General features: G+C 42.2%; 2 protein-coding genes across 8 annotated transcripts in view; both read left to right on the top strand.

The window, feature by feature from the left end:
* Positions 1-34,764, top strand: part of LOC115153282 (ankyrin-3) — a 149,812-nt gene extending 115,048 nt beyond the window's left edge. The window contains exons 36-51 of one of the 7 annotated variants that reach the window (XM_029698565.1): positions 3,725-3,953; positions 4,080-4,205; positions 4,432-4,554; positions 5,082-5,111; positions 6,095-6,176; positions 7,853-13,711; positions 15,891-15,965; positions 25,123-25,254; positions 25,832-25,912; positions 29,097-29,187; positions 29,472-29,658; positions 29,976-30,053; positions 30,531-30,614; positions 30,800-30,916; positions 31,803-31,888; positions 32,717-34,764. In XM_029698565.1, coding sequence (XP_029554425.1) covers positions 3,725-3,953; positions 4,080-4,205; positions 4,432-4,554; positions 5,082-5,111; positions 6,095-6,176; positions 7,853-13,711; positions 15,891-15,965; positions 25,123-25,254; positions 25,832-25,912; positions 29,097-29,187; positions 29,472-29,658; positions 29,976-30,053; positions 30,531-30,614; positions 30,800-30,916; positions 31,803-31,868 — 7,360 coding nt within the window. In that variant the 3' untranslated portion in view covers positions 31,869-31,888; positions 32,717-34,764. Of the gene's footprint in view, positions 1-3,724; positions 3,954-4,079; positions 4,206-4,431; positions 4,555-5,081; positions 5,112-6,094; positions 6,177-7,852; positions 13,712-15,890; positions 15,966-25,122; positions 25,255-25,831; positions 25,976-28,223; positions 29,188-29,471; positions 29,659-29,975; positions 30,054-30,530; positions 30,615-30,799; positions 30,917-31,802; positions 31,889-32,716 lie in introns of all 7 variants that reach the window. The other 6 variants (XM_029698562.1, XM_029698564.1, XM_029698559.1 and 3 more) reach the window with 6 other exon arrangements.
* Positions 34,765-42,563: 7,799 nt separating this feature from the next.
* LOC115153281 (coiled-coil domain-containing protein 6) lies at positions 42,564-65,153 on the top strand. Its single transcript, XM_029698557.1, has 9 exons — positions 42,564-43,017; positions 44,104-44,253; positions 48,537-48,665; positions 49,075-49,178; positions 49,404-49,564; positions 53,110-53,266; positions 53,510-53,610; positions 60,557-60,678; positions 63,816-65,153. The coding sequence occupies exons 1-9, from the start codon at positions 42,763-42,765 to the stop codon at positions 64,002-64,004; spliced, it is 1,368 nt and encodes a 455-aa protein (XP_029554417.1). The 5' UTR covers positions 42,564-42,762; the 3' UTR covers positions 64,005-65,153.
* Positions 65,154-72,089: the final 6,936 nt, after the last annotated feature.

Raw genomic sequence — 72,089 nt, 5'->3', positions numbered from 1 at the left:
ATTGTTAACAAGTTAGAAATGATTTAAACACACTTTCCTGTAGGCTACTATTTACTAGTTTAACAAAAATTACCAGAAAGTGTGTAGTCCTTGGGTCAGACAGTGTAGTAGTGTGGGCTCAATAGCATCTCATTAGTGTGCAAGTTCTTGAGAATCAGCTGTACATGTGATGGACGAGTGCACTGCACATGTAATGGGAGAATGCACTGTGCATGCAGAGGGTTGGAATTCCATTGAATTGGGGATAGTTTAACCAAAATATGCCACAATACCTAGAATTGCCTTATGTGTATCCCACAATAAAGGTTCACTGTTATAAGCTAACTGTTTTGATGAATTTAAGCAAAATTACCAAAATTACCAGGCTTAACTTCCCATAGAAAATTTCCGGAACAATTACGGAGATTTCCCGGAAAGTTTCCAAGCCTTTGCAACCCTACTTCTAGATATAGTCTGAAACCAGCCTCTCTAATTGTACCCAGTTACAATCTGATCACTCATGACCAGAAGATTGACTAATAGAGTTCACCTTTTCCCCATAACATGTTACAGCTGATATAGCACTTGTCATAGGCTACTTAGTATAAGAGATAACTATTTAAATCAACTGATTATCTACAAACACAAATAATAGAATAAAAAAAACTAAGCTTAGCTAGTTAGCTGGCTAGCTAAATAAAGATATTTGGAAAAGTGGTGTTAATTCGCAGTAGTGTTTGCATCCATCGTTTGCAGCATCCATGCTTGCTTGCAGCATGCTCATGTTAGCTAAATCAAGGTTTTCAAGCAAGTAAACATCATGTTTTGTACTTTATCCACTAATAATCGGTGAGATTTAAAGATAAAACAACTCGTAAATAACATGTAACTTCAATCACATTTTCCCCTGTCTTTTGACTGCATGCGCCTCTCTCTCCGCGCCCTCAGAACATAGCAACCAGCATAGCAATGAAGGCTATAGATGTTTTTCTTTCATTACGTTACCTGGGCAGAATTTGACAAGTTCTAGCAACTACCCAGTAACGGACGCTAACAGCTAATCGAATTCCATTATGATGCAGGGGTGGACACTATTTGGCATGACATGCCCCCCAACAAATGTCACTTAGGGCCCAGAAAAGGCTAGGTTCTGACTGCATGTATGGGTATGGATGTGGGTACAGTATTCACACACTTGACTTTTTCCACATTTTGTTGGCTAACTCAGTTGCCAGAGAGGAAAGAAACCGCTCAGGGATTTCACCATGAGGCCAATAGTGACTTTAAAACAGTTTAATTGCTGTGATTGGAGAAAACTGAGGATGGATCAAACATTATAGTTACTCCACAATACTAACACAAATGACAGTGTGAAAAGAAGGGAGCCTGTACATAATAAAAATATTCCAAAATAAGCATCCTGTTTGCAATAAGGCACTAAGGTAAAACTGAAAAAAATGTGGCAAAGAAATACATTTTATGCCCTGATTACAAAGCGTTATGTTTGGGACAAATCCAACACAGCACATCACTGAGTACCACTCTTCATATTTTTGAGCACGGTAGTGGCTCCATCATGTTATGAGTATGCTATTGGCAAGGACTAGGGAGTTTTTTAGGATAAAAAGAAACAGAATAGAACTAAGCACAGGCAAAATCTTAGCGGAAACCCTGGTTCAGTCTGCTTTCCAACAGACACTGGGAGACAAATTCACCTTTCAGCAGGACAATAACCTAAAACACAAGGCCAATTATACACTGGATTTGCTTACCAAGACGACATTGAATGTTCCTGATTGGCCTAGTTACAGTTTTGACTTAAATCGTCTGGAAAATCTATGGCAAGACTTGAAAATGGCTGTCTAGCATGATCAACAGCCAACTTGACAGAGCTTGAATAATGTTTTGAAGAATAATTTGCTAATATAGTACAATCCAGGTGTGCAAAGCACTTAGAGACTTACCCAGAAAGACTCATAGCTATAATCACTAACAAAGGTGATTTTAACATGTATTGACTCAGGGGTGTGATTACTTATTTAAATGAGATACACTATCTATCTATATATATATATATATATATATATATATATATATATATACAAAAGAATGTGGACACCCCTTCAAATGAGTGGATTTGGCTATTTCAGCCACAACTGTTGCTGACAGGTGTATAAAATCGAGCACACAGCCATGCAATCTCCATAGCTAAACATTGACAGTAGAGTGGCCTTACAGAAGAGCTCAGTGACTTTCAACGTGGCACCGTCTTAGGATGCCAACTTCCCAACAAGTCAGTTCATCAAATTTCTTCCCTGCTAGAGCTACCATGGTCAACAGTAAGTGCTGTTATTGTGGAGTGGAAACGTCTAGGAGCAACAACGGCTCAGCCGTGAAGTGGTAGGCTGAGTGCTGAAGTGCTTAGCACGTAAAAACCGTCTGTCCTCGGTTGCAACACTCACTACCGAGTTCCAAACTGCCTCTGAAAGCAATGTCAGCTGGAGTGATGTAAAACTCGCCGCCATTGGACTCTGGAGCAGTGGAAATGCGTTCTGGCAGTCCAACGAACAAATCAGGGTTTGGCGGATGCCAGGAGAATGCTACCTGCCCGATTGCGTAGTGCCAACTGTAAAGTTAGGTGGAGGAGGAATAATGGTCTGGGGCTGTTTTTCATGTTTCGGGCTAGGCCCCTTGGTTCCAGTGAAGGGAAATCTTAACGCTACAGCATACAGTGACATTCTAGAATATTCTATGCTTCCAACTTTGTGGCAACAGTTTCAGCATGACAATGCCCCTGTGCACAAAGCGAGGTCCATACAGAAATGGTTTGTCGAGATCGTTGTGGAAGAACTTGCACCTGCAAGTTCTGCACAGAGCCCTGACCTCAACCCCATCGAACACCTTTGGGATGAATTGGAACACTGACTGCGAGCCAGGCCTAATCGCCCAACTTCAGTGCCCGATCTCACTAATGCTTTTGTTTCTGAATGGAAGCAAGTCCCCGCAGCAATGTTCCAACATCTAGTGGAAAGTCTTCCCAGAGGAGTGGAGGCTGTTAATAAAAGCAGCAAACGGGGGACCAACTCCGTATTAATGCCCATGATTTTGGAATGGGATATTCGACGAGCAGGTGTCCACATTCTTTTGGTCATGTAGTGTATTTCTTTATTTCATTTTCAATAGATTTGCAAAAATCTCTTAAAACATGTTTTCATTGTCATTATAGGGTAGTGTGTGTAGATGGTTGAATTTTTTAAAATATTTAATCCATTTTGAATTCAGGCTGTAACAAAATGTGGAATAAGTCAAGAATTTCTTTTTTAATGCTAATTCGTTTTCCGCAACGGCTCTAGGGGGTTGTAAGCTACAATGCGGCCTTTGTATGGAAACTAGCCACCCGCTCATTGGTAAGTCCAACCCTAATCCTGGAGAGCTACCCTCCTGTAGATTTTCGCTCCAACCCCAGTTGTTACTAACCTGGTTCAGCTTATCAACCAGCTAATTATTAGAATCAGGTGCGCTAGATTAGGGTTGGAGCAAAAACCTACAGGACAGTAGTTCTCCAGGAACAGGGTTGGATAGCCCTGATTTAGATCAATTGTTATCAAAAAAGCTTTATCAAGTTTTTGTATGCATTATAATGTTCATGGCCCCCTCAACCAAGCTCTTGCCAAAAAGACTCTGTGGTTGGCTTCAACATACGTATTAAGCTTTACTCATCATCTCTGTTTTTCCTTACCTCCAGGTTCTGGCTTACAGACTGTCACCAGACTCCTGAGACGGTCAGTCTGGCCTCTCAGCTATACCGGGAGCTGATCTGTGTGCCATACCTGGCCAAGTTTGTGGTGTTTGCCAAGATGAACGATCCTGTGGAGTCACGCCTCCGCTGCTTCTGCATGACGGACGACAAAGTGGACAAGACTCTGGAACAACAGGAGAACTTTGAAGAGGTGGCCAGGAGCAAGGACATTGAGGTGGGTCTTATTTGCACCCACACACTCATGCGCACACACACACAAAATATGCTGACACAGGTAGACACAAGCACAGATACATGGTTTATATGAATTTACATGCTATTGTTGATAATGATTTTACAGGTCTTGGAGGGCAAGCCTATCCATGTGGATTGCTATGGCAACTTATCTCCTCTTACCAAGAGTGGGCAGCAGCTGATCTTTAACTTTTTCTCATTCAAAGAGAACCGGCTTCCTTTCAATGTGAAGGTAGTGTCACGTTTTCATCCTCCTCTTATATGTAATAAGGTCACACTTTTCTATTATAGTGGTATGCGAGAGGATGATCGTCCTTCAAACTTGCTGACATGTTGTGAGCTTTAATTCTCATTTCCTTTTTTGGCACGTATGCCTTTTTTGAGCACCAAGAAAAGAATGTCATTATAGTCTTATTTTATATATTTTTTTAATGTACATGCTTTTTTTGCTCCTTTAGGTCAGAGACATGGGCCAAGAACCATGCGGTCGACTCTCATTCTTGAAAGAGCCAAAAACCACTAAAGGTCTTCCACAGACTGCTATATGTAATTTGAATATCACACTGCCAACTCATAAGAAGGTAGGCTGGATATGTGAATGCTGTTTCCTCTGGGCCATATCATGTCATCCTCATGTAAATGAATTGAAAGACAAAGTACAGTAACAGCAGCAATTCCAGAGTGGAGAGGTTGTCCTCCATTTGGTTAGAATGCCTGCTGTTTGTGTCTTTTATCTGTATTTCTGCCAATGCCAATTATATGCCCCCACAAAACACACATTGTCATACACATTATATTACTAATTTACCTCGCTCAAAGTGTGGAAGAGTAATAGGGCTACGTTATGGTGGCATTTCTCTTTTTGTTTCTCTATGCAGTGTTCAAAAACTCTGAATTACGTTGCTGTTCTTTTTGCTGCTTTTCTGGGTCTTTGGTGGCCTGTGGACTAGTTAATTCCATGGCCTTTTCCATGCCAATATGGTTTGCTGCCCTCAGCTGCTTCATTCTCATTTCCTGATGTTTATTTCCACCCACACCTATTATAAACCACCCGCTGTCCATTGTGTCATCTTTCCCCTTGTCTGCAATGCATCTTGGGAACAACCAGGACATGATGGAGTCTGATCCTGATGATGAGGTAAATACATGATTGCTTTGTTGTTTTTTCGTTGCTTTATTATTGTGAACGCTAGCATCGATAATGTATATAAATGTGTGGTGATTATCGTTATTTGATTAATGATGTATACGAGGCTTTTGCAGCAGATAGTAGTCTTTGTCATTGGTGAGAAGTCAAGTGACTTTGTGTAATGCATGAATGACAGTTCAATTCAACTGGTTTTATTATTATTGTCCTCGTCCCAAGCAAAGAGGAGCAATTTGTGTACCACACCCTGGATTATTTTCCATATCGTTCTTTCCATATGTGTTCAGTAGGCTAGTAGAAAACACTATCCCGCTACACTATTTTAAGATATTGAATGATATAGATGTGCATTTGGGTGGCAGATAGAAGTGGATAAACTGCTCCATGGTGCATAGTACTCCAGCTTAGTTGTGGTTTCAGCCATCTTCTGTGCATGCTTTGGAAACATCTACAAGACCAATGAGTTATTTGTTGCATGAGGAAAACTCAATATAACCTAGTCAGCAGAAGATGACAAGAATGTTGAATGGTTTATAGCTACATCTCAGTGTTTTCCTTCATTTACATTAAGTCTCATGATCTCAAAAGAACATTCATCCTCCTCTTTAGATGATTTATTTTAAAGATCAGCTGCATTGTTAGTGTCAGCTTCTTGACATCTCAATGGACTCCTCCAAATCTTAGAATCACATATTGCATGTGTTTCTTCAAAATGAAATCGCGCTACCAAGGTCACACTCAATCTGTGTCCAATCGGAGGAAAGCATGGATCTCTTAGTCAATCACTTGCAGTGCCTACTACCTCAACAACATGGACTCCCACACTGCAAAATGCAACATTTTGATTTGATTTCAAAATCACAAAATGGGAGAAATTCTGGCCGTAATGTCAAAAAAGGGAATATACCCTTTTGGCTTTTAAATCCAATCTTTATTTTATGTTAAAAGATATTTTGTTGTTTTTGTTGTTGCAGACTGAAAAACCAGACCGACGTCATACCTTTGCCTCCTTAGCTTTGCGTAAGCGCTACAGCTATCTGACCGACCCTACAGCGAGTGAGTTTAACATCTTTACTTTCATAAATCCTCAGTTCATACAAAATATCAATAACGTTATACAACTTCATATGCAGTGTACGATATTACCTTTATGATATATTCATATATCAATAGTGTAGAATTATGAGCACTTTCCATACTGTCATCATACACGTCATGATTCATATCCATCCCGGACAACACTTGCTTGGTGTCTTATACACTGAACAAAAATATAAACGCAACATGTAAAGTGTTGGTCCCATGTTTCATGAGCTGAAATTTAAAAAAATCCCAGAAATGTTCCATACGCACAAAAGCTTATTTCTCTCAAATGTTGTGCACAAGTTTGTTTACATCCCTGTTAGTGAGCATTTCTCCTTTGCCAAGATAATCCATCCACCTGACAGGAGTGGCATATCAAGAAGCTGATTAAACGGCATGATCATTACACAGGTGCACCTTGTGCTGGGGGCAATAAAAGGCCACTTTAAAATGTGCAGTTTTGTCACACAACACAATGCTACAGATGTCTCAAGTTTTGAGGGAGCGTGTAATTGGCATGCTGACTGCAGGAACATCCACCAGAGCTGTTGCCAGAGAATTTAATGTTAATTTCTTTACCATAAGCTGCCTCCAACGTCGTTTTAGAGAATTTGGCAGTGCGTCCATCCGGCCTCACAACTGCAGACCACGTGTAACCACGCCAATACAGGACCGCCATGACTGGCTTCTCAATTAGTGTATTTTTGTATTTTTGTCTGTAATAAAGCCCTTTTGTGGTGAAAAATGAATTCTGATTGGCTGGGCCTGGCTCCCCAGTGGGTGGGCCTGGCTGCCAAGTATGTGGGCCTATGCCCTCCAAGGCCCACCCATGAATGAAACCCTGCCCGGTCATGTAAAATCCATAGATTAGGGCCTAATTAATTTATTTCAATTGACTGATTTTCTTATATAAACTGTAACTCAGTAAAATCTTTGAAATTGTTTCATGTTGCGTTTATATTTTTGTTCAGTATACTTTGCAGACCCTTTCCATTTTGTGAACTATATTTTCCTTGTTTTTGTCTCATCACATTTGTGTGAAAACTACTGGCATTGCAACATCCAAATGTCAAGTACAATTATTATCTTGTATCTTTTTCATTCTTTTGAAGAACACCTCGCTTTTATTGGCTTAGTGATTGTTCAGGGCATTCATTTCTTGTGAACCAATCAATAAGTGAACCCTTGAGACAATTATTGCACTAATAATATACTAAAAGGATTGTGGGGTCATTTTTGGCATTGAAAACATATGATCATGGTGTGCACCAAACATATAAAAGGCACTGCAGCAAAACGGCAAACAGACAAAGCACATCAATGGTCAATAGAATGGTTGTGTTGTTGTCTTGGTATGTTTCAAATTGTTTCTTCTTCACTGTTATGTCAAGCATTTTGTTGCCACGTATGCTTTATCATGTGTTATCTTGTATCTGTTCTATTTTATGACAGATCATTGACCTTAAACAATCACTTTTCATTAAATCTTTGTTTAGAAAGTAATTGACGTTTCATAAATGATATTATTCTTACTGCTTTGATTAATATTGGCCTTACTGACTCCAACTTTCTCTCTCTGGTTTCTCTGTTTTATTATTTCAATTATTTTCCGTTGAATTTATGTTAAATCTTTGGTTTGGTTATTCAAGAAACAACTGATCGGAGCTCGCCGAGAACACAGCCTACTGGCTACACTCACAAACCTGTCTTTTCAACGAGATCTTATCAGGCGTGGTCGGCTGTTCCTGTCTCCGTCCCTGGCCAAGCCAAGTCTGGATTCGGTTCCCACTCCAGTTCATCGTCCAACACGCCCACTGCCTCTCCACTGAAGTCCGTGTGGTCCATCACCTCAGCGTCCCCCATCAAGTCCAACATAGGCGGCTCACCGGCCCATTCCATCAAGTCAGTCAGCGACGTAGCTTCCCCCATCAGGTCGTACAGGACCATTTCATCCCCAATAAAGACTGTAGTTCAGCAGGCCCAGTACCCAGTTCAGGTTACCCCCAGTCTCCAGTCATCGCCAGTCAGAAGCGTTCCAGACCATGTTTCCATCAAGGGACTGGCAGCATTGTCTACTAGAACCTCTCCTATCACCACTGGTGGAGGGTGTCTGCTAGAAAGGTCATCAATCGCCATGACGCCACCTGCTTCCCCTAAATCCTCACTGAACATGTACAGTTCAACTCTTCCATTCAAGGGTGTCATTGTGGGCACTGGCACCACAACATCGTCCTCTCCTATAAAAACTGTTCCTGGCCTCTCTGTCCGGTCCAGTGCAGACCCCTCAAGCCCCTCAAGGAGTCTCTTTTCCTCCCTCTCATCACCAATTAAATCCAACACTCCTCCTAGTGCTGCAGCTCTGATCAATGGAACAGTATCCCCTACAAAGTACCGCTCCTCCTCCCCCACGTCCCTACTCTCCAGCAGCTTACAGGGGAGGATACAGGCAACCACCAATGCAGCAACAACAAGCGTAAATGCAGCCTTTGACGAGGTTGAAAAAACGTTCAATTCCTGCTCTGCCTCTGGATATGGCACTCTCAAGTCCATGTCCTCCTCAGCGTCATCCTCTTACCAGTCCATAAGATCCTCAGCCTCTAGTTCCCTATATGCCTCTTTAAGGTCCCCACTTAACCCACCAAACACAATGACTGTCCCAGTGTATTCAATTATAAATGTTTTGCCAGAACCCCAATTTAAAAAGCTCCCTGAGGTGTCAAAGTCAGCTGCTGCCCTCTTGTCCCCTCGAAAAACTATGCCTGCTGAGACAAACTCTCAAGCCCAGTCTTCCTTTGCCAGAACTCTGTCACCTGTCAAATCCCCCTTATTCATGTCCCCGGCTGCCCTAAAATCCACCACCTCATCCCCGCTGTCCTCCAGCCAAGAGATACTGAAGGACGTGGCAGAAATGAAAGAGGACTTGATACGGATGTCTAACATCTTGCAAACAGAACCAAGTTCAGCCTCCAAAGGTTTCCAGTCTGACTTCCCCAAAGAGGCTAGAATGGAGGACGAGGAGCCTTACAGAATTGTAGAGAAAGTGAAACAGGACCTGGTCAAAGTTAGTGAGATACTAACCAAGGATACGGTCAAGGATAACAAGACAGCTTTTAAAACAAATACAACAAATGAGGCACAGTTCTCTAAACAAGTGCCAGTGGATCCTCAGCAAAGCAACTGGAGTTATCCACCAAGATATGAGACAGTGGTCCCTCAAATCAAAACTAAGACTATACCAGACAGAGATTTCAATCTATCGAAGGTAGTAGACTACTTGACAAATGACATTGGCAGTAGCTCTATCTCAAAAATTGCAGATGTAAAGCATAGATCTGATGAGGTTAGAAGAGAAGGAGAGGAGAAACAGAAACGTATGCTTAAACCTGAGCACAAGCTGAAAATGCCACCTGCAAACATGCGGTCCTCTGCCTCAGAAAAGGAGCTCTGTAAACTAGCAGATGTGCTATTTGGGCCTGACGCCATGTTAGAATCTCCAGATGACATCTCACATGACCAGGACAAGAGTCCCCTCTCAGACAGTGGCTTTGAGACAAGGAGTGAAAGGACGCCATCTGCCCCACCGAGTGCAGAAGGCATGGGACCAAAGACGCTTTTCCAGGATATTCCACCAGTAATCACGGAGACAAGGACTGAGGTTGTTCATGTTATTAGGAGCTATGAGTCTCCTGAAGATAACAAGCAACCAATGATTGAGGATACAAGGGCTGTTAGATACATTGATGCTGAACCCAAAGGGCTGAATGCATCCAATATGGACCAAACTAAATCATTTCAGATGAAAATCAGCCCGGACGATGACTCAATGGGCAAGGGCATGCGAGTTAAGGAAGAGACCCACATCACGACTACCACCCGAATGGTGTACCACAAACCCCAGAGTAAAGAGAATACATCAGAGAGGATTGAAGAATCAATGTCTGTGCATGATATCATGAAAGCTTTCCAGTCCGGCAGGGATCCCTCCAGAGAACTTGCTGGACTGTTTGAGCACAAGGCCGGCAATGATGACACATCACAGAGAGTTCTTGAAGATATCAGCTCAAAGCCCAAAGTTGAAAGAATAATTGAGGTTCACATTGAAAAGGGCAACAAAACTGAACCAACTGAGGTCATCATCCGGGAGACAAAAAATCGCCCAGAGAAGGAGATGTACTTCTACCAAGGGAACAGTGGAATGTCACGACAGGGAGAGGAGGAGCCTGAAGAATCGCTCCCCTGTTACCTAGAGTCTTCCAGAGTAAACACGCCCATGACACAGGAAGATGACAGTCGTCTAAGCTCTGAACAGCTCATGGCAGACGACTCGTACAAAACCCTGAAGCTACTCAGCCAGCACTCTGTGGAATATAATGATGATGAATCATCAGAACTCAGAGGAGAGTCTTACAACTTTGCAGACAAAATGCTTCTCTCTGAGAAACCAGACTCGTCTCACTCAGACACTGAGGAGTATTTAAGGGACAGGTCTCGTTTTCAATCCCCAGATAGGAGTCGTTATAGTCAGGGAAGGTCTAGTGGATCAAGGCAAGAATATATTTTGAAGTCATCAAACACAGACCAATCAGGTCAAATTGCCAATGTAGACGATAACTTTGACAAACTAACACTGTTGCAGTATTCCTCAGAACCTGGTAGCCCAAAGCACTCTGTTTGGATGCGTGTCACTGATGACAGACAGAGCAAGAATAGAGAAAAGCTGATATATGAAGACAGAGTAGACAGAACTGTTAAGGAAGCAGAGGAAAAGCTTAGCGAAGTCTCTCAGTTTTTTCGTGATAAGACAGAGAAACTGAACGATGAGCTTTCTTCCCCTGAGAAGAAGTCCCGTAGGTCCGACTTTAGGGAAACACGATCAGGGCCTAGCTCTACGCACAGCAGTCCTGAAAGATCAGCATACAGGAATGGGGGCAGTGGTGAAGAATGTAGAGACCGTTTCAAAGACAGGTTTGGCTCCAATGATAGAAAATGTGCTAGTTTACCAAGCAGCCCAGAGAGGAGAGTGCTGCTACAATATAAGGATGACAATAGAAAACCAGGGGATGGCATCTCACAGGGCAATGTGGGTGATGCCTCTAAACCTTTTCAAATGTCATCCTCCAAAGTCAGCGCTGTTAGGCTACATTTTGAACAAGAGGCTCAAAAGCAAGATACGGGTCCACAATGGGGACACACGTCAAATCCCCCAGTAAGAAAACTCCTGGAAAGTAAGCTGCCTGTGTATCAGGTTTTTGCAGGCTCAAATATCCCCAAATCACCAGACAGTCCAGGATGTACAAGGAAGGTTCTAGAAAGTGAGGTAAGAGGATCTGGTGGACCAAGCCCCAGTGCTAATAGGTATATTTACTCATCTCCTAAACACGGCACAAACGGAAATGAACAGGAAGAAAAAAAGTCCTTCAAAACTTGGGAATGTCATGGAAATGGAAACTATCAACCCCAAGTGTCAAAACTAGCCCACACTTTAGTTCACGATGCGCATGGCAATGACCACAATTCACAAAGAGAACAGCAGGGTTTTAGAGATGGAATAGCCAGAAAAGAAGAGACAACCAAGAAAATAATTTACACAGAGCTTGTGGTCCGAGAAAACCCAAATAGTAGTGATATACGTCCCGGTAGTCTAAAAAAAAACTCGGAATCGCTAATTCCTGTTAGAATGCCATCTAGTTTCTCAGAAAATCATCAATCCACTTCATTAAAATTTGATACCTCTGTTAAACTGTGTGAAAGGCCAGGGTTACAAATACCTACTTTAGCTAGAAATAGGTTACACAGCGGCTCTGAATCCAGCAAATCTACAAAAGGCTCATCAGTAGAAAAATCATCTGATTCTTTTGATAGTAGTCAGTCAACTGTAGTGTGTAATGGTATAGATAGCGATCAAGTAGAGTACTTGGAAAACATAACCCCTGTAGTTGTTACTGAGAGTTTCAAAGACATCAAACCTTTGCCAGTTTATGTTGGCATCCAAGTGGGCAAGAAATACGAAAAAGAAACAGCTGAGCAGCTGGGAACATACAAAAAGATAGTGAGTCACGAGAGCCGAACAGTGCATGAGACACGGGGAGCGCTTTACACCATTAAACAAAAACAGCCCCCATCTCCTCAAGGCAGCCCAGAGGATGACACTCTTGAGCAAGTTACTTTCATGGACAGCTCTGGCAAAAGTCCTGTTACTCCTGAGACACCAAGTTCTGAGGAGATGAGCCTTGCCTCCAGAACGCCAGATTCCGTGATTGGATACATGCCCGGCATGCCCATTCCAATAGCAGAGGAGTCTGAGGAAGACGAAGGAAAGACCTTCATCTACAAGGAGTCTCTGCCAAAGAAAACCAAGCCTGCCTCAGAACCCTCCAACCGAAATCAGGAAACACTGAAACGACCGAAAGAGAAAAGAGTCGCTTACATTGAGTTTCCCCCACCTCCGCCTTTAGAGGCAGAGCATTCTGACCCTGATAAGAGGGGGTCTTGTGCCTCCTCAGAGGCTGAGACAGAGATGATGGAGGTGAACCTCCAAGAGGAGCATGATCGGCACCTCCTTGCAGAACCCATCATCAGGGTTCAACCTCCTTCTCCAGTTCCACCTGGAGCAGACGACAGCGACTCTAGCGATGATGAGTCTGTCTTCCATCCCATTCCCAACAAAAAGTACACCTTCAAGATGAAAGAGAAGGAGGAAGGAGAGAAGCGTCTAAAACCCCAAAAGCCTGAGAGGAACGGAAACAACAAGGAGTCAGGCACTAATGGCGTTGAAAAAGAAGAGGATGTAGACTTAGAGAAAAATGGCAACGACCAGTCAATCACAGACTGCTCCATAGCCACAACTGCTGAGTTCTCTCATGACACAGATGCCACTGAAATAGACTCTCTCGATGGCTATGACCTTCAGGATGAGGATGATGGATTGAGTGAACAGGATCCTAAAACATCAAGCCTGTCCAATGACGGCAAGACATGTGATCGTTCCTTTAGTCAATCAAAGCTTGAAGTCATAGAGGAGGAGAAAACACCAAGTGAGGATGGAGGGGATAATGGGAACGCAAACTCAGACCAAAACACCGGAGATGAAAAAGACTACACTCTTGAGGGAAGACATCCAGATAGACAGGGCGATAGACAAGACTTTGCAGATAACTATTTTCGCTGTCAACTCGAAGAGGAGTTAAACTCTACCTTCAAAACAGTCGCCACGAAAGGCTTAGACTTTGACCCTTGGTCAAGCAAAGGGGGAGAAGGAGAAGGAATTTTTGATGCCAAAGCGAGAGAAGAAGATCCCAAGCCTTTCGGTTTGTCTGTGGAGGACAAATCACAAGCCACCACTCCAGACACTACCCCTGCTAGAACCCCGACTGACGAAAGCACACCGACTAGCGAGCCTAACCCTTTCCCCTTCCATGAGGGGAAGATGTTTGAGATGACGCGCAGTGGTGCAATTGACATGAGCAAGCGGGACTTTGTTGAAGAGAGGCTTCAATTTTTCCAGATTGGTGAGCATTCCTCTGATGGGAAATCAGGGGACAAGGGGAGAGGGGGCAAGAGTCCGGGGGTAGTTACCTCTCAGTCAAAAACAGGGGAGATGGGTGAAGGGGTGAAGTTAGAGACTACCACAGACAGCAGCACATCAGCAAAGTGCAGCCCTGCACAGACTGGCACTGACACTGGCTGTACCGATGCGCCTTCTGGTGACACAGTAGCCGAGACCACATCCTCATTCACGATTACGGCCTCTAAAGTTGACCCCAAATTACGCACTCCCATTAAGATGGGAATAGCCATTACAGTGAAAAAAGACTTGGGGGATCACACAGATTATAAGGTAGAGATGTCAGAAAGTCAGCTGTCAGAGTACATTAGCTTGGAAAACCAGTCAGTGGAGAGTCAGTTTAGCAGATACAGAGACCCAAAGCTGTCAGAAAGAAGAGATTACCCTGCAGAGAACTGCAATAACAACAATAACCTTGAGTCCTCAAGCGTGCAGGCTAACTATATACAGTGTGGCAGTGTGGTGTTTAATTTGCAGTCGTCTTCTGAACCCACCCTTCAGAAAGCCAGTAGGATTGAAGCTTTGTTCTGTAGAGACTCTCTAGAGAGAGTAGAAGAAAACAGTGTTCAGGCTGAACAAAGACAAAGTGAAGCCATCAAGGAAGCTGAGGCGAAGCAGCAAAAGTCTAGGCTGCCTGTCAAAGCGCCAGGATGGTCTTTTCATACACAAGGCACAGCAATAGGGAAGCAAAAACCCAAACAGGTTGTCAAGGCTGAGGTGAGGAGAAGAGCAGAGCCTGTCATTGCCAAAGTAGAGCCCAGGTCTAGAATCCCAATCAAAGATATTAAAAAGAGCAGCACACCCAGCTCCCCAATATCAGTGCAGGTAACAACTCAGTCTAGCAGGGAAAGAGTAGCTATACAGTTTCCCTCCAGGTTGCCCATCAAAGACAGGTCTCAGGTTAGCTCGTCAGGTGAGACGAGTAGGGAGAACGCCAGCGAGATTTGTAAACGCACCATCGAGTACTTTAAGGGCATTAGCGGGGAGACGCTAAAGCTGGCCAACCGCCTATCAGACGAAGAGAAAAAGACACAGGGAGAACAGTCCGAGGAAGACAGCACCTCCAGGAGCACCTCTCTGTCGGACCCCTCTCAGCCTTCCCGCTCGTCGAGGTCTGGTAGAGGCTCGAGAGCTGAGGCCGGGGCCTTGTCCGTAAGGGCAAAGGTCGACAGGGCCTCCGGCAGTGAGAGGAGCAGGAGGAGTAGGCGGACTGGTGGGAAGGAGGGCAGTCAGGTTGCGGGGCCTCGGGCGCCCCCCGTCGCGGAGATCAAGCCTAGTTTGTAAAACTTTCACACTTGTTAAAACCTTAGTTGCATGAAGTCGTTGTGATTGATTGCCTGTGGCGTGTTTATTCTCTTCAAACAGTAGCTGTCATTCTGTCATCGTCATCTATGTACTGTGTACTGTACTTGTCCTTGTCAGACTCTCCTCCTCCCCTCAACCCCTTAGTTGTCAGATACCTCAGCATGCCAGAGTAGTGACTGGTGCACTGGCACAGCCAGTCTCCTGTTGACAGCTACTGAGTCTGTCTATCTGTCTGTCTGTGCAGGGTGGCTACTGAAAACAGCAGTTCTAGTTTATTCTATTTCATGGTCAAGTTGTGTCTCTGAGCTAATTAGCCTTAGCAAAAACATAAAGGTTGTCCGCATGTGTACTGTGTAGTCCCATTTAAGAACTATGAATCCACCCTAGAGTTCCTACGAGTACATGACTCTTTTGACCCATTTTTACTTTATTTTGTTTGTATGGTTCTTATGATAGTTACTGCCTGCTTAGAGGATACATATTCACAAACATTCACAGAGCACCTGTGTCCAAATAACACACTGTAGTTTGTCATATAGTGTCTATTCTGCCTTTTCTTGCCATTCAGGAAACTAAATCTGAAGTGCTGTCAGCCTAAACAAGCCATTGAATAATAAAATGCACATTTACAGTAAACCTGTTGATTCAATATGTATATATCATACACAGAGGAGAGGCTGCAAAACACAGTCTGTTTTTATATCATTTGGAAAATACCACACTTGGCCAGAAAAGGAAAGAGTCCTCTGTACTCCTATTTCAGTTAATAGAAAACGTACTGAACAGTGTTGATTATTTAGATTATCTCTGCCCTTTAGGTCCTCAGAGTCCCTGTGAGCGAACAGACCTGCGGATGGCCATTGTGGCCGACCACCTGGGACTTAGCTGGACTGGTAAGGAAATAGTGCTCCCTGGTCTCAGTACCATCTGTCTTCATGGCTCTCTATTCTTCTGCTTTCCCCTCTCAAGAAAACAACATAGATATTATTGTGAGGAAACAGTGCCCTCTACAGAGTGATGCTCTTCTTACACTGCAGCTCTACATACTCATGCATGTACAGAAATGGATGCCTTGAACTGATGCAGTGTTAATTTTGTCAACAAAAATAGTGACCTAAAATATTTGTAAAACACATTTTTCTGTGGTATTTGATGAGACTATAATAGACTAAATAGACCCACAAAAAACTATAACTAAATGAAAATGATTTTTTTTATTTCAGTTGACTAAAACGAGACGAGACAAAATTATCTCTGTGACTAAAATCTGACTTCTAAGTGGACTGGACAAGAGTTTTTGGAGCGATTGAGAGCTTATCAGTAATAAGCACAATTAATATTAACAGCACAGATATGCAGCGCAAGTTCTGTTCAGCAGTGGGAAGGATGAGCCGCACCCGGTACATTCAGCCTACATCATCTGCTGAGCTGAGGGGTAGCAAGCGATGAGTGTGGGTAGACAGACAGGCTTTGCCCCGGCTGTTCCGCCTCCAATTATTCACATCACGCAGGAGACTCTTGCTTCCCTGTAGCTAACCAGTCACCACCAGCCTTCTCAGCCTGGTCTCAGACTAAACGTAACATAGTAAATGTCAATCCGGGACACTCAAATTAGTATGATATGTTACGTTTGGTCAGGGTTGGGAAGTAAGAGGTTACATGTAATCCATTACATGTAAGTGATTACAGAAAACCGTTAACTGTAATCCGTTATGTTACCAGCAAAAATATTGTAGTCAGATTACAGATACTTTTGCCAAACTAGATGATTATTTTGAAGATTACTTTTAAATTCAGAAAGGATGTTTGCAAAAGAAAAACTTTGGCACTTCTCTGTTATTTCAATGACATTCAAATCAACATTGAAAAAGGTGCAAGTTTAAGTTTGTTCCATCTGAGCGAGTCTGACAACAATACAGAGACCACTATGATGACACACCAAATAGGTTTGATGGATCGCGGGAAAATAACAAGAATAGGCTTTTGTAGGCTACAGTCCAAGCTATGTCTTCCAATGGTGCGACTTCTGTCGGCATCCAAAGATTATCCAACTTGAATAAAGGCTTGGAGGTAAAGATGACAGCAGTGGTGTAGTCTACGGCGATACGGATATAACTTATTATTGATATCTACATAGCACATTGATGTGAATCGCACTGCTGCTCTCTCATTTAGCTATTTGTGGTTGTTGTGGATGGCTGTTCACAAATCTAAATGTGTATTTTAACCCAATAATGGTTGAATTCAAGAAGTTTAAGCTGCCTACTGTATCAACCATTGTTTTTTAAACCAGTGGACAGCCAGTGAAAAATGTGCTCTTGCAAAGCTGCATAGTGCAGATCCCAGCCTATGGAATAGAAGTGGGTATTTTATTGCTCAATCTAATTCATACTGATAAAAATGTATAAATCCATAGGCCTAATGGACACATGCTCAAACTCGTACACTTTTGAAAGACTTAAGGGGGAAATCTGTAGTTGCTACATCCATTATTGGACATACAAATGATATATACAGTACCAGTCAAAAGTTTGGACACACCTACTCATTCAAGGGTTTTTCTTTATTTTACTATTTTCTACATTGTAGAATAATAGTGAAGACATCAAAACTATGAAATAAAACAAATGGAATCATGTAGTAACCAAAAAAGTGTTAAACAAATTAAAATATATATTTTATATTTGAGATTCTTCAAAATAGCCACCCTTTGCCTTGATGACAGCTTTGCACACTCTTGGCATCTCAACCTCCTTCACTCTGCCGTCCAACTCATCCCAAACCATCTCAATTGTGTTGAGGTCGGGTGATTGTGGAGGCCAGGTCATCTGATGCAACACTCCATCACTCTCCTCCATCACTCTCCTCCTTGGTCAGTGATTTATTTAGAATTCAAGGCACACTTAACCAACATGGCTACCACAGCATTCTGCAGCGATACGCCATCCCATCTGGTTTGCGCTTATTGGGACTATCATTTGTTTTACAACAGGACAATGACCCAAAACACACCTCCAGGCTGTGTAAGGGCTATTTGGCCAAGGAGAGTTATGGAGTGCTGCATCAGATGACCTGGCCTCCACAATCACCCGACCTCAACCCAATTGAGATGGTTTGGGATGAGTTGGACTGCAGAGTGAAGGAAAAGCAGCCAACAAGTGCTCAGCATATGTGGGAAAAGCATTCCTCATGAAAATGGTTGAGAGAATGCTTAGAGTTAAGTGTTACGTGTTTGTTTTGTCTTCGTCCCCGTACCTTTACACAGCACGCCGTAATCTGGGATTAATTTTTAAAAACTATTACGCATTCCTGCGTCTGTCTCCCGATGCTTCATACCAACGTGACAGAATAATCGACCATTAAGGGAGATAGCGGGAATGGCCCGTCCGATGACGCTGCGACTGGTCCGTCCGGCGCCACCGCAACTTCGGCAGCTACAGCTGGCCCATCCGACGCCGCCACAACCGGTCCGTCCGACCGACGCCACTGGTCCATCCGACTCCGCCGCAACTTTGACAGCGGCAACGGGCCCGTCCAACGACGATGCAACTTCGGCAGCTGCATCGGGTCCTGAACGACCTGCGCTGCATTCCTGTGATCGTCCTCGAAGCCGGTGCTGTCACGGAACTCTCCGGAACTTTCATTACACACACCTGTCCCCTATTCCCACTGATTAGTACTTGTATAAGTGTGCCCTTTGATTTCCATTGGGCTGTCGATTATTGTTACTATGTCCGTTGGTGTGAGTGAGTACCTGTGCTGTGTGTTTTGGGCTTTCATGCCCTTGTGGTTTGCGCAGATGATTATGGGTTTGTTTGGTCTTCGTCCCCGTGCCTTTACACGGCACGCCGTAATTTGGGTACAATAAAAAACCCTATTACGCATTCCTGTGTCTGTCTCCCAATCCTTCATGCCAACGTGACAGACCCCTTGACTTTTTCCACATTTTGGAGTTAAGTGTCTGAATACTTATTTAATTCTGATATTTCATTTTTTCATTTTGAATAAATTAGCAAAACTGTGTAAACTTTTATACATTTCTTGCTAATTAATAAAAAAATAAAACAGAAATATTACGTTTACACAAGTATTCAGACCATTTACTCAGTACTTTGTTGAAGCACCTTTGGCAACGATTACAGCCTTGATGCATCTTGGGTATGATGCTACAAGCTTGGCACGCCTGTATTTGCTGAGTTTCTCCCATTCTTCTCTGCAGATCATCTCAAGCTCTGTCAGGTTGGATGGGGAGCGTTGCTGCACAGAGTTGTTCAATCAGGTTTGAGTCCGGGCTCTGGCTGGGCCACTCAAGGGCATTCAGAGACTTGTCCCGGGTCGTTGTCCTGTTGGAACGTGAACCTTCGCCCCCAGTCTGAGGTCCTGAGCACTCTCTCTCTGTACTTTGCTCCGTTTGTCTTTGCCTCCATCCTGACTAGTCTCCCAGTCCCTGCCGCTGAAAAACATCCCCACAGAATGATTCTGCCACCACCATGCTTAACCGTAGGGACGGTGCCAGGTTTCCTTCAGACGTGACGCTTGGCATTCAGGCCAAAAAGTTCAATATTGGTTTCATCAGACCAGAGAATCTTGTTTCTGATGGTCTGAGAGTCTTTAGGTGCCTTTTGGCAAATTCCAAGCTGACTGTCATGTGCCTTTTACTGAGGAGTGGCTTCCATCTGGCCACTTTACCATAAAGGCCTGATTGGTGGAGTGCTGCAGAGATGGTTTTCCTTCTGGAAGATTCTTCCATCTTCACAGAGGAACTTTAAAGCTCTGTCAGAGTGACCATCGGTTTCTTGGTCACCTCCCTGACCAAGGCCTTTCTCCCCCGATTGCTCAGTTTGGCCGGGTAGTCAGCTCTAGGACGAGTCTTGGTGTTTCCAAACTTCTTCCATTTAACGATGATGGTGGCCACTGTGTTCTTGGGGACTTTCAATGCTGCAGAAATGTTACCCTTCCCCAGATCTGTGCCTTGACACAATCCTGTCTCAGAGCTCCACGGACAATTCCTTCGACTTCATGGCTTGGTTTTTGCTCTGACATGCACTGTCAACTGTGGGACCTTATATAGACAGGTGTGTACCTTTCCAAATCATGTCCAATCAATTGAATTTACCACATGTGGACTCCAATCAAGTTGTAGATACATCTCTAGGATGATCAATGGAAACAGGATGCACCTGTGCTCAATTTTGAGTCTCATTTTGAGTCTCATAGTCTCTTATGTAAATAAGTATTTCTGTTTATAATGTTTTCGCTTTGTCATTATGGGGTATTGTGTGTAAATTTCTGTGGATTAAAAAAAAATGTCATCCATTTTAGAATAAAGCTGTATGGTAAGAAAATGTGGAAAAAGTCAAGGGGTCTGAATACTTTCCGAAGGCACTGTATATATATCCATTGATTCTTGAAGAATATAACTTAGAAATGCCTCATGAGCTTAGTTCAACTGTCACACTACATGCAAATATAAGCTTGTTTTTCTCCAATGTTTGTAAACATTGTAAATGTAGCCTAATAACATGGTTAAAACAATATTTTTGATATCATGGATGGTCAGTCCTTGCATTCATAGCTATGTCTATTAATCTGAGGGTGGTTACATATCTCCAGGCCCATCCCTCAGCTTTTTACCAAAATACAGGCGGGGTGGCGGTTTTGTTATTGTTTCATTTGTGGATTTGCCTTTTAAACAGCTGCATATTATCAAGATATCAAAGTGTCACCAACATAAAGGTCAACAATAGGCCTATTGCAAATGCAGCATATGGCATTCATATTTCACATGTAGATAGCACTTTTCAGTAGTGCTCAAAGCATGCCATTCCATGAGCGCAGTATTTATTTTTTAACTCAAATCAATGAGCCCAATCAGTCCTCCATGACAACAAAATCAAAAAGTTAATCCAAAAGTTACCCAAACTTTGGACAGGTAACTAGTAACTGTAACAGATTACATTTAGAAAGTAAGCTACCCAACCCTGTGTTTGGTATGGTTACATAAGACAGATGGTCACTTATGGGTGGTTGGTCAGGGTGGGTGGGCATATAACGCAAACGTCTAGCAACCCAGAGGTTGTGAGTTTGAATCTCATCAGGGACAATTTTAGCTAATTAGCAACTTTTCTATGACTTACAACTTTTTATCTACTTTGCAACTACTTAGCATGTTAGCAAACCCTTCCACTAACCCTTTAACCAAACTCCTAAACTTAACCTTAACCATAACCCCTAGCCTAGCTAACATTAGCCACCTAGCTAGACTTTGTAAAATACCATACGTTTAGCAAATTCGTAACATGGTACGTTTTGCAAATTAGTAAAATATTGCACGTCTTGTAAATTCATAACATATAATACAAATTGTCATTCGTAACATGTCATACGAACTTGGTGATGTACATCCACAAATTAATACATCCCATACGAAATGTAACATATCGTACTAAATGGAGTGTTCCGGATTTACGTACAGAATAATACGAGATGCTCTGAGACCATTTTGGCCTTCTAGTTAGCTACCCTTTGCCTGGTTAAGAAACACAAGCTGCTTTCCCGAAATTAAAAACAATAGCAGCATTGAGTTGTTTATAAAAAGTAGGCTGTCTTTGAATTTGTAGTCTCACTCAATCCTCCCACTGGGGTGGCAGGTAGCCTAGTGGTTTGAGCGTTGGGCCAGTAACCGAAAGGTTGCTGGATTGAATCCCCGAACTGACAAGGTAAAAATCTGTCGTTCTGCCCCTGAACAAGGCAGTTAACCCACTGTTCCCTGGTAGGCTGTCATTGTAAATAAGAATTTGTTCTTAACTGACTTGCCTAGTTAAATAAAGGTTACATTTTTAAAAATCCCACTGTCCCCACTGCATTTCATAGCCAGGATCTGTAGCCAAGTCTCCCTCTTTTCCTTAGTGAAAACGGCTTGATTCAAGCCATTACCTCTCAAAAGATAAGACCCATAATACTGGCGCTAAATTCCTTTCTTTCTATTGTGCATTGGCGGGCAGCATTTTACATTCATAAAGCATATCGCGGGCTGTTCTAAAACTAGGTTACTTGCAGATCGGACCGTTTAACATTTGTTTAGGCTACACCTTGTTCAGTCATGTTACCTCATTAAAAATCTGCCGCGTGTTCAGCAGGACACAACATTTTCAAAAGTTCAGATAGAAATATTCTATGTAGAACAAACATGCCTCTGACATGTTGAATAAAGAATAATGTCTGCTCTATTCATGGAATTTCTAACTGCAACGTTCGAGAACATTTTGCAACTAAACGTGGCCCTGGTAACATTACCAGTAGCCTATATGCAAAGTAACATTTGGTAAATCTCATCAGAGACAAGGGAAAGGAAAAGGGACAGGAAAAGAAAGGAAAAGGGACATCAAACTATTTATTGACAAAATTCCTCTTGCCACTACGCTACATCTGACTGGGTGAATAACTTCATTTTGAGTTAATGTGGACCTAGTGACTCAGACTTGAGCACTTGGACCAGGAATTGAGCACTGGGACTCGAACTTCAGCCATAGGGACTCGTGACTCGACCACTGGTGACTCGGTCTTGGACTCAGACTCGAGCACAGGGGACTTGGGACTTGATTCAGACTCGACTACATCACTGTGCGAAACCATCATTAGCTCCCATTCAAAGTCATTAGCCCTCGTTCGACTTTTGGACATCAATGTGGCTGCGACGTCTGTGGAACGTTGATAACAATGGCAATGATGCAACCGAGTAACAGAGGTGCAACCCATACAGTGGCTTGCGAAAGTATTCACCCTCTTGGCATTTTTCCTATTTTGTTGCCTTACAACCTGGAATTAAGAGATTTTTGGGGGGTTTGTATCATTTGATTTACACAACATGCCTACCACTTTGAAGATAAAATATTTTTTATCGTGAAACAAACAATAAATAAGACAATAAAAACTGAAAACTTGAGCGTGCATAACTATTCACCCCCCCCAAAGTCAATACTTTGTAGAGCCACTTTTTGCAGCAATTACAGCTGCAAGTCTTTTGGGGTATGTCTCTATAAGCTTGGCACATCTAGCTACTGGGATTTTTGCCCATTCTTCAAGGCAAAACTGTTCCAGCTCCTTCAAGTTGGATGGGTTCCGCTGGTGTACAGCAATCTTTAAGTCATACCACAGATTCTCAATTGGATTGATGTCTGGGCTTTGACTAAGCCATTCCAAGACATTTACATTTTTCCCCTTAAACCACTCAAGTGTTGCTTTAGCAGTATGCTTAGGGTCATTGTCCTGCTGGAAGGTGAACCTCCGTCCCAGTCTCAAATCTCTGGAAGACTGAAACAGGTTTCCCTCAAGAATTTCCCTATATTTAGCCCCATCCATCATTCCTTCAATTCTGACCAATTTCCCAGTCCCTGCCGATAAAAAACATCCCCACAGCGTGATGCTGCCACCACCATGCTTCACTGTGGAGATGGTATTCTCGAGGTGATGAGAGGTGTTGGGTTTGCGACAGACATAGCATTTTCCTTGATGACCAAAAAGCTACATTTTAGTCTCATCTGACCAGAGTACCTTCTTCCATATTTTTGGGGAGTCTCCCACATGCCTTTTGGTGAACACCAAACGTGTTTGCTTATTTTTTTCTTTTAGCAATGGCTTTTTTTTCTGGCCACTCTTCCGTAACACCCAGCTCTGTGGAGTGTACAGCTTAAAGTGGTCCCATGGACAGATACTCCGATCTCCGCTGTGGAGCTTTGCAGCTCCTTCAGGGTTATCTTTGGTCTCTTTGTTGCTTCTCTGATTAATGCCCTCCTTGCCTGGTCCATGAGTTTTGGTGGGCGGCCCTCTCTTGGCAGGTTTGTTGTGGTGCAATATTCTTTCCATTTTTTAATAATGGATTTAATGGTGCTCCGTGGGATGTTCAAAGTTTGGGATATTTTTTATAACCCAACCCTGATCTGTACTTCTCCATAACTTTGTCCCTGACCTGTTTGGAGAGCTCCTTGGTCTTCATGGTGCCGTTTGCTTGGTGGTGCCCCTTGCTTAGTGGTGTTGCAGACTCTGGGGCCTTTCAGATCAGGTGTATATATACTGAGATCATATGACAGATCATGTGACACTTAGATTGCACACAGGTGGACTTTATTTAACTAGATATGTGACTTCTGAAGGTAATTGGTTGCACCAGATCTTATTTAGGGGCTTCGTAGCAAAAGGGGTGAATACATATGCACGCACCACTTTTCCATTTAAATTTTTTTTTAAATGTAAACAAGTATTTTTTTCCATTTCACTTCACCAATTTTGACTATTTTTTTGTATGTTCATTACATGAAATTCAAATAAAAATCCAATTAAATATCAGGTTGTAATGCTTCGCCAAAACTTTGCGGCACCATCTCTTTCTCTCCCTCTCTGCATTTGTATGTGTGTGTTTGTTTTGTATGTGATTTGCAATATCTATGTAGGCTGAATTAGGAATTTATATGGCCAGATCATTCTTATATGTTGTTATATGTGTTTGTCATATGTATACTCAAGTCTATGTTTGTGCACATGTCAGTGACTTATGTTTACTATAGGTTAATGATGCAATACAAATGTGATGTGACTAAAATTAAAGGGCATTTAGATTACTAAAATGACCTACTTCTCCCTAAATATATTTTTTAAGAATTTATATTTTTCTTAATTTCATAATTCATAAACATTATTTTTTAAACGCAGAAATCCAGTTTCTATGTCAAACTTTTTTTTAAATATCTATTTCAGTCTTTGGCGTATATAAAGTGTAATATTAGGATGCAAACTCAAAATGTAATACATTCCAACTCTATATCTGACATGGTACAGGTGTCTTCTTTTTTTAAAGTCCATAACCATGTGTGTGAGGTGTATACTTTTGTTTCAAAGTAGATTTGTTTAAGACTACCAAGAAACACTCTGTGTTACCCTGATTTAGCCCACTGCAGTAAAAGTTGAATGATATTTGAGTCAAAATGACTAAGACTAGACTAAATCCTAAAACTGAACTGTTGTGATGTAATGTATTTTTGGATGCGTTTGCAGAGCTGGCTCGGGAAATGAACTTTTCTGTCGACGAGATCAACCACATCCGAGTGGAGAACCCCAACTCCTTGACAGCGCAGAGCTTCATGCTGCTAAAGAAATGGGTCAGCCGGGATGGTAAAAACGCAACGAGTGAGTGTCTTTCCTTCTCCCAAAAGTATTTCTACTCCCTATGGCTTTCTCTTCTATCACGTCTCACTCTATTAGACTGGTATGATTATGTACTACAGAGTACCTCGCTACTGTACTTTTCCATGTCCATAAAAAAGGCCTCACTACCTCTCTCATCCCTCTTGCCTTCTGAACTCCCTGTCTCTCCCTCTCTTCGTGTCTGTGAATATTTCATACTGAATGACATTGAAAGGACTCATGTAGAAGCAGAATGGCTTCTATGTTTGTTAAGATTCCTAATGTAGCTGTCATTCAGCTTAATATGAAGTCACATATGATGTTCATGCTCCTACTAAGGACATAATGTTTAGTACAGGAAAATATCATTTGGCCCAGTCTCATAGAAGAGAAGAATATGGCAACCCTTTTTTCACCTTCATACACTGCAGTGTGATTGTAAACTATTTACCTTGCAAGAGTTATGACAATGACAACATCTGGATTAAGGAACAGTGCATATTGTTCAGACAACTGTCATATTGTACAACAGTGTCTTGTCTTTGTTTGACTGACTTTCTATTGTCTGTTTTTCTTACAGCGGATGCCTTAACTGGAGTGCTGACCAAAGTCAATCGGATGGATATTGTGACTTTACTGGAGGGGCCGATATTTGACTATGGTAACATTTCAGGCACGAGAAGTTTTGCCGATGATAACGCTGTTTACCTGGATCAGGCTGATGGTAAAGTTTAGCTTCATCTAGCTGACCTCTTACCTCTCCTGCTACCTCTTTGGTTTTTGCCTTACAACTATAGCAAAAATAAGAACAAATTGCCTGGCTATACTATTGAATGCAATTTGCCTACGGAGACTACAGTACCCTATCTTAGATAGGCTGATGTCTGACCCTTCGTTTTCTGCTTTTATTTGTCACTTTCTGACACTCAAATGAGTGTGAGGAAATGTTGGCATGCAGAGTCCCATGGGTTCACTTTTAACTTAGTCAATTCAGGAAATGTATTTTAATTCACTTTCTGAGATAACTGGGTTACTATTAAATTGACAGCAACCAACCCTGATGATGAGAATAGCATGTTAAGCCCAACGATTTTCTAGAGAGGTCTTGATTGACATGACCTTTTATATTATTTAAGCCCTCTAAAAATCTAATTGCATTTGTGCTCCAAGGGTTTTGTAAGATGAATTGATGACAAACACTAAAACTATCCATAATGCTAACCAGTTTCATGCTGTAACACAATGCTTTTACCTGATCACCTTGTACCTTCAACAGGACACTACTGTATAAACCCCTTTGTTCCCTAATGCATGGAGTAGCCATAGACTCAACAGACAGTCTGTTGTACTTTGTTCATCTATAGCTCTAGATCTGTCTAGTTCTCTTGTCTACCTCCAGTTCCTCTGAGCCCTCCCCGGATAGAATGACAGAGCTTCATCCTCTGTGAAACCAGACTACCTTCTTCCTCTTACGCGCTCGTCCATCTCCACAGCCCAATCTCCAGGGCAGCTTATAACAGCTCCTAACGGTTTATTATTATTATTGTGCTGTCATCTCTGCACTTCCCCATTCCCTTCCCTGCCACCCAATCAAAATCATCTCTCTGTTCTCTCATTCATTATTGTCTTGTCTTGCTAATACATTTTTGTATTTTGTTAGATTTTTTTGTGTGTCTTTGTTTCTCTTCTATCGTCGTGTGTCCTCAGCAGTAGCACGCTTTGTTGTTCATGAGAGTGCCTCCATCTCTAACTCCAGTGCCTCCCTCGATTAAGAATCATTCCCTAAACCCTGATTCATTCTTGGTCTTGCAGACCTCCACACCTCTCTCCCTTACTATGCCCACACCGCTGATCCCCAAGTTATGAATCTTCTGTCTCACTCATGGACCTCATACCTGTACCCCCATCCCCACCACCCAATCCAGCTCCCTCTCCTCTTTCATGTCTCCTTCTCATCCCCCAGTCAACCCACACACCTGTCCTCTACTCCCATGCCCCAGCTCTCTCCCTCATCCCTTCCAAGTATCTCCCTCAATGCTCAGTTTTCGAGTCCTCAGGCTCAACCCACTGGGGACCCCAGTCAATCCACACCCCTCTCCTCTACTCCCATACCCCAGCTGACTCCTTCATCTCCTCCTCAGTCACCAAGTCTTAAACCCACAGGAGATGCAACAGTCCTCTCTTCTTCTCCCACCCCCAGCTGTCTCCCTATGCCAGTCCCACAGTCTTGAATCCTTGGAAGCCCCATTTCCCACTTTGTCCCACCCTGTCTCCCCCATTTCCTTTGCTGTCCTCACCCTAATATCACCTGCAGGGTCTCACTGCCCTAGTCATGGCCCTTCCTCCCCTCTCATCCGTTCCCTGCCCCCCTGTTCTGTGTGTCAATATCCCTGTGTGTCCCCCGTACCTTCTCCTTCTGCACCTCCCTCTTGGGTTCGCATCGACCCCTATACCCTAGAAATCTTCATCTAAGCCTCCTATCCTCATCTTTTCTGTGTGAGCATGACTAAACACCCACTCAACTGTTAACTAATAAAACCCACTCATCACACATATGGACATTTCTAGCATTCCTTACTTATTTCTGTTTTGCTTTCTTATCCCATCTCAATGGCTGCATATGAACCCATCCCTTTAAAGAACAAAACTATCTCGTCATAAAACTGTTAAAAGCTGTGACAGACATAAGTATTTATTGTTTTTGTCAGTGTAAATATAATTTGTTTTATACCATTTTTATGTTGGGTTTCTCTAAGGTAGTTCTCAAGTGAATCAAAAGTGCTGCATATTGTGCTGATGATTCATGACACCAGTGTCCCCTCTGAGGGTCACCATAATTAGTGGGTGTTTTGTTGCATACTCTATAGTCAGTCTCTGTTCCATTGTCCATGTCACTCAGTCCATGTGGAGTGTGGTTTATGTGGGATTCCTTGTGTCATGTGCTTCCATGTGAGTATATCATCTCCCAACAGATTATCACTGCATCCTAGCGGAGCTGCAGTCCCCAGCCCAACTGTACTCTGACCCTTCCTTCACAGAGCTCTACTCTGAACCCCCTACCCTCAGCATTGACCCCGAACCTACCCCTGTCCAGCTCAACCCAGACCGTCCTATCTTCATCGTCACCCAGACCGAGTCCTGGGCCGACCACATGGAGCCTAGTGTGGAGCCTGACTCCTCCACTAGGAGCCCTTCTAGACCCTATGAGCTGTCCCTGTCCATTCCCACCCTTGACTTAGATCCCACCGCTGCCACCAACACAGGAATGGTTGAAGGTCACCAGGTGCTGATAGTGGAAGAAGAGAAAAAGGAAGTGGACATAAGCCTCCAACAGATGTCATTCGCTTCCCCTGAACAGTGTGAAGTAGAAAAAGAGGTCAAAGAGCAAGTCTCCTTCTTATCATCTTTGTCCTCCACATCATCACCTTGGCAAGCACAGCAGGAGGACAGCAGACAGGCAGGGGCTGAGGACCTCGTGAAGGGAGATGGTGAGGAAGTGGTAGAGGCAGGTGAGATGGCAGAGGGGGATAAAGTGGTAGAAGAGGGGGGAAAGGAAAGAGAAAATGGGGCTGAGGTGGTGAAAGAGGGGGATAATAAGGTGGTGTTGGAGGGGGGTAAGGAGCCAGAGAATGGGGCTGAGGCGTTGGGGGAGCAGGGAGTGTCTGGTTCCACTGAGGAAAAGGATGGAGACGAAAATGAGATGACAGAAGACAAGTTAAAGTTGCTGTTGGAGGATATTCATTTGGAGGAAGGCTCAGAGGAAGGCGAGGAGATGACGGAGGCCAAGGTTCAGGAGATTCTCAGTCAGGTGCAGCAGGCAGAAAAAGACATGTGTTCACTTCCAGGTTGGCACAGTGAGACATTCAGCGTTAATGTGGAGCCGCTCACACCCGGCCGCAGTGTGAGCTCAGACCTGCTAGACCGCCAGGAAAATAGGTACACACAAAAAAAATATTCCATCACTGCTAAGGATTAAGGATAAATACACTTTCATGTAAATCTACAACTGGGATTCAATATCTTCGCCTCAGTCTTTTTGTCTTTTTCATAATCTGCCTTCATCACAAACTATTTAATCAGTAAATTTGATACCAACCCCATCCTATTCTCAATATTGATCTTTATCTTAGTTAATGTTCTCTGAATTGTAATCCTTAACCATTAATACGAGTTTCAATCTAAGTCTCAACCTTACTCTTTCTCCCAATTTCTCCCCACAGCCAGGAGAACTCCAGTGACTCCGTCACCTCTTCCTCTAGAGGGGAGCCAGGGAGGTCCAGGCACAATGGCGATCACACGGAGCTACCACCTTATGACGGGTCACTTCCTGTATCGCAGGACTCAGCCAACAGAAGAGCTGGACATGGGAAGGAAGAAGGCGTTCTTGTGTCTGAGAAGAAAGTCCAGGTAATTGCAATGACTATGCAAGATAATGTACTGTGAATGTTTTTGTATAATGTGTGTCTACTACAGCCTCATCGGGTACATCACTGTTGTTTCTTTTTCACAGTGACATGAACTGGATGTCCATTCTTTTAAATCAACTGGTTGACTGTAAATTTAACTTGACCCTTTTTTCCAGATGTGCCATTGTTTTATTGTTGTTGATGTCAGAAGAACCTTGGGATTGTGTGACGCTAACAAATTCTCTCTCGCCTGCTTTTTTTGTGTTTTCTACATCCCCTTCTCACTGTCTGTAATGTTGCTTTAACTGTACTCTTCAGCAGCGTTTTAGTGAGTCTGGCTCTGATGAGGAACAAACCGTCACCACCAGGGTGTTTCGGCGCCGGGTCATTCTTAAGGTACCCTGCTGAGACTGGGTGAAGGTTTGGTTTAGGTTTGGCTATAGATGGTTCATCAAGCTTTGCCTCTGGTGTGCAGTGGACTGGTGTGGCTCGCTTAACTGACAACTATCAGTGGGAGAAAAAGGAAACTTCTGAAATGTGTGTTTGAAGTATGTGTGTTTGTGTGTGTTTGTATGTGTGTGCGCAAGTGTGTAGTGTGTCCTGGCCAGGTAACCTGCTTTCATGTTTTCAATCAAGGAACATTTTGTGTCTCACTGTTGCCTCTGTGATGCCATTTTAAAGGGACATGCCACATTCATTTTGTTATCGTTTCAATCAACAACTCTTGGGGAATTTTAAAATATTCTGTCTCTAGAGGTTTGCTTGCAGTTTGATGGTGCTGTTGCTGAAGAGTGTGTTAGTGGTTTGCTGTTACACTGGCTGAAGTGAATATGGACCAGTTCTGATTGTAGTCCTAACCATGAGCACTTACAGGGAGAACAGGCGAAGAATATTCCGGGCGAATCAGTGACAGAAGAACAGTTTACCGATGAAGACGGTAACATCATCACTAGAAAAGTAACTATCTGCCTCTGGCCTCGTCCTAAAAATACACCTCTGAATTATCATACCCACCTTCTCAAAGCATCCTCGAAACTCTCATCCCAAAACATCCTAAACCCTATCCACTTGTGTTTGTGTGTGTATCCCAGCCATACCCTCTACATCTTCACCATGATCATTATCTCCTCCCCTTTTCCCAGGTCATCAGAAAGGTCATCAGGCGGGTGTCCATGCCTGACGACCAGGGCAGGGACAGGGGGAGGTGGGACCAAGGAGACCTCTGGCCTTGCCCTTTTTCACTGGAGGAGGAGCTAGAGGTTGGCATGATGACAAAATAGGCCGCATAGAGGGTTTCCCCAAGGGGGTTCTGGGGTTCTGAGCCTGAACAGAAAACGTGTGGGGACCTTAACTCAGGATGTGGTCGTGGGATTCGACGTTCGAGTTCTGCCGCTAATGTTACCAGTGTGTGTGTATCTGTGTCTGTGTCTCTGTTTCAGTGTCTGCCTGTCTGTGTGTGTATGTGTGTCTGTGTCTCTGTTTGAGTGTCTGCCTGTCTGTGTGTGTATGTGTGTCTGTGTCTCTGTTTGAGTGTCTGCTTGTCTGTGTGTGTATGTGTGTCTATGTCTGTTTTAGTGCCTGCCTGGCTGTGTGTGCATGTGTGTGTGTGTGTGTGTGTGTGTGTGTGTGTGTGTGTGTGTGTGTATGTGTGTCTGTGTCTGTTTGAGTGTCTGCCTGTCTCTGTGTGCGTGCATGAGAGCTCAATGACTAGGATGCTGAATATGTTCCAGCAATTGTTTGTGGCCCACATTGAATTGGAAAACTGATTGTTCATTACAGAACAATCTCGTTTGTTTGTAGTAATACAACTCCTCTGGGCTATTATTTTTTTCTCCAGGAATTTAAACACTCGCTATGCTTTTAGAATTTTGTGTGATTTCACTTCACGGTATCTTCCTTTCTGCGTATGTGTGTGATGCTAACATTTGCCTCTGTGGTCTGGTTTACTGCTTTCAGGTTGATGGTTTCAGGTTGCTAATATTAAATCATCTCACATGTTGCTTATCTCTGGTCTAGCTGCACTCGGGTTGCGGTTTTCAGGTTGCTGTGTTGGGTTACTGCTTGCCAGGATGCGTCTCAGGATGTGGGGTTTTGGAATTGGCCTCTTCTCACTCGTATGTGTGTGTGTGTATTTGTGTGTTGCAGCAAGCAGATGGAGCTAAAAGCAGGAGGAAGGAGGAGAGGTTGGGAGAAAAGAAGCTTCACTCGTAGGGCTAGCTGGGCTCCACCAGGTACTTTACCAAATAGAGTGCTTTACCCCACCACTTTTCTAATAAACTCATTCATTTCTATCCCCTGTCACTGTTCAGTGGTGTGCTCAATATTTTCTGTTCCATTCCATATACATGTTTAAACTTGGTGCAGCTCTGCTCCATTTCACTATACTGTACTTGTTCTCTTCTGCGCTGTTGTCCACTGTACTCTCCTGCCCTGATGATTCACGTATTTCATTCTACTCCAAACAGACCTTTGTTTCAAACCGAAAGCCTGACTCTTGTCTGTTTTGATTCTGGTTACATCAGCTGTGTGGTTGGGTGACTAGTCACAAAGGGAAAATGGATAATGCACAAAACAAACCTCAGCATATATTGTCACACAGACACTCTCTGTCTAACACTCTCTTTATCCACTAAATCCCCCCAAAGGCCTGCTCATAGACAGTACTATCGTGTGGGAATTGCATCAGAGGTCGCTATCTGATTGGTTACTGTTAATCCCTGAAAGGTGTTGTTAGCTATATGCATCAGTGAAATATTCAGTTTAAGCTAACCTGAGTAATAAAGAGTAGTGACACTCTCGTGATCTCTGGCTCCGCTGGTGGTTTCCATGACAACCAGGGTGACCATGACAACCCGTGGCCCAACAGACTTGTTGATGCTCTCTAGTGTCATCGAGGGAATGATTGCTCCAGTAAATGTGTGGGTAGCTAGCAAAATGGAACATAAAATTCAGATGCTATGATGTAGTGGTAAGACATCTATCAAGTAATCAAAATTAGTAATAACTAAGGGACTCAAATGCAACAGCTGCCTAAAATAATTATTTTTCTTATTTTTCAGGTGTGCAGGAATTATTCTCATCGGTTTCCACGGCAGAAAGTTACAAACGACTAGAAAACGAAAGGAAAATAGGAAATTTCAGCCAATACTTCCAACGCGTGGTTTTCAAGCGTGAAGAACTTGACCGTCTGATTTTAGCATGAGCATGAAAAACTCACTCCCTGTCAATTGAGGGATCTGGAAGGTTCTCACCATGGAATCAGAATTCTAATTGTACAGCTCTCACTTCCTGTGGTCTATGGACCAGAAGAATTATGCTTCCTGTTTGTGACTCGTAACGTGCCATTGGTGTCATGAGAGCTTTTGAGGATCATTGTGGTGAGACCGAAAAAGGACTCAATTACAGAAAAACCACAGGTGCAACTGAACATACACTTTCCTGTGACCAAAGATGGCACAAAAGCTCAATTCTAGTAGTAGGAGAAAGAAACTCAACAAAATGACACAAAAACAAGAGGAACACTTCTGATCCACCTCCAACACTCGCCTTATATTTCTTTCTTGGACCCATAAATGTCAGGTTGTAAATTGCTGGGGTTTTTGTTTTCCTTTTTAAACCTGAAAATAACAATACTTTTTTCTGTATAGAAATTACAATCTGTACAATTCTAAAATGATGAGTTACAAGATGATAATGCAGAGGAGAGAACTTTACAAGTGCTTTCAACATGATTATCAAAATGGTTCCACTTTTTTGGAAGATTTGAGTGAACTTCACACGTTGTTGTACAATTAATTATTATAGCAGGTATAACATTTGTATATGAAAAAAGATGGTTTGATTTTAACAGAGGAAATTTCCAGAAAATCTTCTGCGAATTTCAGTGATTCCCAAAATGGGGATGTATCTAATTCTGCAAAAGCAGTCTTTCAGAGTACTCTTATTTTCATGCATGCCTTTCACATTATTTTAAGTAAAATTTGTACAAGTTTGCAAACACTGTATTAAAATTAGAATTAAAACCCTTTATCTGTGTACAGATATAGCCCTAACATTTGTCACCAGTTTTATATTTGAAATGAGAAAAAATATAAAAACCATAAGTGTTTTTTTTTGGTCTCGGACGAGGAACAGTATGAAGAAAGTTTGTTCTATAGCTTCTTGAGGATTACCGTCTGTCTATGTACAACTGAAGGGCGGCTTCTGCAGGGTTTATCATAAATGCTATGAGAAAGGAGTAATCTGAATGTATATGCTAGAAGACTGGCTCGCTGTAAAATTATAAATGTATTGTGTGTATAGGCTATAAGGTGTAGAGGTCGCTGTACGCTGTAAGACTGTTTGTAATTATCTTTAGCAGTGCGTCAATTGGTTTTATAAAGGCTGCTGTGGTTTTAAAGAAGAGGGTTTGGGGTTTTTGTGAAGTATTTCCTTAAGTTTAATCTACTCACATAAAGACACACAAGACATTCTTTGATTGTAACTCTTAATAGCATATGTATGACAAAAACACTGGATGGTCAAAACGATTATTTAAGCATAAAATAAATTGTGTTGAACTCTGAAATTGTGTGATCTTTTTAGGCTTGAGAATCTGTATGCAGTGTCTAACTAGCATTGTTTTGATAGCTCATTGGTGATTACTTTGCATTAGATCTTCTCTTTGTATTGGTTAGACTAGAGGCCCATGTAGTTCAAGTGTGGTGTTATTCTGGTGTGAAGGCTCAGACTTAGTGTGATGATGATGTTTATGCTGTGGACATGACAAACATGTAAAGGACTTCATTTCTTTTGACAAGTGAAGCAATTTAGGGTATTGTATCATATATCCTATCTTACATGTCAATCAGGGGGTAGAGGGTAATTTGATATGATTGAACTATCAATTTTGTCAATTTTGTTTGATATGTGTTTTCAACTGAGCAGATTTTTCGATGTACAATTCTTACTAACAGAGTGAAGCCATTGAAATGTAACTATTCTAGCACTTTGGTTATTCAAAGTCTTCTTTTAGAGGCTATAGAAGCAATGACGCCACCACAATGTTTCAAGCGTCTTAAAAAATGTAATTTAAAACAAAATAAATAAAAAAGCATTGGTTTTGAAATATTTTGTTTCTGTTTTATCTTTGTGTTATCATCAAATCAAATCAAATATATTTATATAGCCCTTCTTACATTAGCTGATATCTCAAAGTGCTGCACAGAAACCCAGCCTAAAACCCCAAACAGCAAGCAATGCAGGTGTAGAAGCATGGTGGCTAGGAAAAACTTCCTAGAAAGGCCAAAACCTAGGAAGAAACCTAGAGAGGAACCAGGCAATGAGGGGTGGCCAGTCCTCTTCTGGCTGTGCCGGGTGGAGATTATAACAGAACATCGCCAAGATGTTCAAATGTTCATAAATGACCAGCATGGTCAAATAATACTAATCACAGTTGTCGAGGGTGTAACAAGTCAGCACCTCAAGAGTAAACGTCAGTTGGCTTTTCATAGCCGATCATTGAGAGTATCTCTACCGCTCCTGCTGTCTCTAGAGAGTTGAAAACAGCAGGTCTGGGACAGGTAGCACGTCTGGTGAACAGGTCAGGGTTCCATAGCCGCAGGCAGAACAGTTGAAACTGGAGCAGCAGCACGGCCAGGTGGACTGGGGACAGCAAGGAGTCATCATGTCAGGTAGTCCTGAGTCATGGTCCTAGGGCTCAGGTCCTCCGAGAGAGAGAAAGAAAGAAAGAGAATTAGAGAGAGCATACTTAAATTCACACAGGAGAAAGGAGGAGACAGGAGAAATACTCCAGATATAACAGACTGATCCTAGCCCCCCGACACACAAACTACTGCAGCATAAATACTGGAGGCTGAGACAGGAGGGGTCAGGAGACACTGAGGCCCCATCCGACGATACCCCCGGACAGGGCCCAACAGGAAGGATATAACCCCACCCACTTTGCCAAAGCACAGCCCCCACACCACTAGAGGGATATCTTCAACCACCAACTTACCATCCTGAGACAAGGCCAAGTATAGCCCACAAAGATCTCCGCCACGGCACAACCCAAGGGGGGGCGCCAACCCAGACAGGAAGACCACGTCAGTGACTCAACCCACTCAAGTGACGCACCCCTCCTAGGGACGGCATGGAAGAACACCAATAAGCCAGTGACTCAGCCCCTGTAATAGGGTTAGAGGCAGAGAATCCCAGTGGAGAGAGGGGAACCGGCCAGGCAGAGACAGCAAGGGCGGTTCGTTGCTCCAGAGCCTTTCCGTTCACCTTCACACTCCTGGGCCAGACTACACTCAATCATAGGACCCACTGAAGAGATGAGTCTTCAGTAAAGACTTAAAGGTTGAGACCGAGTCTGCATCTCTCACATGGGTAGGCAGACTATTCCACAAAAATTGATCTCTATAGGAGAAAGCCCTGCCTCCAGCTGTTTGCTTAGAAATTCTAGGGACAATTAGGAGGCCTGCGTCTTGTGACCGTAGCGTACGTGTAGGTATGTACGGCAGGACCAAATCGGAAAGATAGGTAGGAGCAAGCCCATGTAATGCTTTGTAGGTTAGCAGTAAAACTTTGAAATCAGCCCTTGCCTCAACAGGAAGCCAGTGTAGGGAGGCTAGCACTGGAGTAATATGATACATTTTTTGGGTTCTAGTCAGGATTCTAGCAGCCGTATTTAGCACTAACTGAAGTTTATTTAGTGCTTTATCCGGGTAGCCGGAAAGTAGAGCATTGCAGTAGTCCAACCTAGAAGTAACAAAAGCATGGATTAATTTTTCTGCATCATTTGTGGACAGAAAGTTTCTGATTTTTGCAATGTTACGTAGATGGAAAAAAGCTGCCCTTGAAACAGTCTTGATATGTTCTTCAAAAGAGAGATCAGGGTCCAGAGTAACGCCGAGGTCCTTCACAGTTCTATTTGAGACGACTGTACAACCATCAAGATTAATTGTCAGATTTAACAGAAGATCTCTTTGTTTCTTGGGACCTAGAACAAGCATCTCTGTTTTGTCCGAGTTTAAAAGTAGAAAGTTTGCAGCCATCCACTTCCTTATGTCTGAAACACAGGCTTCTAGCGAGGGCAATTTTGGGGCTTCGCCATGTTTCATTGAAATGTACAGCTGTGTCATCCGCATAGCAGTGAAATTTAACATTAAGTTTTCGAATGACATCCCCAAGAGGTAAAATATATAGTGAAAACAATAGTGGTCCTAAAACAGAACCTTGAGGAACACCAAAATTTACAGTTGATTTGTCAGAGGACAAACCATTCACAGAGACAAACTGATATCTTTCCGACAGATAAGATCTAAACCAGGCCAGAACTTGTCCGTGTAGACCAATTTGGGTTTCCAATCTCTCCAAAAGAATGTGGTGATCGATGGTATCAAAAGCAGCACTAAGATCTAGGAGCACGAGGACAGATGCAGAGCCTCGGTCTGACATCATTAAAAGGTCATTTACCACCTTCACAAGTGCAGTCTCAGTGCTATGATGGGGTCTAAAACCAGACTGAAGCGTTTCGTATACATTGTTTGTCTTCGGGAAGGCAGTGAGTCTGCGCAACAGCTTTTTCAAAAAAAATTGAGAGGAATGGAAGATTCGACATAGGCCGATAGTTTTTCATATTTTCTGGGTCAAGGTTTGGCTTTTTCAAAAGAGGCTTTATTACTGCCACTTTTAGTGAGTTTGGTACACATCCGGTGGATAGAGAACCGTTTATTATGTTCAACATAGGAGGGCCAAGCACAGAAAGCAGCTCTTTCAGTAGTTTAGTTGGAATAGGGTCCAGTATGCAGCTTGAAGGTTTAGAGGCCATGATTATTTTCATCATTGTGTCAAGAGATATAGTACTAAAACACTTTAGTATCTCCCTTGATCCTAGGTCCTGGCAGAGTTGTGCAGACTCAGGACAATGGAGCTTTGGAGGAATATGCAGATTTAAAGAGGAGTCCGTAATTTGCTTTCTAATGACCATGATCTTTTCCTCAAAGATGTTCATGAATTTATTACTGCTGAAGTGAAAGCCATCCTCTCTTGGGGAATGCTGCTTTTTAGTTAGCTTTGCGACAGTATCAAAAATTAATTTTGTATTGTTCTTATTTTCCTCAATTAAGTTGGAAAAATAGGATGATCGAGCAGCAGTGAGGGCTCTTCGAAACTGCACGGCACTGTCTTTCCAAGCTAGTCAGAAGACTTCCAGTTTGGTGTGGCGCCATTTCCGTTCCAATTTTCTGGAAGCTTGCTTCAGAGCTCGTGTATTTTCTGTATACCAGGGAGCTAATTTCTTATGACAAATGTTTTTCGTTTTTAGGGGTGCAACTGCATCTAGGGTATTGCGCAAAGTTAAATTGAGTTCCTCAGTTAGGTGGTTAACTGATTTTTGTCCTCTGATGTCCTTGGGTAGGCAGAGGGTGTCTGGAAGGGCATCAAGGAATCTTTGGGTTGTCTGAGAATTTATAGCACGACTTTTGATTATCCTTGGTTGGGGTCTGAGCAGATTATTTGTTGCGATTGCAAACGTAATAAAATGGTGGTCCGATAGTCCAGGATTATGAGGAAAAACATTAAGATCCACAACATTTATTCCACGGGACAAAACTAGGTCCAGAGTATGACTGTGGCAGTGAGTAGGTCCAGAGACATGTTGGACAAAACCCACTGAGTCGATGATGGCTCCGAAAGCCTTTTGAGTGGGTCTGTGGACTTTTCCATGTGAATATTAAATTCACCAAAAATTAGAATAGTATCTGCTGTGACTACAATGTCCGATAGGAATTCAGGGAACTCAGTGAGGAACGCTGTATATGGCCCAGGAGGCCTGTAAACAGTAGCTATGAAAAGTGATTGAGTAGGCTGCATAGATTTCGTGACTAGAAGCTCAAAAGACGAAAACGTCGTTGTTTTTTGGGGGGGAAATTGAAATTTGCTATCGTAAATGTTAGCAATACCTCCGCCTTTGCGGGATGCACGGGGGAAATGGTCACTAGTGTAACCAGGAGGTGAGGCCTCATTTAACACAGTAAATTCATCAGGCTTAAACCATGTTTCAGTCAGGCCAATCACATCAAGATTATGATCAGTGATTAGTTCATTGACTATAACTGCCTTTGAAGTGAGGGATCTAACATTAAGTAGCCCTATTTTGAGATGTGAGGTATCACGATCTCTTTCAATAATGGCAGGAATGGAGGAGGCCTTTATTCTAGTGAGATTGCTAAAGTGAACACCGCCATGTTTAGTTTTGCCCAACCAAGATCGAGGCACAGACACGGTCTCAATGGGGATAGCTGAGCTGACTACACTGACTGTGCTAGTGGCAGACTCCACTAAGCTGGCAGGCTGGCTAACAGCCTGCTGCCTGGCCTGCACCCTATTTCATTGTGGAGCTAGAGGAGTTAGAGCCCTGTCTATGTTTATGTGATGTCGAAACTCTTATGTTTGTAAGAAATTCCAATGGGTTGTGAAATATTTAGGCAAAGGAATAAAAGAGGTTGGTTGATATGTAATGTAATGTATGATTGAATAATTAGCCAGACAAAGAAGAGGTAGTAACAAAATAACATTTTCAAGAAATGAAATATTCCATAAAGTGTATTTCTAAGCACTTTCAATATAACATCACAGAAAGCGGCAGGTAGCCTAGGGGTTAGAGTGTTGGGCCAGTAACCGAAAAGATGCTAGATTGAATCCCCGAGCTGACAAGGTAAAAATCTGTCGTTCTGCCCCTGAACAAGGCTGTTATCCCACTGTTCCTAGGCTGTCATTGTAGTTAAGAATCTGTTCTTAACTAACTTGCCTAGTTAAATAAAGGTAAAAAAACACATGCTTTTAGTACATTTATTATACTTTTGAATGAGTTAAATGCCGGAAAAAATATAAACATTTAGTAGCTAAGCCAGAGATGAACACATCTTTGACATAAACGGTAATACCTTGGCAAGGTGGGGTGTGTTCTCAGTCCTACAGTCTTTTCAGATCTACAAAACCCAAGAAGCCATCAAGAAGTGTCTATAGGGACACCTGGACTGCTTCCTGATTCTCCACCTTTTTCCAGAAGTGTGCAGTTGCACATTCCCTGTCATGGATTTAAAGGAATTGGTGTAAGCATTGGCTGGAGGGAGTTTCCCCCATTGATAAATCCATGCGATCAAGTGTCGCAGTGCACACTTAGGAAGAAGGGTGGAGAATCAAGACTAGGAGTTGATTTCAAATTTGGTCAAAGACATACAGTGAGGGAAAAAAGTATTTGATCCCCTGCTGATTTTGTATGTTTTCCCACTGACAAAGAAATGATCAGTCTATAATTTTAATGGTAGGTTTATTTGAACAGTGAGAGACAGAATAACAACAAAAAACATCCAGAAAAACGCATGTCGAAAATGTTATAAATTGATAAAATAAATATTTGACCACTCTGCAAAACATGACTTAGTACTTGGTGGCAAAACCCTTGTTGGCAATCACAGAGGTCAGACGTTTGTTGTAGTTGGCCACCAGGTTTGCACACATCTCAGGAGGGATTTTGTCCCACTCCTCTTTGCAGATCTTCTCCAAGTCATTAAGGTTTCTGTCTCTCACTGTTCAAATAAACTTACCATTAAAATTATAGACTGATCATTTCTTTGTCAGTGGACAAACGTACAAAATCAGAAGGGGATCAAATACTTTTTTCCCTCACTGTACAGTACCAGTCAAAGGTTGGGCCACACCTACTCATTCAAGGGTTTTTCATAATTTTTTAAATATTTTCTACATTGTAGAATAATAGCGAAGACATCAAAACTATGAAATAACACATGTGAAATCATGTAGTAACCAGAAAAGTGTTAAACAAATCAAAATATATTTTAGATTCTTCAAAGTAGCAACCCTTTGCCTTGATGAAAGCTTTGCACACTCTTGGCATTCTCTCAACCACCTTCACGTGGAATCCTTTTCCAACAGTCTTGAAGGAGTTCCCACATATGCTGAGCACTTGTTGGCTGCTTTTCCTACACTCTGCGGTCCAACTCATCCCAAACCATCTTAATTGGGTTGAGGTCGGGTGATTGTGGAGGCCAGGTCATCTGATGCAGCACTCCATCACTCTCCTTGGTCAAATAGCCCTTACACAGCCTGGAAGTGTGTTTTGGGTCATTGTCCTGTTGAAAAATAAATGATAGTCCTAATAAGCGCAAACCAGATGGGATGGCATATCGCTGCAGAATGCTGTGGTAGCCATGCTGGTTAAGTGTGCCTTGAATTCTGTCTGGTGACACAGACAGTGTCACCAGCAAAGCACCCCCACACCTCCTCCTCCTTGCTTCACAGTGGGAACCACACATACAGAGATCATCTGTTCAACTACTCTGTGTCTCACAAAGACATGGCGGTTGGAATCAAAAATCTTACATTTGGACTCATCAGACCAAAGGACAGATTTCCATCGGTCTAATGTCCATTGCTCATGTTTCTTGGCCCAAGCAATTTTCTTGTTCTTATTGGTGTCCTTTAATAGTGGTTTCTTTGCAGCAATTCGACCATGAAGGCCTGATTCCCACAGTCTCCTCTGAACAGTTGATGTTGAGATGTGTCTGTTACTTGAACTCTGTGACGCATTTATTTGGGCTGCAACATAAGGTGCAGTTACCTCTAATTAACTTTTCCTCTGCAGCAGAGGTAACTCTGGGTCTTCCTTTCCTGTGACGGTCCTCATGAGAGCCATTTTCATCATAGCGCTTGATGGTTTTTGCGACTGCACTTGAAGAAACTTTAAAAGTTCTTGAAATTTTAGCTATTGATTGACCTTCATGTCTTAAAGTAATGATGGACTGTCCTTTCTCTTTGCTTATTTGAGCTCTTCTTGCCGTAATATGGACTTGGTCTTTTACCAAATATGGCTATCTTCTGTATACCACCCCTACCTTGTCATAGCACAACTGATTGGATCAAACTCATTAAGGAAATAAATTCCACAAATTAACTTTTAACAAGGCACACCTGTTAATTAAAATTAATTCCAGGTGACTACCTCATGAAGCTGGTTGAGAGAATGCCAAGAGTGTGTAAAGCTGTCATCAAGGCAAAGGGTGGCTACTTTGAAGAATCTAAAATCTAAAATATATTTTGATTTGTTTAACACTTTTTTGTTTACAACATGATTCCATATGTGTTATTTCATAGTTTTGATGTCTTCACTATTATTCTACAATATAGAAAATATTTTAAAAAATACTTGAGAATGAGTAGGTGTGTCCAAACGTTTGACTGGTTCAGTACATGACTGGTAAGGAGATATAAGGGGTCATATTCAATCAAACCCACAGTGCAGAACAATTATATTGTTCATGCGCTGCAACTTTTCATTAGACTACTGTTGAATAAAGCAAAAGATGAAGAGCTTTGCTTTTGGCTTCCCTTTATTCATTTTTATTTAACTTGGCAAGTCAGTTAAGAACAAATTCTTATTTACAATGACGGCCTACCCCGGCCAAAACCTAATGACGCTGGGCCAATTGTGCGCCGCCCTATGGGACTCCCAATCACGGCCGGTTGTGATACAGCCTGGAATCGAACCAGGGACTGTACAGAGATGCAGTGCCTTAGACCGTTGCACCACTCAGGAGCCCAAAAATTCCTCTGTAATATTGTCCACTTAATTGCAATATACTACTCTTTTACTTTCAAATCGTTATTTTCTGTTTCATATGGCATCGATGAACATTGGCACAAAATAGGACACCACTTGACAGAGTTATCTCCACAGGGTGGCGCTGTTTTAACACGCGTGTGGTTGAAACAGAGCAAGGGCACGTCACACCGAATTTTCATAGGCTGCTGCCGGGTTGTCACTAGAAACCACAGCCACAAAGTCAAACATGAAAACAACATCTTGCTTTTTGGTCTTAATTTGAGGTTAGGTTAAGGCTTAAGGTTAGCAGTGTGGTTAGAGTTAAGTTTACGTTTAAAATACGACTTTAAGAATATACATTGTAGTAATAGGCGGGCTTTAGCCATAATGATTACTTTGTGACTGTGGCAACTAGTGAAGACCCTGCTGCTGCCCTACAAACACTGCAGCTGCAGTCTCGTCTCCTCCACCGTACTGTCTGTCGCACACATAGCCATGGCGGACAGTGCAAGCGAGAGCGACACGGACGGAGCAGGGAGTAGCTCGGCTACACCAATGTCATCATCCGCCTCAAATTTGACCAAACCGGGGGTAGTCATTTCACAGTTTCGATTAGAGGAGTTAACTAACCGATTAGCCTCACTACAACAGGAGAACAAAGTTCTTAAAATTGAGCTGGAGACGTTCAAACTCAAGTGCAAGGCACTACAGGGGGAGAATCGGGACCTGCGTAAAGCTAGCGTCACCATTGTGAGTAACTGGTGGTTTTTGTTGGTTAGCCTAGCTAGCTACATACAAAAAAAATCACCGAACGTTATACACGCACGTTAAACATACGAAATTGCAACCAGGTTAGCCAACTAACGTTAGCTAGCTACATACCTAGTAGCGTAATAAAGTCAACGTAGTTACGCTTGTTAAGAGGCTAGCTAGATAACTTAGCTAGTTTAGCGAGCTAGCATAGCTAGTTGGTTAGCTAACGTTAGCTGGGTAACGCGTTTTGTTTTGGTGATAACTTAACGTAGTTTTATTAGCTTGCTAGTCAATGTCCTGTTGTGAATTTGCAAACACCAATCCATTTGACAAATGGTGACCAAGAAGTTGACGTTTGTATCTAACTAACGTTAGAATAATGTTAGCTGTGTCATCTAAACTAGCCAACTAGTCCGCTATTATGAGGCTTTGGGTTTTCATCGTTATTTATTTTTGTGCTTAACGTTACATATACCCCTTGACACAACCGTTGAATTTATAATAAATCATAACCTAGTTAGTTCAACAACACCTAGTATGCCTGTTTTAAGCATCAGTAGACTGACATGGATTTCCTTTCTCCTCGTTCCCCTATTTTGTGCCTCCACCACCCCCTTTTCTGTCTCTGCTTTCCTCGCCATGACAGTTGACAGTACAACATGTTTTTTATAGGTAGTTTCTCAACGTCAGTCACTCATTCAGTTAGTGCAATAGGCTACTTCTTGAGTCATTGATATGGGGGGTGGACTATCTGCTTCCTCTCTAGCTGACAGACCTTTAATGCAGCAAATCTGCACAGTGCTATTCCTTGTTTTTGTTAAGATACTACTGCGCCAATTAGAAAGCCATCAGCTTTATGAATAAGAATCCCATATTTTAGCAGAGACAGCTGTGAGCTGAGCAGTGTGGTAGAAGCTGACATTCGATTGGCAAAAACAAATCACTTCATATGTTGTCATTGTTACCCAGTGCAACAAAAAAAATAAGTGTCCCATAACACATTTATGCCATGTATTCCGTGAGCCATTTTGTTGTGAATGCTGCACTGATATTTTTGGTACATTTTGTCCTCTGTGACTGCAGCAAGCCAGGGCTGAGCAGGAGGAGGAGTTCATCAGCAATACCCTGTTCAAGAAGATCCAGGCCCTGCAAAAAGAGAAGGAGACCCTCGCTGTTAACTATGAGAAAGAGGAGGAATTTCTCACCAATGAACTGTCAAGAAAACTCATGCAAGTGAGTGACAGCTGGAAAATAACTGACTCTGGGGCATTTAACTTATGCCAAGTATTTGTCACAATGTCAACCTAAGGTTGTGTGTTTGAGTCAAGAACCAACAGCATTGGTTCTTAACTCAAGTTATTTTATTAACCGACCTCATCACTGCTCTAAATGACTCGACTGACTACTCCTATTCCTGGTTTAGGCTATTTGGTCTCTTTTGCAACTGACCCACATTTTGCCTCAGCTCCATTACCAATATGAGCGATTGACCTTTGTAGTACTGACAAATGGTTTGATGTACAAAGAAGAAGCATGAATCTCACTGGACCACTCGTGTGTTTTAACAAACCCAGGTTAAAGGTCAGACAGTCTAGAGGCGCTTGTTATCTGTCCTGTTTCATAACATAAAATAGGCCCACTTCTGTTCCTATACTTTAGTGTCGACGGACGCTCCTTAGCACATGTTCCCCTCACTGTGTCGTCATAAAACATGGACTTGTCTAACACTTTTTCCCATGAATTTCATGTCAGTGGCCTGCACCAGGCTAGAACAACAATGCTAATGTGGATTTAAACTAGCAACCCTGTTCTACAACACCCTAGGCTTCAACAGTAAATAGTGGTTCATAGTATTAGTATTTTCAGTGGTATAGGCTACTACTACTATAAGGACAGGGCTGCCTCTACCAGGGGTGGGCAATCATTTTGGGAAGAGGGCCACAGGGATTTCGAAATTCAACGGAGGGCCGCACAGATTTTTCTTTGACCGATTTGTTAGTCAATCTATTTGCAGGGGCCAGAGACTGGGCAGTTATTTGAAAATAGATGGGTCCGTTATAATTTCTACATACAGTACCAGTCAAAAGTTTGGACACCTGCTCATTCAAGGGTTTTTCTACATTGTATAGCATAATTGGCCAGCAGCATACCACTCTGCATCCCACTGCTGGCTTGTTTCTGAAGCTAAGCAGGGTTGGTCTTGCATGGGAGATCAGATGTAAGTTGTGTTGGAGGGACAGTAGGAGGCACCCTTTCCACTGGTATAAAAAAATATATATCCCAATTCCCCAGGACAGTGATATGGGACATTGCCCTGTGTAGAGTGCTGTCTTTCGGGTGGGAAGTTAAACGGGTGTCCTGACTCTGTGTTCACTAAAGAGCTCATGGTACTTATCGTAAGAGTAGGGGTGTTAACCCTGGTGTCCTGGCAAAGTTCCCAATCTGGCCCTCATACCATCATGGTCACCTAATCCTCCCAGGGTTTACAATTGGCTCATTCATCCCCCCTCCCCTCTCCCCTGTAACTATTCCCCAGGTCATTGCTGTAAATGAGAATGTGTTCTCAGTCAACTTACCGGGTTACATAAAAAAATAATAGTGCAGACAACAACTATGAAATAGCACATATGGAATCATGTAGTAACCAAAAAGTGTTAAACAATTCAAAATATCTTTTAGATTCTTTAAAGTAGCCACCCTTTGCCTTGATGACAGCTTTGCACACTCTTGGTATTCTCTCAACCAGCTTCATGAGGAATGCTTGAAGTATTTCTCACATGCTGAGCACTTGTTGGTTGCTTTTCCTTCACTCTGCGGTCCAACTCATCCCAAACCATCTCAATTGGGTTGAGGTCGGGTGATTGTGGAGGCCAGGTCATCTGATGCAGCACTCCATCACTCTCCTTGGTCAAATAGCTCTTACACAGCCTGGAGGTGTGTTGGGTCATTGTCCTGTTGAAAAAGAAATTATAGTCCCACTAAGCTCAAACCAGATGGGAATGTGTTTCGCTGCAGAGTGCTGTGGTAGCCATGCCGGTTAAGTGTGCCTTGAATTCTAAGTAAATCACAGACAATGTCACCAGCAAAGCACCCCCAAACCATAACACCACCTTCTCCATGCTTCACGGTTGGAACCACATGTGCGGAGATCATCCATTCACTTACTCTGTGTCTCACAAGGACACGGCCGTTGGAACCAAAAATCTCCAATTTAGACTCATCAGACCAAAGGACAGATTTCCACTGGTTTAATGTCCACTGCTCGTGTTTCTTCGCCCAAGCAAGTCTCTTCTTATTGGTGTCCTTTTAGTGGTGGTTTCTTTGCAGCAATTCAACCATGAATGCCTGATTCACGCAATCTCCTCTGAACAGTTGATGTTGAGATGTGTCTGTTACTTTTTATTTGGGCAGCAATTTGAGGTGAGTTAACTAATGAACTGATCCAGAGGTAACTATGGGTCTTCCTTTCCTGTGGCGGTCCTGAGAGCCAGTTTCATCATAGCACGTGACGGTTTTAGCGACTGCACTTGAAGAAACTTTCAAAGTTCTTGAAATGTTCTGTATTGACTGACCTTCATGTCTTAAAGTAATGATGGACTGTCGTTTCTCTTTGCTTATTTGAGCTGTTCTTTTAGGGCTATCTTCTGTATACCACTCCTACCTTGTCACAACACAACTGATTGGCTCAAACACATTAAGTTAAGAAATTCCATAAATTAACTTTTAATAAAGCACACCTGTTAATTGAAATGCATTCCAGTTGACTACCTCATGAAGCTGGTTGAGAGAATGCCAATTGTGCAAAGCTGTCAAGGCAAAGGGTTGCTATTTTGAAGAATCTCAAATAAAAAATATATTTTGATGTAACACTTTTTTTGTTTACTACATGATTACATATGTGTTATTTCATAGTTTTGATGTCTTCACTATTATTCTACAATGTAGAAAATAGTAAAAATAAAGAAACTCTGGAATGAGTAGGTGTGTCCAAACTTTTGACTGGTACTGTACTTTGTATCTCGTTTTAGACTTTGTAACCCAGAGTGGATTTTTGAAGTCCCGTGCAGGCCACATTTAATCGGCTTGGTGGGCTGGATGCAGGCCGCAGTTTGCCCACCCCCTAGCATAACCCCTACATCAGTGGTTCTCAAACCTCTCCTCTGGGACACATTCTGTTTATTTGAACTTTTCCAGAGCTAGCACACCTGATTCAACTTGCCAACTAATTATCAAGCCCATGACTAGGTAAATCAGGTGAGCTAGTTCAGGGCTACAACAAAATTGTGAAACGTCTGGGGGTCCCCATTGAGAGGTTTGAGAGCCACTGCCCTAGAAGTACTGTATTCACCTTCAAATACAGGCTTCTATGGCTGTGTTTAAACAGGCAGCCCAATTCTCATTTTTATTTCACTAATTGGTCTTTTGACCAATCAGATCAGCTCTTTTGCCAGTAATTGGGCAAAAGATCAGAATTGGGCTGCCTGTGTAAATGCAGCTTATGATGCTGCCCCTTTCTAAACTGTTATGAGGCTTCATAAGTCACATTTATCTTCAAACAAACTCTTAGCTCTTGTTGTTAGTAAGATGGTATGCATGGCATCCAGTGGGTTTTCAGGCCAATCGAAGAGAAAAGTTGTTGACATTCGATGTTGCCTGAAGCTGTTGATCATCTTTGGGAATACTGGCTGCACACTCCAGTCCTTTCTGTTGTGGTGTTTCTATGTTGTGGCCCAGGTAGCTTAGTGGTTAGACTGTAGGGGCAGTAACCGAAAGGTTGTTAGCTTGAATCAAGGTGAAAATAAATCTGTCTGTGCCCTTGACCAAGGCACTTAACCCTGATTGCTCCAGGGTCGCCATTGATAATGGCAGACCCTGGCCGTGACGGTGTCTTAGGGGGAGTTGGGATATGCAAAAAAAATAAAAACATTTCCAATTCACACATCCAAATTAATACACACTTATACATATGTGAAATACAACCAATCTAAACACCCACCAAATTATAATAAAAGTCTGTGGCTCGATGAAATAGGCCAGTCTCTGCGGGGTGTACACTGACTGACTGTTCTTCTGAAGTTAGGGTCCACTGTACTGTAGAAATAGGCTACGGTTAGGCTGTCAAATGGCCTCTAGCACTCAACTAAAATAGCTCAACCCCCTGTTTTATTCATTTGTTTGTTTTATTTTGACCTGATGATTGGTCAGTATTCGTTAGATATTAGCAAATTGGGCCTAATAAAAAAACATCTACATAATCCATCACACAGTCGTCTTATTTTTAACAAGCCATGAGCCGCACCCTTTGGTTACTTTGGCTGCTTTGGGCAATATCTAGCTGCACCGTCGCCATTTCGCGAGACGTTCTTCACCAGATCACAATCGGAGACAAGCAGTACCAACCCTTTACCATCTCTATAACACGGACCAATCAACATGTATCCACAGTGCTCTAATGCCAGTCTTTTCAGTGGTTGCAATTACTTGCATTGATTTCTCCTCCCCTTTTCCTCCTACAGTTACAACATGAGAAGGCTGAGTTGGAACAGCACTTGGAGCAGGAGCAGGAGTTCCAGGTCAACAAACTGATGAAGAAGATCAAGAAAATGGAGAACGACACAATATCAAAGCAGCTCACCTTGGAGCAGGTACAGTGACATTATAATGACAACACAGGCAGCTGGTGGCACCTTAATTGGGGAGTACGTGCTCATAGTGTTGTTTGGAAAATAATGAATAGAATGGTTTTAAATGCATCAAAACACAATAGTTTCCATGGTTTTGATACCATTCCAGTCACACCATTCCAGCCATTTGTCTGAGCTGTCCTCCCCTCACCAGCCTCCAGTGAATGGTGCAATGACATCGTCTTGGTGCAGCTGAGTCTACTCTGAGGACATGAGGACAAACTTTAAACATCATGTCAGCACTGCCACTTAAGAGCAAGTGCCATTACCGTGCTGGGGATGTATATGTTTTTTGTGTGTGGGTGTGCATTTCTTTGTGCAAGATGTTCTGAAACGGAATATCTATTTTCTGTGTTCCCTTTCTTTCCAGCTAAGGCGTGAGAAGATTGACCTCGAAAACACATTAGAGCAAGAACAAGAGGCTCTTGTCAATAGACTGTGGAAGCGCATGGACAAATTGGAGGCAGAGAAAAGGTAGGATTTTATTATGTAACCGTATATTCTTTAGGAGTAGAGTAGTATGTGCACATCCAGAGAGATCTCGGTGCTGGATTCAGTGAATGGTTGAAAGTAAACAAAATGAACCTTCATATTACTGTTGTATGCTCTTCAATGATTATCTTTATTAGGAAAGTAGTAATAATATATCGAATGGCTCTCTCCATCTTCCCTTACTGGCGGATCTGTTAACTTTGACAGAATCCTCCAGGAGAAGTTGGACCAGCCTGTGTCTGCTCCTCCCTCTCCCAGGGATGTTTCCATGGAGATCGACTCTCCGGAGAACATGATGCGGCATATCCGCTTCCTGAAGGACGAGGTGGAGAGACTGAAGAAGAGCCTCCGTACCACCGAGCTGCAGCGTGAGTGTCAAAGGCCGTTGGTCAACAGTGAACTCATCATGACGTGACCTAGTTTCGTAGAACCCATAAAAATTCGGAAAAGCTTTGGTCCTCAAGAAGAGCTACAGTCAGTTATTTTCATTTTGTTCACTGATTGTTTCACGTGATCTTAGAACACCAGTGGTAGGTCACCGTAGAGTACTCCTCTTTTTACAGATACATGTCTATCATGTGTTTGAAAAGTCCATACACTTTAATTTAATTCAATTTGGGAACGATTAGTTCTACTACCACTCAAACAGATGTGGACACACTAGGGCTGACCCCATTTAGTCGACTTGTCGATTGTTTGGTTGATAGGCTGTTTGTTGATCGAGAATTCTTGGGTCGAGCAGTAGCAGTAAAATAAATAATAATTGTGTTCAAGACACCTGTCTGATTTTCACTCCTGTCTGAGTGGACTGATCCATTGTGGAGGCTGTAGGGATGGCACAGTCCATCAGTCTAAGAAATGTGCTGCAGAAATTGTATGTGGTGGTTAAATTATGTAAGAACAATGGTGCAACACAAAGAAAAAATAATATTATTTTATAAAAATGCGCTTTCTCCCGCATTGGATAGTGGTTGCTGTCTGCGATTCTGAAACGCTGTTGAATTGGTGCCTTTTCCTAGACCATGTTGCTGTGTGCATAATAACAAAATTAACCTGCATCTTGGTGTTGAGAACAATTCGGCAGCAGCATAGTTAGGAGACGAGAAAACAGCCCTTGCCTTGATTGTCTAAGAAAAGTGAGGAGAGACGAAACCCCAACTTAATTAGGTCTATAATCAATAGCCTAACTGTTAAATGTTACTGGCTTTATAAATCATCCATATACTGTACCAGTCAACAGTTTGGACACACCTACTCATTCAAGGGTTTTTCTTTATTTTTACTATTTTCTACATTGTAGAATAATAGTGAAGACATTAAAACTATGAAATAACATATGGAATCATGTAGTAACCAAAATAGTGTTAAACAAATCAAAATATATTTTAGATTCTTCAAAGTAGCCACCCTTTGCCTTGATGACATCTTTACACACTCTCACAAAAACACGGCGGTTGGAACCAAAAATCTAAAATTTGGACTCATCAGACCAAAGGACAGATTAATGCCATTGCTCATGTTTCTTGGCCCAAGCAAGTCTCTTCTTCTTATCAATGTCCTTTAGTAGTGGTTTCTTTGCAGCAATTCGACCTTGAAAGCCTGATTCACGCAGTCTCTTTTCTGAACAGTTGATGTTGAGATGTGTCTGTTACTTGAACTCTGAAGCATTTATTTGGGCTGCTTCTGAGGTGCAGTTAACTTTAATCAACTTATCCTCTGCAGCAGAGGTAACTCTGGGTCTTCCTTTCCTGTGGCGGTCCTCAAGAGAGCCAGTTTCATCATGGTGATTGATGGTTTTTGCGACTGCACTTGAAGAAACGTTCAAAGGTCTTGACATTTTCCCTATTGACTGACCTTCATGTATTAAAGTCTTTTCTCTTTGCTTATTTGAACTGTTTTTGCCATAATATGGACTTGGTCTTTTACCAAATAGGGCTATCTTCTGTATACCACCCCAACATAGTCACAACACAACAGATTGGCTCAAACGCGTTAAGAAGGAAAGAAATTCCACAAATTAACTTTTAACAAGGCACACCTGTTAATTGAAATGCATTCCAGGAGACTACCTCATGAAGCTTGTTGACTGAATGCCAAGAGTGTGCAAAGCTGTCATCAAGGCAAAGGGTGGCTACTTTGAAGAATCTCAAATCTAAAATATATTTTGATTTGTTTAACACTTTTTTTGGTTCCCACATGATTTCAGAGTTTGTCTTCACTATTATTCTATAGTGTAGAAAATAGCAAAAAATAAAGAAAAACCCTGGAATGAGTAGGTGTCCAAACTTAACTGGTACTGTGTATCTACAGAAATGAGACTGATCCTGCTTCTGTTGCCTGATTAAACACTCAATAGCCTGATTCCGTGAGCACCGAGCCTAACGCAACAATTTCACAAATTCAGCTGTTTTTGATCTTTGCTATGCTGTAATAAAGGCTTTGCACTTATTTTTTAGACCATGGTATTATTTATAATTTATTTAGTGTTTACGGTTTTCCAAATTGTCAAATTATATTTATAATAATAATAATAACCATCTTTCCGTCATCTCCTGTTATTGTCATTATTATCATCATAATAAAAAGTAATGTCATTATCTTTAGTAGGTTTAATATAGCAGCCTTGTATAACCACCATTGAGGTGTAGGCCTAAGAGGGCATCCTGTTTAGTCTTAATACCGTAACTTACTTCGGCCTATATTTCAATACTTATGTAGGCTAGTGTATCAATCATTCATTCATTTGTTCATGTCATCACACAGAATACGAGTCATTCATGATGTAAAATGCAATCAAGCATTTTAGTTTTAAAATAACAAAGCGACCATTGAATAATTAGCGTTAACAATAAATAGGCCTAAACTGTTTCATTTAGAAAATTGCATTCATGAATGAATGTGACTGTTTTTAGTCTTTACTGTAATAAAGGCTTTACAAAAAAACGAAACAAACGTTACAACAGACTCTCTGGTACGCTTATAATGTGTTTATGTTGTTCCAAACAGTCAGATATTTTTTTGGAATCTAAAAGCACCTATTTGGCGCACACAATATGCACGCAAAGCTTGCGCCATACCTTATTTTTCTTGATCTCCTGTATTTTCCACAACTAGTCAAATTTATTCCACACATCAGACTTCCCCTGTACCTCCTGCACAACCAGTAAACATTCCCCCATTTCAAGTTTATTTTTCATGTCCTCTGCATCCATTTCAGAGTTTGCTATAACCAATTTATTTGTGATAATGATATGCTATAGGTCAGGCCGTATTGGTCACGTGCATGCGATGCATACATGTGTCACGTAAAGAGAGCAAGAGTTGAGGGAATAGGGAATGTTTTTCCTAAACAAATTAGGTAATTCTTTAACGTCACTATTCAGTCAGAAATGGCTGTAATTATGTTGCAGCTTCAGTAACGCGGACAGCGCTATACACACAGTTGATGTTCTGTGGTGGTTGCTGCAGCCACTAGAGGGAGCTGTCAGACCAATCTTTTGTTCGGTCTAAAGCCTTCTTTGACCAGGGCTGTGGCAAAAATAATACTAAGAAGCTGATGAAATCATGGGCTTTGTTACCTCATAATCCTTTTTTGTCATTAGAGACCATACGTGACCTATTTCACCTATTACTTTGAAACATGACGAACACAGTGTATTTAGGTGCAATAGCTGCTGTACTATAGCAATAAAAAGCACATTAAAAAAACACCAATGAAAGGCTAAGGAAAACAACTATTGAAGTGGTGCATTATAGAAAAGTACTTTTGGTAAGCACATTAATTATAATATTGTCTCAAAACTGTTGCGTCTTTGCTCTCTCAGAACAATACATTGTTGTGAAATGACTCATTTCTGTGTAATGATGATGCATTTAGTTTTTAATTAAACTTGATTTGTCCGTCCCCTCCCAGACACAGAGAAGCGGGCCCAGTACATTGAGGAGGAGCGACACATGCGTGAGGAGAACATCCGTCTGCAGAGGAAGCTGCAGAGAGAGATGGAGCGCCGCGAGGCCCTGTGTAGACAGTTATCTGAGAGCGAATCCAGTCTGGAGATGGATGACGAGAGGTAGACATGAAACAGCAACTCATTAAACACTCTGTTCCAACCTATGTTTAAGTTCTATTCTACGGTCAGCCATACATAGCCAAAAGTCAAATAAGCAACCCCACACTCTCACTTCCTCAATGTCACACTTGATACTCCAATGCTAGTACTTTCTGTTTCAGACAGCAAATCATTGCTCAAGGGATTGGGAGTGATATTTGTAGACATAAAATGATTATCTAAACTGGTCTTTTCCTCCCTCAGGTACTTCAATGAGATGTCAGCTCAAGGCTTGCGAGCACGGACGGTATCCAGTCCCATCCCATACACTCCTTCCCCCAGCTCCAGCCGACCCATATCACCTGGTACGTACAGTACAGGAATACCGTGGCCCACGTCCAACACCTCATAATTACACCCTGTTTTATGAATATCTATTATGTCACTGGTTGAAGGAAGAGAAAGAACCACGTCCATAAAGAGCACCATTGACTCTGACAGAGTTGTTGTATAATAGTGTGATATGAATAGGTGTATTATTTTATATTTAGTTACTCATTAAGTCATATTTTATCTATCGGTGTATCAGGAACTCTCTGTTCCAGTTTCATATATCCTTACTGATAATTTGCTGAATTTAAGGTCACCTTGGTACAAGTCCTGTCTTGGTTGCTACTTGTTTTGAACATTGGGTTAACAGGTATATCAAAACAATAACTCTATTCTTAAATGAGTTCAATTCAATTATATTTATATCCCTATCCCCAATCCCTAACCACATTTTTCCTTCTGAAAATGTCAAGTTTGACAGCTTCTAAAGTTAATACCAATTGAGGGAGAAATTAGTTTGTTTGGGTGACGTCCTTTGCCTGCAGCAAGTTACTTTTGAGTTTTCTTCTTAGCACATCCTGTTATGCAGAAAGAGAGCTCCTGCAACACCCAGACTCAGTATACAAGGCACCTCCTAAAAACCATGGTTCATGTTAACAGATCAGATGGAGTTTCTTTCTTTTTTTGTCCAGGAAATGTTTTCAGGGGTATAATTAAAGGTCTAATGCAGCCATTTTTATGTCAGTATCAAATCATTTCTGGGTAACAATTAAGTAGCTTATTGTGTTCAATTAAAATGGTCAGAAAGATACAAAAAATAGTTTCTTAGCAGAGGGCTATTTCTCAAACAAGAATTTTGCTAGCACTGTCTAGGAGGGTCTGAGTGTGGAGGGGAAAACAGAAAATTAGCTGTTATTGGCAGAGGTTTGGAACTCTTATTGTTCTAACTAATTTACCACCTGGTGACGTCACCATGGAAAGCCATAACGCCACCCCACCAAAACAAGCTGATTTCAGATGGTGTTTTCATACTTAAACTAGAAAGGCATTATCAATTTCACACTATTATTCCAACCTCATAGTGTGGAACTATATGTAAAACACAGGAAATCAAGTATTTGACTGCACTGGGCCTTTAAGACCATGGAGCTGAAGTTCCAGTGGGCTGCAAGGACTGTCGGTCTTCAAAACATCTTATTAGAGAACAGTTTTTTTTTTTTTCAGTAATGACATTGTGGTACTTCATGATATTAACTGGCTGAAAGGTTACATTGATCACAAGCAATAACTGCAGCCGCCCCTGAGGATTAGTCTCTCACCTTGTATCACCCAATTAGGCCTACGTTACAACACTCTGAGACAAACCACTGCCAATATCCAGTTGTGTATCTCCAAAGAGCAACATTTTACATTAAAGCTGCTCCAGAGAAGTAAGCGTAAGGATTCTCCAAAAATATGGCCAAAAATAGGGTAATAGGGTTTGATAAGACTCCATCATGGTAATTTGTCTTTTTATCTCTGACAGTCTGCAGTGTCAAACAGATGGAGACATAATGAGAGAGTGTTAGCTTGGGCTGAAAGCTATGCTAGACATGGCCCTAGAAACGCTAAGCAAGCCAGGTTACCAAGCTACACTGTGTTAGGCTTCTGACGCTAATGACCCAAAGTAGCTGGCTGGATGATCGCTGTGGCGTGCACCCAATTAGGAGTGTAAGTATAATGCCAGTTGTGGAAACCTAGTGAGTGCAGCAGCCCCAAATGCCCGTGTCATGTATTGATTGAAATGACCATGCTGTAACATGGTCAGCATGTTTCAACCAGCCTTTATGGTGTTTCCCAGCCACGTAGAGATCCTTAAACTTACTTTACTCACATTCATACCAAGTACATGCCACAGAAATACAGTTGCAGGCAAATATATTGGCACCCTTGTTTCCCAGTCATCTCTACGTGACGGAAACACCATAAAGGCTGGTTGAAACATGCTGACCATGTTACAGCATGGTCATTTCAATCAATACATTTCAATCAACACTCCAGAACAGTCCAGTGTTTCATCTTGAACCATTCCAGGGTGCTTTGGATGTGTGCTTGGGGTTGTTGTCCTGTTGGAAGACCCACAACCTTCAACAGACAGTTTTCTGACACTGGGTTGAACATTGCACTCCAAAACACCTTGATAATCTTCTGATTTCATGATGTATTGCACACGTTCAAGAGGCAGCAAATCAACCCAAGAGCATTATCTAACCTACATGCTTGATTGTAGGGAGGGTCTTCTTTTCTTTGAATGCTTCATTTGGTCATTGGTAAACCTGTATTTATTTTATTTTTTTACCCCTTTTTCTCCCCAATTTCATGGTATCCAATTGGTAGGGCTGGGCGATATGGCCAAAATAAACTCAGCAAAAAAAGAAACGTCCTCTCACTGTCAACTGCGTTCATTTTCAGCAACCTTAACCTTAACATGTGTAAATATTTGTATGAACATAAGATTCAACAACTGAGACATAAACTGAACAAGTTTGACAGACTAACAGAAATGGATTAATGTGTCCCTGAACAAAGGGGGGGTCAACATCAAAAATAACAGTCAGTATCTGGTGTGGCCACCAGCTGCATTAAGTACTGCAGTGCATCTACTACTCGTGGACTGCACCAGATCTGTCAGTTCTTGCTGTGAGATGTTACCCCACTCTTCCACCAAGGCACCTGCAAGTTCCTCACCCTCCGATCCAACAGGCCCCAGACGTGCTCAATGGGATTGAGATCCGGGCTCTTTGCTGGCCATGGCAGAACACTGACATTCCTGTCTTGCAGGAAATCACCCACAGAACAAGCATTATGGCTGGTGGCATTGTCATGCTGGAGGGTCATGTCAGGATGAGCCTGCAGGAAGGGTACCACATGAGGGAGGATGTCTTCCCTGTAACGCACAGCGTTGTGATTGCCTGCAATGACAACAAGCTCAGTCCGATGATGCTGTGACACACCGCCCCAGACCATGACGGACCCTCCACCTCCAAATCGATTCCGCTCCAGAGTACAGGCCTCGGTGAAACGCTCATTCCTTTGACGATAAACGCGAATCCGACCATCACCCCTGGTGAGACCAAACCGCAACTCGTCAGTGAAGAGCACTTTTTGCCAGTCCTGTCTGGTCAAGCGACAGTAGGTTTGTTCCCATAGGCGACGTTGTTGCCGGTGATGTCTGGTGAGGACCTGCCTTACAACAGGCCTGCAAGCCCTCAGTCCAGCCTCTCTTAGCCTATTGCGGACGGTCTGAGCACTGATGGAGGGATTGTGCGTTCCTAGTGTAACTCGGGCAGTTGTTGCCATCCTGTACCTGTCCCGCAGGTGTGATGTTCGGATGTACCAATCCTGTGCAGGTGTTGTTACACGTGGTCTGCCACTGCGAGGACAATCAGCTGTCCGTCCTGTCTCCCTGTAGCGCTGTCTTCGGCGTCTCACAGTACAGACATTGCAATTTATTTCCCTTGCCACATCTGCAGTCCTCATGCCTCCTTGCAGCATGCCTAAGGCACGATCACGCAGATGAGCAGGGACCCTGGGCATCTTTCTTTTGGTGTTTTTAGTAGCCTCTTTAGTGTCCTAAGTTTTCATAACTGTGACCTAAATTGCCTACCGTCTGTAAGCTGTTAGTGTCTTAACGACAGTTACACAGGTGCATGTTCATTAATTGTTTATGGTTCATTGAACAAGCATGGGAAACAGTGTTTAAACCCTTTACAATGAAGATCTGTGAAGTTATTTGGATTTTTACGAATTATTCTTGAAAGACAGGGTCCTGAAAAAGGGATGCTTATTTTTTTGCTGAGTTTATTATATCACAGTATTTTTTTTTTTTACAAATTGGACGGTATGACTGTATTTGACGGTATTTTTAGTTTTTGAATAATTAAAGTTCTACATTTGTTTTATGAGTAGTGAGTGATCCTAGGGTGGCAACACATACATTCTAAGTGATTTCAATTAGTCTTTCTCCATTCTGATTGTTTTATACTGTTCATTTCAACTTCAACCAAAACAAATTTCAGCACTTTTTAATAATTTCTGCATTTCCTGCACTCAATTGCAGTGGTGGAAAAAGTACCCAATTGTCATACTTCAGTAAAAAAGAAAGATACGTTAATAGAAAATTACTCAAGTGAAAGTCACCCAGTAAAATACTACTTGAGTAAAAGGCTAAAAGTATTTGGTTTTAAATATACTTTAGTGTCAAAAGTAAATGTAATTGATAAAATGTTCTTAAGTATCAAAAGTAAAAATATAAATAATTTCAAATTCCTTATATTAAGCAAACCAGGTGGCACCATTTTCTTGTTTTTATTTATTTACGGAAAGCCAGGGGCACTCTCCAACACTCAGACATAATTTACAAACAAAGTATTTGTGTTTAGTGAGTCCTCCAGATCAGAGGCAGTAGATGACCAGGGATGTTCTCTTGACAAGTGTGTGAATTGGACCATTTTCCTGTCCTGCTAAGCATTAAAAATGTAAGGAGTACTTTTAGGTGTCAGGGAATACGTATGGAGTAAAAAGTACAGTATTTTCTTTAATCTAGTGAAGTAAAAGTTGTGAAAAATAAAGTAGTAAAGTACAGATACCAAAAAAACTACTTAAGTAGTACTTGAAAGTATTTTTACTTAAGTACTTTACACCACCGCTCAATTGAGGTAATTTCCACACTGCCACGTAGGGCTGCACGATATGGGAAAATGATCTAGGACTTATTTTTAACCAAATGTTGCAATTGCAATTTGACATGCGATTTTGAGCAAACTGTTGGAATCATGGAAATAGAATGACTATTCTAATTCTATAGTTAGAATATAATAGTGGGCACTTTAAATAGTGTTTGAGATGACAATGAATTAAAATGCCAGGGAGGCGTTATTGTGACAGGGTAGAAACTAAAGTGTTGATACGTGTTTCCTAGGGAACCCTATAAACGTTGGCTACATTGCATGTTTTCTCTTAGCTACTTCATGTAGCTAACATATTCTTGCTTTGCATATTGCTCTTTTGATTTCGAATATACTGTTGCACAAACGACATGCTGATTTAGGTCTACACCATCACTGGTATTATCAGGCTGTATTAGCTAGCTACGTTTGCACTTAGTACATTTATTAGCTAGCTATTAGCATTAGCGGCTAACAATTAGCGTCTCACGAGATTTAGGGCAACTTGCTAAGAAAAGACAAACTAGCTGTTTGCTGATGTAAGAAACACAAACTAATAGTGTCATTATAGAACACTAGTGGATTTATATTAAGAAGCAAAGTGAAAACAGTATTGTTGTCAACAACATTGTTGCATGTGCTGCATTGACCATGCAGACTGAACGCAACGTCTTATGGTTGAACATCAAATGCGTTCCTTGAGTGACAGGGGGTGTGACTAGGTCTGTGTGGAAAGTGGCATGGAGAGAAAGAGCGGAGAGAGATGAACATTAGCGAAGTAAACTATAAAAAGTAAGCTATAAAAATTGACATTACACATTACGTATCACATTCAATAAACATTCAATAAACCAAACATTCAAATACCGGTATAGTAGGTAAAGTAAAAACCCAAACCGGTCCCTGCATCAATACCGGTATATCATAAAACACGGTATACCGCCCAGCCCTACCAATTGGTAGTTAGTCTTGTCTCATCGCTGCAACTCCGTATGGACTCGGGAAGAGGTGAAGGTTTACAGCCGTATGTCCTCCGAAACCCAACCAAGCCGCACTGCTTCTTGACACAATGTCCACTTAACCCGGAAGCCAGCCGCACTGTGTAAGAGGAAACGGCGTACACCTGGCAACCGTGTCAGCGTACACTGTGCCCGGCCCACCACAGGAGTCGCTAGTGCGCGATGGGACAAGGACATCCGGCCAAACCCGGATGACGCTGGGCCAATTATGCGCAGCCCCGTGGGTCTCCCGGTTGCAGACAGAGCCTGGACTCGAACCCAGAATCTCTAGTGGCACAGCTAGCACTGCGATGCAGTGCCTTAGACCACTGCACCACTCAGGAGGCCAGTCATTGGTAAACCTAAGAAGACCCCACTGCTGAAGGAGACACAAGAAAGCCTGATTTGAACTTTTCAAAAACCCACCTTAACAAGCCTAAATCCTGGGGGAAATGTTCTGTGGACTAATGAAACAAAATTAGAGCTCTTTGGCAATACAGATCAGCGCTGTGTTTACTGATGACCAAATTAAGCGTTCAATGAAAATAACACCCTCCCTACAATCAAACATGGGGGAGGTTCGATATTGCTGTGGCCTTGATTTGCTGCCTCTGGTATTGGGAGCCTTGAACCTGTGGAAGACATCCATTAAATCAGCAGATTAGCAAGCTGTTTTGGAGTGCAATGTTGAGTCTGATGTTTAACCTAGTGTCCAAAAACTGAGTCTCCATTGAAGGTTGTCTGTCTTAGAACAAGACAACCCAAACACACATCAAAAAGGAATGTTTCAATAAGAGGTTTTGGAGTGGCCAGCGAAGAGTCCAGATCTGAATCACATCCATAACCTATGGCAATAGCTGAAAACAGAAGTTGGAGTCATCCTTTAATAATTGAAGAATTAGAGCAGTTTGCTGTGGGCAAAATTGCCAGTTAAAAGGTGCAACAAGCTCATTAAGTGTCTGCAGTTATCTTGGCCAAAGGCTGTTCAACCAAGTACAAGCTCCGGGGTGCCAATAAGTTTGTCCATGCGATTTGTCTAAATAAAAAATGTAAACTTAGGTTTACAAAAATACAATTGGTTCTGCAATGTTGAAAATCCAATATCAAGGTGAGGGGACCAAACGTTCTCTTTTTTTTTTTCAATTTGAACTTGTTTTTTAAGAAATAGGGAATTATTCAACAGAAGTGCAAGGGTGCCAATATATTTTGCTACAACTGTACATGGAATTCAGAGACATAAAATACATTACAAACTAAATGGTTTTGTCTTCTTCCAGGTCTGTCATACGGTAGTCACACAGTTGGGTTCACTCCCCCGGCCACTCTGTCCAGAGCCGCCATCTCCCACTTCAACGCCCCAGCCCTGCACATCCACGGAGGATCCTCCCACGGCGTAGCAGTGAGTCTGCTTCACTCCTATCAGACCACCAATGGCCATCTAAACTAGCAAAACTAAGCTATATAATCTGCACAATGAAAAATAATGGGGGTGATTTGTTAAATGACTTAAATGTAAATGTAGATGGATGAATGCCAGTTATTCTCTAAAATGGCGCAGACAGCATTATCAGCTGGTACTAACACAAAAAGTCCCGGATCTAGATATCATGGGTGTGTGGTCGTGTACATTGATCCTTGCTGAGATGTAGCAATAGTGAAGAATGGATCTCCTACCAATTCCATGGAGAAGGGCTGGTGTAAGTGGGCCATTCATCTTTATGGTGGGCCATTAATCTTCATGAGTATCTTATCTGGGTCACATCTTAATTTGTTTGGTACAGTATAAAGCTCCTGTGTCCGTCATCTTACATGACTAGCCTTGATGGTATTCCACGTATGGTAGTTTTATTTGTCTCCCCCCCCAAGTATTCTGAGGAATAAATTAATTGTTGTTGAACATAACCTGGAGCTGTTTTTAGTCTTATCTTCCCACACATAATAGAGAGTCGCGTGATCATATAGCAAGGTTTGAAATAATTGTTTTAGTCAAATATTATATCTGTTTGGGATTCTTGCAGTCAATTTGCAATCTACAAATTATTTGTAATTATGTTCTGGACCCCCTCTGATCATGCGCTCAAGAAAAAAATTGTCCCGCTGCTGAATGATGATCCCCGGACTATATGAATGTTCTGTCAAATGAGGTCTTTTCAATAAACGTGCCAGGAGTCAGTCTGAGCCAGCAGATTTGTATGGTGTGCAGGGTTTTTTTCTGTATCAAAAAGGGGCATAGGTGGTGGGCGTGGTAATGGGTGAGGTCTGCGCAGCTGAATTTCTCGATGGCGGAGTAGAGAATTGTTTGCATTTTAAAGTTAATTTAATGTAATTCTACATATTCTGCCATGAGCTAAGAAAATGGTGCCCTTTTTAAAGCTAATTTCCTGCAATTCTATGCATTTTACCATGGCTAATGCTGTGTTCTTATGCTCAAACAAAACAATCAATACTGCTAAATTCATTGCTTGTGGAATTGAAGAATGCTCTTAATTTAAAAACTTGTATTTCAGTTCTCACACCGTTTGGCACAGTCTTGTGAGACCTCCCTGCCTGTGTTTATTTGTCCTCCCAGTGCCTGTTATCAACTCAGGAGGTCCTCTCCCAGTGCCAGCAGGGTGGTAATGACTGTGGTGGCGGCAGGGATCAGCCCAATCTGACACAGCTCCCTGTGACCTGTGTCTCCCGTTCAATCACTCATTACCACAGGCTTTAGGAAATTCCATTCCCTCTCACTTTCCTGTTACCGCTGTTCGGGTCACTCTGTCCCATCATTCATTCCATTGCTGCGCAAAAGGACCTGGGAGCAGCCTAAGGCAATATGGATTAGCCTATTAATTGCAAATTGGCACTGAAATATACCCAAGGTCTGAGTACTGAGTAGAACATTTTGTAATTACATCAGTGACTGTCTTCTGCAGAAGCCTCCGGCTCCATGTCAACATCCATCCAATTGGCGACCAGATTTTCATGCAAATATTCAAGAATCTGCATTAACAAAATATGCACATTTTCTCACCAGTGGTGTTTCCACTAAATGGATTTGTTGCGGATAATAATCAGTGCGTGATGATGTAGTGCACACACAATTAACTTTTTCGCTTATGCTTTCATGTACAGAATAAAAATCTGAAGTTCAATATGTTTCCATCGCATTTTCAACTCTACCAATAGTTTTGTCCAAAAACTGGTCCCGTGTGGCTCAGTTGGTAGAGCATGGTGTTTGCAATGCCAGGGTTGTGGGTTCGATTCCCACGGGGGACCAGTACGGGGAAAAAATGTATGAATTCACTTCTGTAAGTCGCTCTGGATAAGAGCGTCTGCTAAATGACTAAAATGTAAATGTAACTGTTGCGTTAAATATCAAATGTGCTCCCTCTGGTTTTAGCAGGTGTGCTCTAGCCAACAGCTCGCATATACAGTGGGGGAAGGCTAGTCTACATGATGAGATTATTATGGATTACAGCGAGAAAATGTATATTTGTCAAACAACAGTCAATGATCGATCATCATGTCACCAGAATACGACCCTCAATATTTATTGGTAAGGAGCATCAAGATCACTGTGCACTTTCACGGCCCTGTGAAGTTCATTTATTTCATCTGTAGCCTAATAAACTGCATGGTTTTCCGAGTTGTAGTGGGAGGACCACACAACATATCATCGCGTGACTCCAAGTTTACTTTGATATGATGGTTGTTATATCAATATTTGCGCGTAAAGGCATTTCTCGCATAATTCATTTTACAGTCACAAAAAGATCCCACCATATCGAACGAACAAATTCTGTCAGCATTTATAAAATTGTACCGAAATTCCTGTTTCTATCACAGCTGCCGTGATTTTTTACATTTTTATATATACGGTAGGACTTTACTTGCATAAACTGTGGATGGAAATGTGGGAGCCTAGTCTCTGTAAAGTGAAGCCATTCCCTGTGGTTATGGAGACCAGTTAAGTAACACTGATTTCCTGTGTCTGACTGGCTGCTGGGAGAAGTCACAGGAGTTCACCCTCCTTTCATCAGGTACCAGGTCCACACTCAGGGTTGAAACAGTTTTCAGCTCAGAGATGACTTTGTGAGCTGAACACTCTGCTTCTTTTCAGTGACTTGCGATCGCCCTTTGAAAAAGTGACACAAGCACTCTTTTTTTGTGTTTCCATGGTAACATTGAGTGCTCCAGAGATGAGCATTACTTTTTTTGTCAGCATGTGCCTCTGAAGTGTGTTGGTTTCTGGGTGGCAGCCGTCATTAGAGATCCTAGAGCTCATCAGTAGTAAGTGGTGGTGACAAGGTGCATCAGGCCAGCCACCCAGACACTCATCAAAGCCAGGGTGTATTCGCCAGCGCTTTGTCACCAGCAGTATTTGTTTATAACTCGCCAACGCTCACGCAAGAAGGGGAACTGTTTACGGAAAGGTAATTGAAGGTGTTCGATGTAATATAGAAGCTTTTCAGAAGGGGTCTTTTTTTTAAATGAGAATTGACGTGACTGAGTGTTTCTTATCGCCCTCTGTCTTCCCTCTTTTCTTCGAAACAGAGGCCCTCCCCAAGAAGAAGCACCAGCCCAGACAAATTCAAACGTCCGACACCGCCGCCCTCCCCCAACACGCAGCCAGGGGCGCAGCCTCTGCACCCGCTCCCCCCGCCAGCCCAGCCGATGGTCCAGTCCATGTCCTCTCCTGCAGCTATGTCGCAGCATGCAGCGCATCCCCCCTCCCAGCCTTAACATGTGCTATGCTACGCTACTTCGACAACCAGGGAGTTGAAACCCCACAGAGCTAGTTTCTATGAGCCGGCAGAAGACCTGAAGCAACATGGGGCGTTCTAAGGAATTTACTGACTTTAACTGCGCTTCTGGGATTTGTAGGCTGATATCTGTTCACCTTGTCTTGTACATGTTTGTTTTTTTTGCTTGGAACTGTTGACGATTGGAATTATTGTGGCGCTAACAACCAACACGTATGGTAACAATGTCTTGTAGTGGTGTTTGTCGGCTGGATGTGTTGGATCCCTTCCATGTCTGCAATACCACATTCCAACTGCAGTAATGTGCACACCCCACCCTCTTGTTCAAAAGCAACTTAAGCAATTGCATCCCAGTAAGAATCGCTTAAGTCGGTAAGATGTATTGTAAAAGAAAGCTCAGCTTTAGGAGTAACCCAGATATAGGGCATTGATGATGGGAGGGAGCTAGCGCAAAGATATGTTGACTTTTTGATTCTGAAAGACACTGCTTGCCACACTGCTCGTTTAAAAAAAAGAAAAAAAAAAAAAAAGATGGACACTGATACATAAACCACAGATAAATGTTGGCTTTTGAGGTATTCAAATGTAGTCTGAGGTGTTCCAATATATGTAGTCATGTACTCTTGCGTCTCTTTCTCTCTCTTCCACAGCTCTATCTCTGGTGTGGTTATAAAAGATTTTGTCATCCCTATGGAAATTCCTCATCAGACAAAAACGTAATGCTCTTTACACTAAATATACTGATAACATTCAAAATGAATGGTACTGTTGAATGACATTTCTATGTATGATTAAAAGCTCTTGAGAAGATGATTCTAATTTTAGTGTGTTGTACTTTGTTTTTACAATATGTGGCAACTGACTGTTGGTAATGTTTTCAGTTCTACTGGAGGTTGTCATGTGTGAACCAGTGAAAGACTGACAGTGTTTATCCTTCATTCTGCTCTATTTTTTATTTGAATACCAGCATTGAATACACACATAACCGTGGCTTATCTGAAGCATGCACTGTTCTGTAAAATCATGTGTTCCAGTCACACTTGTTTTTGGCATAAGCCTGAGCTGAACTTCACACAAGTTACGCAAGATGAACTTTTGACACTAATAAAGTAATTGACTGGAAATTATATGTTCAAAGGTGTGAATGTGTTATTGTGTCTGTGTAATGTCCTTAATGTCTTGCCCTTTGATTTCCATGATGGTTTCCAGATCAGAGTCCTAAAAACACACCCTCACTTCCAACATTCTAGTGTTTTCTTGGTGGCAGAGAACCTAGGCAATTAAATCTTACTCTGGCTTCAGCCAAATGCTATCCTACTCTGGCGAGGAACTATGTTATTCCCAATATCAGAACCACTTCAGACTGTTCAGTAATCCCCTTTTCTCTTTTAGCCGCTGTGCGTGTGATACTAGCTACATAAAAATAGCCTTGCCCGGCTTTCTCCTGTTACCCCTTAACACCCTGAACTGATGTTAATCTAGCTTCAGAAATATTTCATTTTAAGCAGCTCTCTCAATAGCTCACCTCTCGCCCCTGGCTGTGCGCCCATAACCAAACGTCAAGTCCACTTGGTTCGGACTGGTTCAAGCCAGTCTGGAGAGCGGCTTTTCATGACTCCACTCACCAGGGAGATTACTGTGATAACATTTATGTCATTACAATAACCCCATGGACTGGGTGGGAACTTGATCCTACAGAAATGTAGGCCTCATGTCAGGGGTAGACCGGAGAGACTGACTCTCACATTTAGGCCAAAAGAACAACCATTAAATCAATGTATGCGATAGCCATGTTGATATGATAGACACCTCTGTAATTTTTCATCATACAGCATGCTGTTGCAGAGCTAAGCAACTCAAACTAATCCAAGCAGGAATCCAGATTGGACTCTGAAAGGAGCCATGCTGTGAGACTCTGTGCCCTTTAATCTGGGGCTCTCGGAACCTGGTGGCAGAGCAAACACTGGCGTTTATTCAAATGTGGGGCGGCTCTTTTTTTCAACAGACCCTCTTACCCTGATTGGTTTCATGCAACTGAACAGCTGGTGGCTGCTCTTGAGGTCTCTGTTGTTGTGAATGTGGACAGATGATGCTGCGAGAAAGAGAAAATATTTAGCCTCCCTAAAGGTGTCTGTCTTGGACATCTTCCCAGAGCTGCTGGGAGATGTGTGTTAGTATCTTTTCCAACTAAAGTAATGAGGCATACATTTGCTGAAATATCATTCACCACTTCCCATTTGACTTTTGGAGGGTCATGTCAGCAGCATAGTGGAGTTCTCCATAGCCGGTTTGGTCTAACATTGGTAGGCTACATCATGTCCAGAACAAACGCACATATAGTGCATTCGGAAAGTATTCAGACCCCTTGTATTTTTTCCACATTTCGTTATGTTACAGCCTTATTCTAAAATTGATTAAATTGTTTTTTTTCCTAATCAATCTACACGCAATACCGCATAATGACAAAGCAAAAATATGTTTTTAGACATTCTTGCAAATGTTTTAAAAATAAAAAACATTGCATTTACATCAGCATTCAGACCATTTACTCAGTACTTTGTTGAAGCCCCTTTGGCAGCGATTACAGCCTGTAGTCTTCTTGGGTATAACGCTACAAGCTTGGGACACCTGTATTTGGGGAATTTCTTCCATTCTTCTCTGCAGATCCCCTCAAGCTTTGTCAGGTTGGATGGGGAGTGTCTCTGCACAGCTATTTTCAGTTCTCTCCAGAGATGTTCAATCGGGTTAAAGTCCGGGCTCTTGCTGGGCCACTCAAGGACATTCAGAGACTTGTCCTGAAGCCACTGCATTGTCTTGGCTGTGTGCTTAGGGTCGTTGTCCTGTTGGAAGGTGAACCTTTGCCCCAGTCTGAGGTACTGAGTGCTCTGGAGCAGGTTTTCATCAAGGATCTCTCTACTTGGCTCTGTCCCTCGATCCTGACTAGTCAGCCAGTCCCTGCAGCTGAAAAACATCCCCAGAACCACCGTCCCAGTCTCAAATCTCTCGAAGACTGAAACAGGTTTCCCTCAAGAATATCCCTGTATTTAGCGCCATCCATCATTCCTTCAATTCTGACCAGTTTCCCAGTCCCTGCCGATGAAAAACATCCCCAAGGCATGATACTGCCACCACCAAGCTTCACTGTGGGGATGATGTTCTCGGTGTGATGAGAGGTGTTGGGTTTGTGCCAGACATAGCGTTTTCCTTGATGGCCAAAATGCTCAATTTTAGTCTCATCTGACCAGAGTACCTTCTTCCATATGTTTGGGGAGTCTCCCACATGCCTTTTGGTGAACACCAAATGTGTTTTCTTATTGTTTTCTTTAAGCAGTGGCTTTTTTCTGGCCAGTCTTCCGTAAAGACCAGCTCTGTCGAGTGTACGGCTTAAAGTGTATGGACAGATACTCCAATCTCCGCTGTGGAGCTTTGCAGCTCCTTCAGGGTTATGTTTGGTCTCTGTGTTGCCTCTCTGATTAATGCCCTCCTTGCCTGGTCCGTGAGTTTTGGTGGGCGGTCCTCTCTTGGCAGGTTTGTTGTGGTGCCATATTCTTTCCATTTAAAAAAAAAAAAAACGATTTAATGGTGCTCCGTGGGATGTTCAAAGTTTCTGATATTTTTTTATAACCCAACCCTGATCTGTATTTCTCCACAACTTTGTCCCTGACCTGTTTGGAGAGCTCCTCGGTCTTCATTGTGCTGCTTGCTTGGTGGTGCCCCTTCTTTAGTGGTGTTCAGACTCTGGGGCCTTTCAGAACAGATGTATATATACTGAGATCATGTGACACTTAAATAAAGGCCACCTGTGTGCAATCTAACTAATAATGTGACATCTGAAGGTAATTGGTTGCACCAGATCTTTTTTAGGGGCTTCAAAGGGGGTGAATACATATACACGCACCACTTTTCCGTAGTTTATTTGTATTGCATTTTTTGAAACAAGTAATTTTTTTCATTTCACTTCACCAATTTGGACTATTTTGTGTATGTCCATTACATGAAATCCAAATAAAATCAATTTAAATTACAGGTTGTAATGCAACAAAATAGGAAAAATGCCAAGGGGGATGAATACCTTTGCAAGGCACTGTACCTTGTCACAACACAACTGATTGGCTCGAACGCATTAAGTAGGAAAGAAATTCCACAAATTAACTTTTAATAAGGCACACTGGTTAATTGAAATGCATTCCAGGTGACTACCTCATGAAGCTGGTTGAGAGAATGCTAAGAGTGTGCAAAGATATCAAGGCAAAGGGTGGCTACTTTGAAGAATCTCAAATATAACACTGTTTTGGTTACTACATGATTCCATATGTGTAATTTCATAGTTTTGATGTAATCACTATTAAAAAATAATGAGTAGGTGTATCCAAACGTTTGACTGGTACTATATGTAGCTATTTCTGTTTTTCATACCACAAATATCAAGTCCTTATATACTGTATATGGCCCATATGCAGGCTTGGGTAGGTTAGTTTCTAAATGTAATCAGTTACCTGTCCACATTTTTTTTATCAGTAACATACCTTTGGGATTTCTCAAACTAAGTAATGGAATCTGATTACTTTTTTACATTTTACTAGGCAAGTCAGTTAAGAACAAATTCTTATTTTCAATGATGGCCTAGGAACAGTGGGTTAACTGCCTGTTCAGGAGTAGAACGACAGATTTTGTCAGCTCGGGGATTTGAACTAGCAACCTTGATGGTTGCTAGTCCAGTACTCTAACCACTAGGCTACCCTGCCGCCCCGCTTTTAAGAGGCCTTAGGATACAAAAAGCAAACTTGCTCTTTTTTTCAACGCTTACTTGAATGTCATTGATAAAGCAGAAGGGTTTAATGTATTTTTGTGTCCAACATCTTTTCTGAATTTAAAACTAATCCAAGAAGGAATCATCTAGGTTTTCATAAGTACACTCCATGACGAAAAGTATGTGGACACCTGCTTGTCGAAGATCTTATTCCAAAATCATGAGCATTAATATGGAGTTGGTCCCCCTTCGCTGCTATAACAGCCTCCACTCTTCTGGGAAGGCTTTCCACTAGATTTTTGGAATATTGCTGCAGGGACTTGCTTCCATTCAGACACAAGAGCATTAGTGAGGTTGGGCACTGACGTTGGGCGATTAGTCCTGGCTCGCAGTCGGCATTCCAATTCATCCCAAAGGTCTTCGATGGGGTTGAGGTCAGGGCTATGTGCAGGCCAGTCAAGTTCTTCCACACCGATCTCTACAAAACATTTCTGTATGGACCTTGCTTTGTGCACGGGGGCATTGTCATGCTGAAACAGGAAAGTCCTTCCCTAAACTGCTGCCACAAAGTTGGAAGCATAGAATCATCTAGAATGTCATTGTATGCTGTAGCGTTCAGTTTTCCCTTCTCTGGAACCATTAAAAACAGCCCCAGACCATTATTCCTCTTCCACCAAACTTTACAGTTGGCACTATGAATTCGGGCAGGTTGCGTTCTCCTATCATCCGCCAAACCCAGATTCATCTGTCAGACTGAATGTTTTGTAGAGATCGGTGTGGAAGAATTTGACTGGCCTGCACATAGCCCTGACCTCAACCCCATCGAAGACCTTTGGGATGAATTGGAACGCCGACTGCGAGGCAGGACTAACCGCCCAACATCAGTGCCCAACCTCACTAATGCTCTTGTTTCTGGGGCGGCAGCGTAGCCTAGTGGTTAGAGCGTTGGATTAATAACCGAAAGGTTGCAAGTTTGAGTCCCCGAGCTGACAATGTACAAATCTGTTGTTCTGCCCCTGAACAAGGCAGTTAACCCACTGTTCCTAGGCTGTCATTGAAAATAGGAATTTGTTCTTAACTGACTTGCCTAGTTAAATAAAGGTAAAATATAAATAAAGTGTTTCCAGAGTCCAATGGCGGTGAGCTTTATGAGACTCCAGCTGACGCTTGGCATTCCACATGATCTTAGGCTTGTGTGCAGCTGCTCAGCCATGGAAACCCATTTCATGAAGCTCCCGACGAAGAGTTCTTGTGCTGACGTTGCTTCCAGAGAACTCAGTAGTGAGTGTTGCAACTGAGGACAGACAATTTTTACGCGCTTCAGCGGTCCCATTCTGTGAGCTTGTGAGGCCTACCACTTCACAGCTGAGCCGTTGTTGCTCCTCGACGTATTTACTTCACAATAACAGTACTTACAGTTGACCGGGGAATCTCTAGCAGGGCAGTAATTTGACGAACTGACTTGTTGGAAAGGTGGCATCCTATGACGGTGCCATGTTGAACGCCACTGAGCTCTTCAGTAAGGCCACTCTACTGATAATGTTAACCTATGGAGATTACATGGCTGTGTGCTCGATTTTATACACCTGTCAGCAACAGGTGTGGCTGAAATTGCCGAATACACTCATTTGAAGGGGTGTCCACATACTGTTGTATATATAGTGTATCTGTAATCTGTTTACAATTTTTTTTGCAGATAATGTAACTGATTACAGTTTGTTTTTTTGCAATTTCAGATTACATGTAACTGATCAGATGTAATCAGTCTGCCCATATGTAAGGACTTAATATATATATATATATATATATATATATATATATAGTGCATTCAGAAAGTATTCAGACCCCTTTACTATTTACACATTTTATTACTTACAGCCTTATTCTAAAATTGATTTTAAAAATTGTATATATCTACCCCCTAATGACAAAGCAAAAACATGTTTTATTTTAGAAATGTTTGCTAATTTATAAACAATAAAAAACAGATACCTTATTTACATAAGTATTCAGACCCTTTACTTTGAAACTCTAAATTTAGCTCAGGTGCGTCATGGTTCCATTGATCATCCTTGAGATGTTTCTACAACTTGATTGGAGTCCACCTGTGGCAAATTCAATTGATTGGACATGATTTGGAAAGTCACACACCTATCTATATAAGGTCCCACAGTTGAAAGTCCATGTCAGAGCAAAAACCAAGTGATGAGGTCAAAGGAATTGTCTGTAGAGCTCAGAGAGAGACAGGATTGTGTCGAGGCTAAGGTATGGGGAAGAGTACTAAAACATTTCTCCAGCATTGAAGGTCCCCAAGAACACAGTGGCCTCCATCAGTCTTAAATGGAAGAAGTTTGAAACCACCAAGACTCTTCCTAGAGCTGGCCGCCCGACCAAACTGAGCAATTGGGGGAGAAGGGCCTTGGTCAGGGAGGTGACCAAGAACCCCACACACTCTGACATAGCTCCAGAGTTCCTCTGTGGAGATGGGAGAACCTTCTAGAAGGACAACCATCTCTGCAGCACTCCACCAATCAGGCCTTTATGTTAGAGCCACTCACCAGTAAAAGGCACATGACAGCCAGCTTGGAGTTTTCCAAAAGACACCTGAAGGACAAGATTCTCTGGTCTGATGAAACCAAGATTGAACTCTTTGTCCTGAATGCCAAGCGTCACGTCTGGAGGAAACCTGGCACCATCCCTACGGTGAAGCATGGTGGTGGCAGCATCATGCTGTGGGGATGTTTTTCCATCGGCAGGGGCTGGGAGACTAGTCAGGTTCGAGGGAAAGATGAGCGGAGCAAAGTACAGAGAGATCCTTGACGAAAACTTGCTCCAGAGCGCTCAGGACCTCAGACTGGTGCAAAAATTAACTTTCAAACAGGACAACGACCCTAAGCACACAGTTAAGACAACGCAGGAGTAGCTTCGGGACAAGTCTATGAATGTCCTTGAGTTGCCCAGCCAGAGCCGGACTTGAACCCGATTGAACATCTCTAGAGAGACCTGAAAATAGCTGTGCAGCAAAACTCCCCATCCAACCTGACAGATCATGAGAGGATCTGCAGAGAAGAATGGGAGAAACTCCACAAATACAGGTGTGCCAAGCTTGTAGTGTCATACCCAAGAAGACTAGAGGCTGTAATCGCTGCCAAATGGGCTTCAACAAAGTATTGAGTAAAGGGTCTGAATACTTACGTTAAAAAAAAAAGTTTTTGCTTTGTCATTATGGGGTATTGTGTGTAGTGATGACGAAAAAAACAATTGAATACATTTTAGAATAAGACTGTAATGTATCAAAATGTAGAAAAAGTCAAG

Source organism: Salmo trutta, chromosome 18 (assembly GCF_901001165.1).
Source record: "Salmo trutta chromosome 18, fSalTru1.1, whole genome shotgun sequence".
NCBI classification, from domain to species: Eukaryota; Metazoa; Chordata; class Actinopteri; order Salmoniformes; family Salmonidae; genus Salmo; species Salmo trutta.
The sequence above is the reverse complement of the archived record's forward strand: the minus strand, read 5'-3'. Positions and strand labels throughout refer to the sequence as shown.

Bases quoted from the DNA above. Each gene is read 5' to 3' on its own strand.
- LOC115153281 (XM_029698557.1), top strand. From the start codon at position 42,763: ATGGCGGACAGTGCAAGCGAGAGCGACACGGACGGAGCAGGGAGTAGC. The intron at 43,018-44,103 runs GTGAGTAACTGG...CTGTGACTGCAG, and splicing joins GTAAAGCTAGCGTCACCATT to CAAGCCAGGGCTGAGCAGGA. The intron at 53,611-60,556 runs GTACGTACAGTA...GTCTTCTTCCAG, and splicing joins CAGCCGACCCATATCACCTG to GTCTGTCATACGGTAGTCAC.